A 69,957-nucleotide genomic window follows, 5' to 3' on the forward strand; every position below is an offset into this window, starting at 1 on the left:
TGTGAAGTTAAGGCTCGTTAACCCCGTACTATGATAGCTGCGATCTCATTTGCAAATCTACATGAGAAAAAAATTAGCAAGGAAAGATCAGGAAGGGGTTTGTATTATGATGAAAAATGGAGTATGGAGCACCGATGTAAACAAGGGCAACTTTTGATGATTGAGCCAATTAGAGAGGAACCGAAAGCTAAGAATGTAGACTCCGATCATAAAGGTATAAATTCTAATGAAGATGTTGGACCCACCATGCATACAATGCATGCATTAGTCGACTACTCTAACCTGCAAACTATGGAAGTTGGCAAAACTTTGGAACATCAGCCTGTTATAGTTTTGATTGATACCGATAGCACTAACAATTTTATGAATAGTGAGACCATTGACCGATTGGCCCACCATATTGAAGACTATGACAGATTCGAAGTAAAGATCGTTGATGGACAAATTTTCACTTGTGATAGCAAAGGTTCAAAGATAAAATTGATTATACAGGGTCAGAAGTTTCATGCAACGATTACTACACTGAAAGACCGACCTATTGCTTACACTATAAAAAAGGGGAGACCATACTTACTTAATCAATGGGTTGTGATGCGTTGCAGATAGTCTATGGCTAAAGTGCTAAAAGAGAAGCTCCCTGAGATTGATGCTGCTCAGCCTTGAGGACAAGATTGATTTGAAGAGGGAGGAACTGTTAGGACCCTTTTTTTGAACTTTTGAATAATGTTTATTAAGTCTGTGTAGTCCAATTGTTTATTGAGTCGGTTTAGTTCAATTAGAGTCAAGTAGAGGTTTATTTAATATTTATTTATTATTAGAGTTCAAGTCCTAATGGACTTTGGGTGGAACTCTATAAATAGGGATGTAACTGTTTCTTTTCAATAATCTATGAAAAATACTATTGTCTTTGGACAAACCCTAGGAGGTCGATCCCCTCGAAGTGATCAAGGAGGGCCGATCCCCTCGAAGAGATCAAGGAGGGCCGATCCCCTCGAAGCGATCATTATCATTCCCTTTTCTCCTATTTCTTCCATGATAAGACTTTAGGGTCTTATCATTTGGTATCATAGCCTACGATAAACTTTAGGATCTTATCAGAACCATTATATGTTCTGGTTTTAAATCCGACTAGATAGAATCCAACTCGAACACGTAGTTGTTTTTATCTCAATCCGATTAATGAATACCTACATCTGATGGACTCCAATTTCTCAAAGAAATTTGACTCGATCAATCCCACTGATATAACTGATTTAAGTGGGTTGGACAGATATAAATATACTTAAAACGAAAAAAAGCCCCACATGCCCCACCAACAAAACCTTATCATAAAGATAAAAACATATTTTACTATGTACCTGTGCCTACCTTATAATTGGAGTCGGCTGTGGCCCCTTAGCAGGCATTTTACTCGATATTATTCAGAAAATAAATACTATTTTATATGCTTGGAAATAACAAATTTATCCTCACACGCACACACACATATTTTTACTTGAGTGTGTGTGACGTTAAATTACACAGTTTAATTTCTGTTAATTCAAAGAAAGAAATATTTAACATATTTTTAAAAATTGAGTGTGTGGAATGATATCGAATATTCTTCCACATATAAACTAAAACCACCGTCGTTACCGTCACCCGAACACACACCCACATCGGGAGGGATTGCTTTACCCCAATCCTCGCCGCATCCAGCACTCGCCCCACTGCCCTTCCGGACGCCGGAGATGCCTGCGTCGGCGGCGAATAACCGGCCGGAAGATCTGACCGCTCGGCTGGGCGTGGGCGCCGGCGCCGGCGCCGCGCAGGGGGAGGCGCTGCTCAAGGCCCTCCGCGAGGTCAAGAACCAGATCATCGGCAACAAGACCAAGAAGCTCCTCTACCTCCACCTCGGCGCCGTCCCCAAGATTGTCTCCGTCCTCGCCGCCGCCGCCGCCTCCTCCTCCTCCGACTCTGGCGGGATCAGCCGCGGCGGTGATGCTGCCGTTATCGTTCAAGCCGCCGCCGCCATCGGCAGCTTCGCATGTGGGGTTGAGGACGGGGTTCGCGCCGTCCTCGATGCAGGCGCTGTGCCCCACCTCACCAGCATCCTTTCCCACGACGATGAGAAGGTATACAATGGATTGGCCACCAATTCACAAATCTTATTAGCCACACAACCTTGTGAGCGTCACAAAATCCCTTCCGTTTCTACTTTTGACATCGAAGCCCTGACGGTACCTGTTCGTACTTGGTTACCTGAAGCCTATGTAGACAACTATGGATGAAATCTGTCATCTTAGCAGGAATTCACCCAAAATTTGGAATCCTCCGAGGTGCCCCATCGGTTGTTGAATCTGAACAACCATATGTTGAGCTTGTCTCACCACTGTTGGGCTTTGATAGTTCACACCTACTTGCCATCAAATTGGCAGCTTCAACTTCTTCATTCAATCACTAGCGGCCATGCCACCGCTCTACAGAATTGGAGCTCATGTATGATTTTGGATTCCTGGCATCACAGCTTTAAAGAATCTTACCGATGTTATTCTGAAAGCTATCCTCGAAACTGTTTATGATTTGAGAAGCAAAATTTCAGTTATTTATCCAAATTGCTTACCACCATATGATTGGGTCTGTTCTTTACAGGTAGTGGATGCGGGTGCTCGTTCTCTTAAAATGATATTCCAATCTGAGCTTGCCCCAAAGTATGATGTTCTTCAAGAGAAGAACTTGAATTTTATACTTTCACTCTTAGACAGTGACAATGAAAATGTTACTGAACTTGCTGCCAGTATCATAGCACACTCTTGTGAGACAAACGAACAGCAGAAGGCACTGTGTGATGCTGGGGTCTTGCTCAGATTTGTCAGTCTACTTGGTGGATCTTCAAACCAAAAGGATGGTTGTTTAGAATCTATAGCAGCAGTTATAAAAAATAACCCTGAAGTTTCTTCTAGGTTTTCTTGCACTGGCAATGGCAAAGCTTTGAATGCATTGGCAAACTTGATACAGGACCGGTATCCTCATACAAGATTACTTGCCTGTAAATGTTTGATTGCTGTTGGGCATGCCTCACCTTGTTACTTGGAAGAGTTACAAATCAAAACTAAGTTAGTGTTAGTATTAGTTGAGCTTCTTGAAGAACCTGGTCGAGTTGGAAATGAGGCTCCATTCTCATTGAAAACTCTAATTGCAGATGATGAGGAGTTACATAAGCAGGCACTTTCTGTTAATGCTATTGAGAAGCTCTGCAGCATTCTGCAGATGAGCTCGGTACAGGCAAGGCGCCTCCAGGGAATATTGCTTGCTCTGGCTGAGCTTTGTTCAAAGTTAGAGAAGTGCAGATGTCAGCTTATGTCACCTCAGGTTCTTTTCCTGCACTGAAATTTAGGATCTGCTTCTACATAAATATTACATATTTGTCTAATGAGCTTCTGTCACACTAATATCCAAATACATTCAAGATTTATGTGTACCATATAGTTGTGAATGGTTTTAGACTAAAAATCATTTGCTGGTTCAGGTTTTGCTTTTCTATCTTGAGTATCTTATGAACAGATACCCTAGAGAACACACAAATGGTCTCCCATGCTTTCATCACCAGTTTTTGTAATCATCATTCACTGAGCAAATGTCTATCATTCTCCATGTAGAGCAATGATTGTATGGGATGTCTTCTATCCAGTTGATCAAATGCTGCTCACATCTGTTTGTTATTCGACTGTCTTATAACACAATTTGTTACTTCTGAGATTCTTTTCTCACTTTTTAGCTTTCTTCTAGCCATGGAGCTTGACTGCGCCCATGGAGCTTGACTGCACCTATGAGTTGGTTTTCAGTGAATATACAGCCTAACAGAGTTTGATTGAGATGATTTCAAAAACCATGGCTTCATGCATCCATGCTTTGTCACCTCTGCCATGGAGTGGTATGAACCAGCTAATATTCTCAAATAGAAACAGCATCTTAACTTAATCCTTGGTCCATTTTGTCTGTCAAATGGGCTAAATGTTCTGTATGGCTGTGGAGATAGGTCATCTCTGCCTCTGGATCAACCATTCAATGGTGAATTTTTATCCTTCTTGTATCTACAGAATAATTTAAATATATGGAAGTTGAATTTCTTGTTAACTAAATTACAGGATAATTGGGTTTTTTTAAACCACCTGATTTGCTTTTCCCTATCCACTTGCTTATGAAGGTCTATTGGTTAGCGTTATTCGACTAGTTGTTTGATTGACTCATGAATCTTGCGCATGCCACTAGCTTGTCCTTCCTTTCCTTATTCCAAGTTGCACTAGTTCACTATACCTTATTCCATGTTCTTACATTCTATGAGAGTAAGTGGTGCAATACTAGAGAAAAATTTTCAAAACTCTACGTTACTTGATGTTGTAAGAGAAATATTATATCACGGATTTTACAACTCTGCCTTGATATGTCTATGCAGGTGCTGAATTTAATTGTTGATGCACTGAAACATGATTGTATGGATGTTCGTGTTGCCGCATGTGATTGTATAAGGAACATCACTCGGTCTCTGAAGGTTCTGAATCTTTAAAATATATATATTTCCATTTAAACATTTTATGGTTTTATTGACAGGTCTGGTTGTTTACAGAACCTAAGTGCAGGATGTCTTTCCAGTGAGGCATTTATTGTTCGTTTGGTCCAGCTTTCGCATGATCCATCAACATCTGTGCAGGTGAATATGCCCACATAGGGACTAAATTTAATTTTTTATTTCCAAGTAAGTCTATAGGTTTTTTATGTTTATTATACCAAAATCTTCTAAAATATAACCTTTCATAAGGTTCACTGTATTGAACATAAATGGCCATTATAACCTTAGGCAGTTAATTTTCATCAATGCATAACTTGTTAAATTTAGATAAGGATTAGCATTATTATTTCAGATTTTAGGGACTTGTATGCAAATATGTGATGGTCATGAAGATTATGACAAGTAATACGTAAAATTCTAAGAAAATTATGATAAGAATGAGATGAGACAAAAGAATGTAAAAGGAATAAATAAGAAAAGAAGGTTCATTAATACGAAAGAAAATAAAAAAGGGTGGACCCATCATATGAGTCTCTCGCCAATGTGGGGTCTAGGGAAGGTCAATGTAAAAATCCTTGCCTTTAAATATTTAAAGAGGTTGTTTTCGAGACTTGAACCTAGGTCCTGGGTTACAAATGAACAAACTTACCATTGTGCTAACCTTATTGGTTCATTAAGACAAAAGAAAATAAAAGAGAGAAATAGGATGGGAGTGCTAACCAAGATGAAATAAAGTAAAAGAGAGACATTGGAAGAGAGGGTTCATTGAGATAAAATAAAGCAAAAAAGAGAAACAATAAGGGATGCTTCATCGTCATCGGATGGTGCACGATTCTAAAGTAGGGTGTTGCTTGTACAAGAACTAATTAATTTTATTCTTATTGGACTCGTGTTTAAAGAAAAATGAATGAACGATTGCACTTGCCTCAACTAAGGTGATATATTACAAACACACATAAAAAGATAAAAAGAAAAATCTCTAGCCTACCCACAAATCTTTTTTTTCTTCCTCTAATCTTGTGATGCTAATAGGTCTTTTTTTTTGTTTCCTTATTCGGTTGGCAGAGATAATAGCAAGTCTTGTGGTGCTCGTCTGTTAGTGGTAGCAGTAGATGTAAAGACAACTTTTGATGGTTTTGTGGACATTGATTGTAAATCTTTGCAGACTACACAATCACTTGGCATTGAAACAATCATGACTCGACCTAATAGAATAACTGACCTGTTAACTTCATCGTGTTTGAACCACTGACCCAAATTGTTTAAGCCAATCAAACTCTTAAAAGTCAATTTTGATCTTAGTCCACTTTCGATGTGAGATTTGTTAGAATCGTACTGACACTAAGACGGAAAGGGGGGGGGGGGAGGGGGGGATGAATTAGTGCTATAGAAAATTTTATCCGATTTTAAAATTTGATCGATAAATCCGTAACAGAAATGCGATTAATAAAAAGTACGAGTAAGGGTTACGAGTAAAGTAAATGAGTAAGCAATAACAAATCAAAAGTAAGAGAAGGAATGCAAATCGATTTATAGTGGTTCAATCTTCCCGACCTATGCCCACTCCCGATTTCTCTTCCCTTGAGGCCATTAGCTTTCACTACCGATCTTCTTTCCTACGGACGAATATCAACTACCCTTGTTACAACTCTTCTCCTTTTAATAGGCTTAGGAGAGAATATCCACACTCTCCTTTTTATAGGCTTATGATTACTTATATAATCCCTAATAAAATGATGTCTAATATCAATATGCTCGGTTTGTGAATGTTGAATAGGATTCTTTGATAAGCAAATTGCACTAATATTGTCACACTTTATAGGAATGTTTTTCAGGGAAAGTCTATAATTTTCTGAAGTGTTTTTCATCCAAATTACCTGCGCATAACATGCACCTGCCGCAACATATTCAACTTTGGCTGTGGATAATACGATAGAGTTTTGTTTCTTGGAAGACTAAGAAACAAGTGCATGACCTAGGAACTGACAAGTTCCAGAGATACTTTTTTTATCTATTCTACGTCCTATAAAGTCAACATTAGTATTAGCAATCAAATCAAAATATTTAGATTTAGGATACCATAACCCTAGATTAAGGAGTTCCTTTTAGGTATCCAAGATTCTTTTAACTGCTTTATAATGAGATTGTTTGGGATTGGACTGGAATCTTGCACAAAATCCAACACTAAACAATATATCAGGTCTAGTTACAGTAAGGTATAATAAACTTCCTATCATATCTCTGTAAGTCTTTTGATCAAAGTATTCTCCTTTATTGTCCACATCTAATTTAGTAGAAGTACTTATTGGTGTGTTAATAACCTTAACACTATCCATGTGAAACTGTTTTAATAGATCTAAAGTATACTTGGTTTGACTAATGAAAATTTTATCATTTAGTTGTTTAATTTGTAATCCTAAGAAAAATGTCAATTCACCTTTCAAACTCATTTTATATTGGCTCATATTCTTAGCAAGCAATTCACATAAAGATTCATTTGTAGAACCAAAAATAATATCATCAATATAAATTTGAACAATAAGAAAATTATTTTTGAAATGTTTAATAAATAGTGTGGTACCGACCTTGCCATTTGAAAAATTATTTTGAATAAAAAAGGAGTTAAGTTTCTTATACCAAGCTCTAGAGGCTTGCTTCAACCTATAAAGAGCTTTAGATAATTTATAAACATAGTTTGGAAAAAGATTATCTTCAAATCCACGTGCTTGCTCAACAAAAATTTCTTTGAAAATAAAACCATTAAGAAAATACTTTTGATGTCCATTTGAAATAATTTAAAAATTTTAAAACATGTATGGGCAAGGAGTATCCTTATGGCTTCAAGTCTAACCATAGGAGCGAAGGTTTATTCATAATCTATACCTTCTTCTTGGTTGAAACCTTTGGCCACTAATGTAACCTTATTTCAAATCACGACACCTTGTTCATCTTGCTTATTCCTAAAATTTCATTTAATGTCAATCACGAGATGATCACTAGGTCTAGTAATAAGCGTCCAAACTTCTTTTTTTTTCAAATTGATTTAATTCTTTATGCATTGTCGAGACTCATGAGTTATCTTTTAGAGCATCATCAATGCATTTAGGCTTAATTTGAGATAAAAAAACAGCATTTACATAAATATTTTTTAACGAAGAACAAGTTTGAATATCTTTTGATGTATCTCCAATAATTAGCTCCTTAGGATATGCATCTATATACTTCCATTCTTTGGATAAGGTTTCTTTAGAAGTAGATGGATCAAGTTGTTTTGGAGAGGAGAATTCTCATTCAAATTCAATTTATCAAATTTAAAATCATCATCAAAATCATTTTTTTTGAACTTCAAGAGATTCATTAAAAACAACATGAATAGATTCCTTAATAATTGAGGATCTCTTATTGGAAACTCGATAAGATTTAAAGATAGAGGAATATCCAAGAAAAATACCTTTATTGGGTTTTACATCAAATTTTCCTAAGGTATCATTTTCATTTAAAATAAAACATTTGTATTCAAAAATCTGAAATATGAAATATTGAGTCTTTTATTGTTCCATAACTCATAGGGAGTTTTAGATAGTTAAGGTTTTATAAGAACCCTGTTCATGACATAGTATGTCGTGTTAACGGCTTCGGCCCAAAAGTATTTGGGTAGGCTATGTTCATTAAGCATGATTCTTGTCATCTCTTGTAAGCTTCTATTCTTTCTCTCAACAACTTTATTTTGTTGTAGATTTCTTGGAGTGGAGAAATTATGGTCACACCCATTCAAATCATAAAATTTATAAAAATAATGACTTTTAAATTCATCACTATGATCTTTACGAATAAAAGAAATCATAAAATCTTATTCATTTTGAGCTTGTTTACAAAATTTGATAAAATATTTAAAACAATCATTTTTATGTGCTAAGAAGTATGTCCAAGTATATCTATTATAATCATCAACAATCACAAAAACGTATTTGCTATCTCCTAGGCTTATGATATCAATAAGTCCAAATAAATCCATGTGAATTAGTTGTAATGGTTGAGAGGTACTTGGTTTTTAGGTTTGAAGCTACTCTTTATTTGTTTTCCCAATTGACACGCATCACAAATTTTATCTTTGATAAATTTAATTTTAGGCATTTCTCTTACAAGTTCTTCAGTTCTAATTTGTGATATTAATTTTATACTAGCATATGCCTAGTTTTCTATGTCAAAGTCATGCATTATCATTTAAAATCGAAAAACAAGTTTCATAACAAAAATCATCAAGATCAATAGTTTAAACATTATCACTTCTTAAAGCAATCATAGATTTATTTTTATATGGTATTTCTATGATGTAAGCATGAGATTCAAATTTAACATTATATTCCTTATCACAAAGTTGGCTAATGCTTATTAAGTTATGTTTCAAACCATATACTAAAAGCACTTCTTCAATCAAGAGATATGATTTGTTACCAATATTTCTAATGTCAATGATTTTTCCTTGTTGTCTCCGAAGGTAACTTATCCTTCGTCTCAGTTGGTGAACTTTGAGAAGTGTGTTTGATCTTTGATCATGTGTCTTGAGCATCCACTATCAAGATATTGTCTTTTTCTCTTAGCTCTTATTTGGAGACATACCTACAAGAAAAAGGGGTTTGCTTTGGGTACCCATTTAACTATGGGTCCTTCATGGTTAGATCTACTTTTCTTGACTTTTGGCATCAAATCACTTATAGTTCCATTAGGAACCCAACTTAATTTATGAGAATTATATTTTTTAAGAGAACATGTGTAAGCATAATAACCAAATTTTTTAAAAAATTACATTTAACTTTAGGAGGAATATGTAGTGTGGGTTCTTTTACAAATTTTGTTGGCTTTTGATGAGTGTTACTGCTCACGAAACCAATTCCTTCTTTTCTTGATACACAGCCTTGGTTAGCAAGAATAATGTTCAGTGACTTATTTCTAATTTTAAATTTTTTTAATGTTTGTTATAATAACATATTTTTCTTTTTAAGTGAATTTAACTCTTCATATTTAGTGCAATATGTTGATATATAGTTGCTATACTTATTTTTCAATTTATCAAATTTATTAGTGAGAGAGGTATGATTCTTTTTTAACAAATTAAATTTTTTACCTATCTTTTTAAGTTCATTATATAAATCATGAAATGCATCAAGTAATTATCATATGATAAAGATGTTTCAGAAGAGTCAATTACCTCATCGTTGAAGGCCATTATGGCATGGTTTGTCACTTCTTCGTCATTAATTTGCTCTTCAACCTCTGAGTCACTTGATTCATTCCACGTTGCTTTGAGTGTTCTTTTCTTCTTTTGGTTTGACGATTTCTTTTTTAGTTGTGGACACTCATTTTTGAAGTGTCCTGGCCTTTTGCACTCATAGCATATGACTGTATCTTTCTTGGGTTCACGTTTATTCTTACCTTCTCGTCTTGAAGGATTTGTCTTGTTTCTCCTTATGAACTTTTTGGATCTTTTTGTAAGGAGTGTTATGTCATCATCATTATCACTTGAGCTTTCGTTCGAGTAGTTTTCTATGGTTTTAAGGACAATATCCTTCCTTTTTTGGAAGGTTTTCCTCTTCTTCATCATGTACTTTACAAGTCATTTCATAGGTCATTAAAGATCCTATGAGTTCTGTAAGAGGAAAGTTGTTCAAGTCTTTAGTTTCTTGTATTGCTGTTACCTTTAAATCCTAGCTCTTAGGTAGAGATCTTAAAATTTTACTCACCAATTCAAGATTAGTATAATTTTTACCAAGAACTTTTAACCCATTGACAATATCCGTAAAACGGGTGTACATGTCACTAATGGATTTGCTTGGCTTCATTTTAAATAATTCATAACTATGAACCAAAAGATTAATTTTAGATTCTTTTACTCTATTTGTGCTTTCGTGAGTAACTTCGAGTGTGTGCTAAATATCATGTGTGGTGTCACAAGTAGAAACTCAATTGAACTCATTTTTGTCTAAAGCACAAAATAAAGTATTCATAGCTTTAACATTTAAGGAAAACGTTCTCTTTTCAAATTCATTCCATTCATTTATTGGTTTAAAAGATTTTTGAAAGCCAAACTCGATGACGTTCCATAAATCGAAACCCATAAAAAAGAGAAAAATTCTTATTCTAGTTTTATGATAAGTATAGTCCGTCCCATCAAACATAGGAGGAAGAGTGATGAAATGACCCTCTTGATTGCTTGAAAAAGTCATTCGATCTCGCTTGGGTGTTAATCCAACTGAGAGAATCGAGCTCTGATACCAATTGTTAGGATCGTAATGGCACTAAGAGGGGGGTTGAATTAGTGCTATAAAAAATTTTATCCGATTTTAAAGTTCGATCGATAAATCCATATTGAAAATGCGATTAACAAAAAGTGCGAGTAAGGGTTGCGAGTAAAGTAAATGAGTAAGCAACAATAAATCAAAAGCAAGAGAAAGAATGTAAACCGATTTATAGTGGTTTGGTCTTCCCGACGTACATCCACTCTCGTTTCCTCTTCCCTTGAGGCCGTTAGCTTTTACTACTGATCTTCTTTCCAACGGGCGAATATCAACTACCCTTGTTACAACTCTTCTCCTTTTAGCAGGCTTAGGAGAGAACCTCCACACTCACTCTTTTATAAGAGACTTCACCTTCGATAACTTAGAATCACCTCTAAACTCAAGGAGGAAGAGACTCAAACATTATTCAAAGAGAGAGCTATAACCGTTCACAAATTCAGAACTTGATGCTCTATCATCCAAGCCTTAGTGGGGTATTTATAGGCCCCAAAAGGCTTTGAAATGGAGGCAAAAATTTTAAATCCTCGAAAATTTTGGGGTACGGGTGGTACTACCATTGATACCTGGCAGTGCTACCATCGCAACTTTTGAGCCACAATTTCGGACTTTTGGGCGGTACTACCATCAGAATTTTTGAATTATGGGCGGTATCACCGTCGGCAGCGCTGACATGCACTATTTGTGCTTATCGGTTGACTCAGGCAATTGCCTGGGCCTGATGGTACCACTGCCCAAGCCTGCTTAAGGCCACTATTTGGCCTTCTAACGGGCCTAATTCGGCTCGAGTCCAAGCCTATTGGCTTTCTCAACAAGTTGGCATGGTTTCGGCCCAATACTAACTTATTTTTATCCAGAAAGACCTCAGACAATACTTTAATAATTCAACAACATATCTGACACAATTACGAAGCTTTTCAGCATGTTGTATGCCATTATGACATATCGTTCGATCTTTCGGCGCTTCGTTCGAACCTTCGGCACATCGTCCTTTGCTTCGACGTATCGCCCGATCTATCGGCAAATCAACTTTTCCATAATATCCGATCTTTGGTGCAATACCCGATCCTTTTGGCACGATGCTCGACCTTGTAGTATGAAGTCCAATATTTGGCACGACAACCAATCCTTCGACTCGACATCCAATTTTCGACATGATACTTTTCCCGGCACAATGTTTGATTCTCCTACTTTGACAATTTACCCTTTGATGGTTCGAGTCCTTGATCGATGTATTTCTTGCGTCACTTATCTTGAAAGCATATTAGTCCATAAACTTATTAATTGATTTCATTATCAAAATTCAGGATTTAACAAGAGTAAACTAGGGTGTTATAATCTTCTCACTTGATGGACATCCTTGTCTCAATATAATCCAGAATCAGACCCTGGCATGGTGCATGAAAGGTATAGTCTAGTAGTGGCTTTACATCATGATGTGCCTTCTAACATAATGTCATGGATTTAGTTGGTTTTGCTTAAGTCGTGCGACACTCTTGCATGTCCGTCTGTAAGGGGTCAGTCTCTCCATAACCTCTTAGGGTTCCCTAAGGACTTGCAAGAGAGAAGATGTGCTAGAGGAAGCTCTTATCTCGGGATTCCACGAGCAGACATTTCAGCAAATACTTGATAGGCATGTGAAATAGAAAGATAGTTTTCACAAGCTCTAAACATCGCAAAGAAAGCATCCAAGGTGGTCCACTATGTCCTAAAGTCCCTATAAGTGTCCACATGATACTGCTATGGAATAAGGCACCAAACTAGCTTTAGATAATATCTTAAAGGCTCACCAAGCCTTATGCCACCCGAGTAGCTCTACGGTGTTGAACTGGCTGACATTTTGCACTGCTTTGCACACCTAGAAATCACCCAAAATGGCTATTTGGATGGTTTGTTTTCAGGCAATTTTGCCTCTATGTGACAACAGCACACAACTTGCGTGTACAGATTAGAAAAGACCACAAAAGCTGACTAAAATGGAGTTGTCGAGCCTACTGCAAATCTTCTACATGCTGTGCAAAGCATGAATAAAACTAAAAAACAATGACACAAAAACATTGCATTGAACACATTATGTATAGACTTGTTGGTGATAGTAGGGTAACCCTTTCCTACTTTAGCCAATCACCCTGTCCAATGATAAGTAGGCTCAATTGTTATCACCGGATTTGATGGGATAACTGATTCATTACCTTCGTTGAGCCTAAACTAGTAGCTTAAAATGTTTAAGTACAAGTTAATAGTATTACATCATATCCTTATAAGTCAATCTTAGGCTTTTCTTACTTTCGATGTCATACTAAATTGGAGTGTTACATAAACAATCAATAGCATGCATATTATTCTATAAAAAACTAGTGTTAATATCTTCTAGATCTTGCATACCTTTAAAATTGTTGTCTTTTGACCATTTGTTAACATGTAGTTGTCACATTATGCTGCATATTGTACACAATGCTTATAAAATTTGCAAATATATGGGTTCTTTTTCTATAAAAAATATGAGATTTGAGCAATGAAGTCATCGGGTGCTCGAGCACTCACCTAGGCTCTCGGGCAAGGCGAAGTGATGCCCGAGTGTCTAGTAACTAGTTCGGGCAAGCGATCGGGCTTAGGCCATTCGTAGGCAAGTGCCTGCGCACTAGGTGGCCTTAGCACTCGTCTGGCTCAGCCTAAGCCTAAGTATATTAAGTTTAGTCCTGGACCAAATCTAGGTTGATTTGAATTTGATTGAACAAATTGTTTGGCTCAATTAACAAAGAGTCTCGATGATAAAGAACCATCTAGCTTTACAAAGGATTCTAGAAAAGTTTATTCTAAGCAAAGAAATCAGTAAAAAGTTATTAATTAGTTGGTCTAGAAATTCTAAGAGTTGTGTGAAAAATTGAAAAGTCTTTTGGTCTTTCTAAGCGCTAACCTATTAATAATTTTTGTACTAAGTGCACTCATTTACTATTTAGGTATTCTAGAAGTCACATTTTGGATTTTTAAAAGGCATACAAGTTTCGTAAGATATTACTTTTTTGGGAATCATCGCCTTCATTGATTATAACAAGGCTTCTAAACCCTTATAAATAGTGGAGCTTGTTAATGGATGAAGCACTTCAGATTTGAATGAAATGAATTGCATTTGAATGAAAAGAATTGTATTTCTTTCTTTTAGTGTTTTACTCTCCTTTCTTGTCTCACACTTCTTTTTCTTTCTCTTCTCCTCTCTCTCTTTACTTCCTTACTCTATTCTACATTAGTTTGGTATCAGAGCCATCAAGAACCTTCCTTGTACCCTATTAGGTCCGAACTAACAGCAATAGCTTTAGTCAATAGTTAAGGATCCTTGTGCTTCAAATGCCAACCCCTTGCATGTGGAGTTGGACTTTGGGGCAACTATCCCTACAAAATTGGTGGACCACTTAGCTCTCGGTGCTCAATAATTTTGAGAACTTCTCTAATATTTTTGTTAGAAAGAAAAATTGTATATTTCATCAGGTTGTGGTTTTTATCGCTTCTCCCTTGCATTTTCTCCTTTTTTTCTATTTATCCCCCTCTCTCCCTTTTGACAACAACTATAGTACCATTAAGATTTAAAACCTTGAATATTATAAAAAAATAAGAGAACCACGTGAATCATTGCATTTTTACCTTGTGTATTGCAACAGTTAACAACCTCATTACCAAAAGGTAATTTGTCGATAATATTAGAATCATAACTTCGCGAGGTGAAAACCAAAACAATCCTGATGAATTTCAAACCCAACAAAGTAAGATAGACACCCGTAGGACCAAATTAATAGATCATGACACAATATTAAGCCAATTATGTGATTAGATGACCCAACTCCTAGGAGCTCTCAAAAACCTTGAAAAATGACCCATGAATGAGGAGATTGATGAGTCGGTAAGATAATATGTTCATTCTCCACTATCACTTCAAATCAAGGAATTTTACCTACTCCTCAAGCCCCATTTTGAACAAATCCTAGGTCCACCTGTTGGGCACCTGTTCATACTCATACTCTAACAATTCCTGATGATTAAGCTTTTGAATTTAATGATGAAATCCTTAGAACATACTAGAAATCCACAAATCCTTGGGACATACTTGGGCATTTTGGAACCTTACCGCCTTTGACAAAATTGAATTTGAGTAGGAATATATCTGGATCTTTATCTTATTTTACATTCTTTGATAAGGTTGTGCTAGAGCTTAATGTATCATCACAACAACAACAGCAAGCTGTAAGGTCCCAACAATTTGGGATCAACTGCTTAATTTATCATTAGTAGAAATGATAAAGGTTCTTTCTACAATGTGAACTTTTCAATGTCAATGCCATCCACTTTTATTTGTGTTAAAAAAGAGCTAACTGCTGTTTGATTCATTAATGGGATCTGTTCTACTTATATTATGATTTATTAAGTCTAGTTATCTGTTGGTTTTGTAATGAACATATCTATGATCTGTTTATTGCATGTCTAGTATTTTATTAAGTTTAAGATTTAAATTCACATTACATAAATGACTGTTAAAAAAAACATCTTTTTGAAATTCATAGTAGATTTAAAACAGCCCAGTTGTACAAATGGATTGTTCTTTTTCTTTTTCGTAGATTGCTGCGCTTGGTGCTCTTTGTAACATTGTTATTAACTGTGCAACTCGAAAGTCTGTATTAATCAAATGTGGAGGTGTCTCACAACTTGTTCAACTATCAAAGTCAATGGATTCAGCGCTCCGATCAAAATCTGTGTTGGCTTTGAGGAATCTGATGTTCCTTGCAGACATAACAGATAAAGAATTTATACTTAAGGAGCTAACATTATGTACTCTCGCTAGCCTGATATATGGTAATCACAAAACTCATTACATCTTACAGCATTCTGAATGTTCTATCCACTGATCGTTAGCGTAATCGACCGGAAATGTATTATGTTGCAGATTCTGAATGTTCTATCCAAGAGCAAGCCTTGGCACTCACAAGTGATCTTGTTGATGGATGTAGTCAATCTGTCAAGCATGTACTTGCAGAAGACAGTATTATTCTAGATGCTGTTATGAGACAATTGCAGAATGCATCATCCATAGGTGTATGCATTCAGGTTGGTATTTAATCTGTGCCATCATTTTGTACTTTTAGATATAAATTTTTTTTTTAGTTGATATCTTGCTGTTCTTCGTCGCTTCTTATTTCTACTAATTGACTCAAAAGGATCTGCTTGGATATAAGTCACAAAACATTACCAATGAAATGGGAATCTTCTAGCTCAAGATCGAATATATTCTCACCTGCTAGAAGCTGTTAGCAAATAACAAAAAAAGGGCATTCTTTATAGATATTTTTCCAGGACAGTGGTGCATAAAATATTGGATACTAAAATACCAGTGTCAGGATTGAAAACTTGCTTATTGTTTCAGTCTTGTGATGCCAATCAAATTTGGATATCAGTAGCTACCTCAGGTTACAAAGAGTAAAACACTAGAAAAAAATTGAAAAAAAAGATTTATACAAATAAATAATAAAATTTGATTTCTAGAGCTTTCTAAAAACTTGGGCATTTTTTGGTTTTGTGGATAACCTTAATGGATTATTTTTGAAATAGATGATCCAAGTAGAAATTAAGATGCTTATAATCTCTATGGTATATCTTTCAGGGAATGTTTGTGCTCAGCAATATTGCAGCTGGGAGTGAGTCTGATAAAGATACGGTTATGAATTATCTTGTTCCCCCACACACAGATAGTTGCATCCCCTCATTTATGATCAAGTTCTTGCAGAGCAAGGATATTTTGCTACGTGTGGCTTCTCTATGGTGCTTCGTCAATCTGACAGATCCAGCCAGTGTTGGATCATCCCGAAGGGTAGCGAGACTCCAAGATGCAGGGATTGTTCTTCAGCTAAAATCTATGCTTAATGATCCCTGTTTGGATTGCAAGGTATAAAATTTAAATGTTCATGTACATATATGATCACAAAGGAATTACTTAGTTAAAGACTTTTAACTTAGAAAGCCTTAATTGCAGCTTCGCGTGAGAATGATTCTCGAGCAGTGTATGGAGCTGGAGACTGCTCAGGCTTAATCAGTTTTTCTGCTTGAGAAATTGTACCATTCTTGTATTTTTCATTAGGAGGGACACATTATAATATGTTAAATGATCCCCTACCAAAGTCTTGCATGTAAAAACGTCTTTTCAGAAGGGTAATGCTCTTCCACTAAATCCTATCGATACCTGATTTGTAAAGCTCTAGTTGACAATATACCTAGTTACTCTTCTTTGGCAGGTGAGAAAGGCGTATCCCGATGTGCCACATCTTTACTGGGGATCGACTGCTCGCTCTGAACCAGTCATGGAAATGTTGGTGGATTTCTTTTTCTCTTTTTTATGATGCTATCCTCATTTGAAATGCACTTAGTCATCACTTGTCATCCTTGTGTACGATAATATGGTTGAGATATGTAACATTTGTGGCAAAGCACTTTTTTCCGAATGAATTTTGAGGATTTTTTTTGAATGAATGTAACTGTTGGTTAGTTCGAATAGATATATTGTTCAGTCCGTGCACATTGTTATGGTCAAACATGTTGAGATCATTTCACCACAACCAAAGCCTTAGGAATCGAACGCTGCTGCTATCTTATTTGCATCCGATGCCGTAGCATGTTGTTGTGTATCAGTTCGAGCAATCAATTTTGGATAACATCTTTATTTTACTAGCGAAAACAATCATGCATGTTGTAATCAATAATTTAATAGATCTACTTTGTTATATATATTATAACAATAAAATTAAGAATTTATCGCGGGCTCTTTCAGAAATTGGAGTCTAAAAGTAGGAGCCCTGTTTTCGCTCTGCTTGCTGTTCATTGGTGGAGAACGCTTAGGGGAACAACGGGCTGGTGTTCCGTGAACAGTTTCTGAGCACATGATCTTTTGCCCCGCCGATTATGCTTCTCTTCCGCGGTGCAAGGCTTTGATCGACTCTTGTTGGATCCCGCTGCTGATGAACCACCGATTCGTGCGTCGACTCACTTCGTCCGCGCTCCATTCTCGCATCTTCTCTTCTAATCCTCCATTTTTCCGTTTCAACCCGTTCCCGACTCCTAATGTCATCCTTCCCAAAGCTCGCGTGAAGTCCCGGCTTCTTACTCCAATCCCACTGGATGAACTCCTCGCGCAGCACCGAAGGACTCGCCGCGGCCTCCTCGCCCCGACGTCCTCTAGGACGTCCGCGCAGGGACCTGGCGACAAGCACGACTTGGCTTATGAGGTGTTCCCGCGACTCTTACGACAAGCACGTCTGTACATGGACTCCTGCGACGCGCAAAGCCTCCACCTTGAGCTGATCAAGAGAGGCTTCGCTGGAGACTTGTTCTTCTCAAACAATTTGATCAATCTCTATGCAAAAGCTGGCGACTTGTCGTACGCTCGTGAGTTGTTCGATCAAATGCAGGAGAGGAACGTGGTTTCTTGGACTTGCTTGATCACTGGACACGCCCAGAACGGGTTCCTTGATGAGGCATGCAGATTGTTCCGCATGATGATTCGGTCTGGGCTTGAGCCCACTCGCTTCACTTTTGGGAGTGTCCTCCGAGCATGTCAGGACTCAGGTCCTGATCGGTTGTTTCTTGGAACCCAAATACATGGGCTGGTCTCTAAAACATGGCATTCGACAAACACAACGGTGTGTAATGCGCTGATTTCAATGTATGGTGGTTGTCGTTTGGATTCCACATGGGATGCCCAGCGAGTGTTTGATTGGACACCAGCCAAGCATTTCATTACGTGGAACTCGATCATCTCCGTGCACTCACAGAGAGGGGACACCATCTCTGCCTTTGAGCTGTTTTCAGGAATGCAAACCGGACGTATAGGATGTTGTTTGAGACCCAATGAAGCCACTTATGGCAGCTTGATAACTGCAACTTACTCTTGTTCTAATGGTGGATGTATTCTTGAGCAAGTGCTTGCGAATGTTTTTAAGTCTGGTTTCTCAAAAGATATCTATGTGGGTAGTGCACTAGTTAGTGCATTTTCTCGGTTTGGATTGCTCGACAGAGCTAAGGAAATATTTGAACAAATGGATGAGAAAAATGCTATTTCTATGAATGGATTAATGGTGGGTCTCTTCAAGCAGAACCTTGGAGAAGCAGCAGTGGAGGTGTTCAGAGAAACAAGAGGTTCAGTAATAATAAATAGTGATTCTTATGTGGTATTGCTGAGTGCGATCTCTGAATTCTCAAAGTCAGAGGAAGGAAGAAAAAAGGGAATGGAGGTTCATGGTCATGCTATTAGGACCGGTCTGATAGCCTCAAGCATAGCGATTGGGAATGGGCTGGTTAACGTGTATGCAAAGTGTGGTGCAGTTGATGATGCTGCTAAGGTGTTTGACCACTTGAATGTGAAGGATCAGATTTCATGGAATACCATGATCTCTGGTTTTGATCAGAATGGGTTTTCTAAAGAGTCATTGTCAAGCTTTCGTCTGATGCTAAGAAATGATATCCAACCTTCCAATTATGCAATCATTAGTACATTGAGTTCATGTGCAAACTTGAGGCTTTTAAGCACAGGTGTACAGGTCCACTGCATTGGAACTAAATTAGGACTTGATATGGATGTTTCTGTTTCAAATTCACTTCTCACAATGTATGGAGCATGTGGTAGGATGTCTGACTGCCGGAGACTTTTCAGCTATATGACTAAGTATGACCAGGTCTCCTGGAACAGTATGATTGGAGCATTGGCCAGCAATAAGGTATTCCTGACTGAGTCATTGAGGATTTTCTTAGATATGACACGAAGAGGGTGGTACCCAAACAAAGTAACAATCATAAATGTTTTTACTGCTGTGTCTGCACTATCAGATATAGTAATGTGCAGGCAAGTTCACAATCTAGTGCTAAAACATGGAATGTCTGGAGACATTGTTCTGGAGAATGCTCTCCTTTCAAGCTATGCAAAGTCTGGTGAGATGGATTCTTGTGAGTGTCTCTTCCGTAAAATGGCTGATAGGAGGAATGAGGTGTCATGGAATTCAATGATTTCTGGATATATTCAAAATGGACTTATGCAGAAGGCCATGGATTTTGTTTGGTTCATGATACACAATGGACCAAAAATGGATGGTTTCACTTTTGCCACTGTTCTAAGTGCTTGTGCATCCATAGCAGCACTAGATAGTGGGATGGAAATACATGCCTTTGGAATAAGGTCTCATTTGGAAACTGATGTAGTAGTGGGCAGTGCACTGGTTGATATGTATGCTAAGTGTGGAAGAATTGATTATGCTTCAAGGGTTTTTGAGTCCATGAATTCGAGAAATGAATTCTCATGGAATTCCATGATTTCTGGCTATGCTAGGCATGGGAATGGAGATAAGGCTTTAGAGGTCTTTAGGAAAATGCAACAATGGGGTCAGGAACCAGATCTTGTCACCTTTGTTGGTGTTTTATCTGCCTGCAGTCATGCGGGATTGGTGGAAGAAGGGTTAAAGTATTTTGAATCTATGAAGAACCATGGCTTAGTTCCTCAGACGGAGCACTATTCATGCGTGATAGACATTCTAGGCCGAACAGGTAAGCTCAATGAAATGGAGGACTTCATTAAAAGAATGCCTGTGAGGCCAAATAATCTGATATGGAGAACTGTGTTAGTTGCTTGTCGCAGATCAAAAGATGGTGCTAAGAGTGGCATATGGAAACAAGCATGTGAGATGCTTTTGGAGTTGGAACCTGAAAATCCGGTAAATTACGTGCTCATTTCTAGCATGTATGCATCTAGAGGGAGGTGGGAAGATGTAGCAAAAACTCGAACAGCTATGAGGACATTACCAGTTAAGAAAGAAGCAGGTCGCAGTTGGGTCACTTCACATGATGGACTTCATGTTTTCGTTGCTGGAGACAGATCACATCCAAACACTGAAGAGATTTATGCTGAGCTACATGTTCTGATTCAGAAGATTAGGGATGCAGGTTATGTTCCTCAAGCAGAGTTCACTTTATATGATATAGATATGGAGACAAAAGAAGAGTTGTTAAGTTATCACAGTGAGAAGCTCGCAGTTGCTTTCGTCCTCACTCGCTCTTGCAGAGTCCCTATACGTATTATGAAGAACCTTCGGGTATGTGGGGATTGCCACTCAGCGTTCTGCTACATTTCTAAGATTGTTGGACGAAAAATCACTTTACGAGATTGCAACAGGTTTCATCATTTTGAGAATGGTAAATGTTCATGCGGAGACTTTTGGTAGCGAGTTAACCCACTATTGTTTTGGATGTTTGCATCCTCCTTCCAGCAATTTCTGCAGCTTCTCAATCCTGAGCTATTTCACATCTTTTGCCATCACCACTTCCTCTAGTTCTCCATAGCAAGGTGCCCTTATAAAACAATTCTTTGATTAGATTTAAAACTTCTTTTTCTCTCAATTTCTAGGGTTTTGGAGCATATGTTCTTAGTAATGGGTTTTAGTAGGATTAGAGGTTCTTTCTCATATTCTTATGATGCTCCTTCTCTCTAGGTGTTTATTTTGGTAAAACAAGATCATCCTTTTTTTTTTCTTGGATGGGATTTTGGTTTCATGTGATTTTGAAAATAATGTTATTCCCAATTTGATTTTTACTATTTCAATGAAAGGAGATGGAAACTTGATATGTGCCTGGGACAAGGATTGTAGTATCATCATTGTATAAAGGCATTCTAATAGCTTTATGGCACCAAATGATTTTGGCTCAGTTGGCATGCCATTGTGTCATGGAACAAACTAAAAGTTGGCCTAGCCATATGTTGGTGCCTGCATCATGGGTTGAGATGGCATGTGCTAATTCTTTCTGGCATGCTACCTCTAATCTATGTCGACACAAGGTAATCCTTGCCCTTGGATTGTTTTGTGTCTTCTGAAATGAGAATGTCTTGTAAACACAAAAGAATATTTTTTTTCTCATTCATACTTTTTTCTATATATAAAGGAAGACATATATAGGCTGATTACAAACTGTACAACTAAGGAAATTGATTGTATATCATTCCAATCTATTTCCTATAATATAGGCTGATTTGATCTTGATTGAGTGGCCTAAAATAGGGAATAGATTCTCTTAATTATGAGATTATAAAATCCCTTAATTATGAGATCAGAATCTCTTAATTATAGGATTTTCTACACTCCCCCTCAAGCTAGCTCGAAGTTGTCAATCATTCCCAACTTGCTAGTTAAATCCTCATAAGAAGATCTTTGAGGCTCTTTGGTAAGAATGTCTGCTAGTTGCTTCTGGCATGCAAATAATTCCTTTCTCAATTTTCTCCTTTATGAAATGTTGATTTACTTCTGCTTTGTTCAATCATGGTGCACTGGATTGTGAGCAATGTTGATAGCAGCCTTATTGTCACAGTAGTGTCATAGGAGTTCCAATGGGTATTTGTAATTCTTTTAGAAGCATTTTTAGTTATAAGAGTTCATAAATACCTTATGCTACTACTCTAAACTTGGCTTCAGCAGTGCTTCAAGAAATAGCTTTTTGTTTCTTACTCCTCCAAGTCACCAAATTACCTCCACTAATTGGACAATATCCTAAAGTTGATCTCATATCAGTGAAGACCTCAATTCTCATATGATTATCCTTTTTGAATAACAATCCCTTGCTCAAAATCCATTTCAGATATCTAAGAATCCTATATACTACCTCTTAGTGTTCTTCTCTTCATGTTGTGAATATAAATTGACTCACTTCACTCACTGTAAATGTCTAGTCTAGGCGAGTATGAGATAGGTAAATCAATTTACTAGCTAAACTCTGATATCTAACTGTATCTACTGTGGCTCTTTAAGAGGGATATCCTCATTTGTGATTGAGATATATTAGAGTATCCATAGGTTTCACCAAACATCCCTGTTTCTTTTAGAAGGTTTAGGGTGTATTTCTTTTATGAAATAAATATCCTGTTCTTTGATCTCGTTATCTTCATGCTCAAGAAATATCTTAGCTGGCCAAGATATTTAATTTCAAGCTCTTTGGTTACGATATGCTTCAATTTCTCTAGTTCTGAGATATCATTGTCTGTTAGGATAATATTGTACACATTAAATATAAGAATAGCAATGTCTCCCTTATTAGAGTGTTTATAGAATATTGTATGGTCTGAGTGACTTTGAGGGTAACCATGGCCACGAATTGACCTCATGAATATCTCAAATCATGCACATGGTGATTACTTGAGACTATAAAGAGATATTCTCAGCTTGCACACCTTATTCGAGATATACAGATTCTCAAAACTGAGTGGTATATCCATATATACCTCTTCACCCAGTTCTCCATTAAGGCATTTTTCACAACTAATTGATGTAAAGGTTATTCAAAATTAGTTACAAGAGATAACAATACTCAAGTAATATTTAGTTTTATAACTGGAGCAAATGTTTCTTGGTAGTCAATACCATATATTTGAGTGAATCATTTTGTAACTAATTTGGCTTTATATCTTTTAATAGAACCATATGCCTTGTATATAACAGTAGACACACATTTGCATCCCACTGGATTTCTCTCCTTTTGCAAATGCACCAAGCTACAAGTATGATTCTTTTGAAGAGCTCTCATCTCCTCCATAACTCTCTCTTCATTCTAGAATTAATAGAGCATCCTGTATCTTTTTTTAAATTTCTAAACTAGACAAGTGAGTTGTAAAAGCCTTAAAGGTTGAAGACAATCTATGATAAGACACATATTTAGATATATGATGCATCATACAAGGTCTAATTCCTTTTTCAATGGCAATGAGAACATCAAGATTCAAGGAAGGAATAGGGTTACGTGTGTTTGGAACTTTGGATCTGTTATCGGTTCAGACTCTGTGGTACTCAAGAGGGTGAACATCAACCTTTTCTAAATTTCACTGTCTTGAATACACATGTAGCTTAGGTGCAATAACAATGACATCTTTCTTTAAAGTAGGCTGTCTAATAGTATGTTGTGGTGCCGGAGATTTAGGTTCAGGAGTATTAATAGGACTAGTTAGTTGTTGGTTAGATAGGTTTAGTAAAGTGAAAGTAGGAGATGAATCTGATAAGAAAATAGGGATTGATAGAGACGTTCCCGAACACAATATTCCTAGTTAGAATTCTCCCTTGAAGAGGAGTCTTTTGAAAATATATTTGGTTTTCAAAGAATGTGACATCTATAGTGACAAATACTTTTTTTGATATAGTATCATAACATTTGTAACCCTTCTGAGCCAAGGAGTAGCCAATGAACACACTTTAATACACAATGTTCAAGTTTATTTCGATGGTGGTTATGAATATAGACAAAAGCAATGCACTCAAATACCTTTAGTGGAAGAGAGTTAAACGGTTCTACATGTGGATAAATGGTAGATAAACAATCAAGAGGTGTTTAGAAATTAAATAGTCTGGTAGTTATCCAATTAATCAAATAAAAAGTAGTAAGAATGATATCTCCCCAAAGATATTCAGGAACATAAGTGGCAAATGAGAGAAAGCGTGTTATTTCAAGTAGGTGTCTATTTTTTCGTTCTGCAATACCATTTTGTTGGGAGCTATTAACACATGAAGTTGGTGAATTATTCTATAATCTAACAAGTAGGAATCGAGAACACTAGAATAGTATTAAAGTATTCTCTACTATTATGAGTTCTAGAAACTTGTATTTTTGCTTGGAATTGATTTTGGATCATAATATAAAGGTTCTTAAAAGTTTTTTTAGCATCAAAATTTTCTTTTAAGAGGTAGACCCAACATACTCTTGTATGATCATTAATAAATAAATATATATATAATATAAAAGTTAAAAAATAAAAAAAAGGTGACATCGTCGAGGCGACGTCACCTTGTTTCTTCTCCCCGCGAACTTCTCCCCGTGCAGATGAGGAGAAGTCACTGACGACACCGAGGCTTCTCCCCACGTGGATGAGGAGAAGTCGTTGACGACACCGAGGCCTCGTCGCCTCATAGGAGGAGGAGGCGACATCTCATCTGGGCGTTCGGCGAGGGAGGGCGACGACGGATCGGGATCGTCAAGGGAGAGCAGGGCCGGATCTCCAAGTTCTCCCTTTTCTTCTCCTTCTCCCTCTTCTTCCTTCTCCCTCGGCTAATATCGCTCATAGCAGGTGGCGACGGTCAAAATCGACCGTCACCGATCGATTTCGTATGGTAACGGGGCGAAAACAACCCCAATCGACGGTACGACCTAGTAGCGGGCGGTCCGCGTACCGGTCTGCTAGCGGACCAATACGTACCGCCCGGTACATGTGGTATCATTCGAAATTAAAAACCTTGATCTTCAAGCTAATAAATTCCTTCACTCTTTTTAGCATGGCCAATGATCCTCTTGTTGAATCTCGGATTTTGATGATGAAATCAATTAATGAGTTTACGATCTAATCTGCGTTTTGAGTGACGCAAGACTAACTTCGATAAAAAAAAGCAAATCGATTAAAGCAAGAGGAATTGGACGTTGGGCCAGAGTGGAACATGTTAGAAGATTGAACGTCGAGCCGGAGGATCGGTCGACGTATCAGCAGAAGGCTTCGTGACATGAGTTTGGGCATTGGGTCAAAAGGATCGGACATTGCGCCAAGAAGATCGGATGTTGCGGAGGTCAATATGCTGATTGGGCAATACCTCACAAGAGAGGACGATGCGTCGAAAGGATCGGACGAAGTATCGAATGAACCAATTACATGCCGGACAACATAAGATTCATGCTTGTAATCGTGTGTGTTTATATCTAGTTAGTTAGGTCTAATTGAGTTGGTTTTAGGTGTAACCATGTCAACTTGATTATAGACCAATTTGGCCTAAATTAGGGCTAAATTGGGCCTGTTGTTTGGCTTATTCAATGTCTTGTAGTAGGGTCTGGCGGTGGTACCGCCTAGACACAGTCTTTAAGACTGTGTTAGGCAGTGGTACTGCTAGACTAGGTGATGGTACCGCCCAAACACAATCTCCCAGACTGTGTCAGGCAATGGTACCACCAGTGTCAGGGTGTCAGGCAGTAGTACCGCTAGACTGGGTGATGGTACCGCCCAATGTCAGAAAGTACTAGCGGTGGTACCGGTAGTACCCCGAAATCTCGGGGATTCAAATTTTTGGCTCCAATTTTTAAAGTCATTTGGGGTCTATAAATACCCCAATCTTTTCTGCTTGAGGAAGCACGAAAAGCAGAACAAAACTTTATGATTCTAAGGTTGCAATCCTTATTAAAAAGTTGAGTTCCCTCCTTCATATCCTAAACCTATGAAGAGGAGAAAGAATTGTAAGGGTAGTTGATCTTCGCTCGTTGGAAAGAAGATCGGTAGTGGAAGCCAGTGGCCTCAAGTGAAGAGGAATCGAGAGTGGATGTAGGTCACAACGATCGAACCACTATAAATCTGGTTTGTATTTCTGTTTTGCTTTTTATTGTCATTGATATTGCTTTAATTGCTTATTGCATTTGTTCTAAGTAAAGCACACCTTTAACATTTCCAACACGGTTCTTTCATCGAATGAAAATTTTCGAATCGTTGAGGTTTTTATCGAAGCACTAATTTATCCCCCCTCTTAGTGTCATTTACGATCCTAACAGTCGGTATCAGAGCCACGTTTCTCTTTATTTGGTTTAACACCCAAGAGAGATGGCTTTTTCGAGCTTTCAAGATGGTCATTCTATCGTTCGTCCTCCTATGTTCAATGGGACGGACTACACATATTGGAAAACTCGTATACGGATTTTCTTGCTTTCTATGAACTTCGATTTATGGAATATCGTTGAAAATGGTTTTGAAAAGTCTTCCAAACTAATGAATGAATGTAATGATTTGGAGAAGAGGACTTTTTCTTTGAAACGCTAAAGCGTGAATGCTTTATTTTGTGCTTTAGATAAAAATGAGTTTAATTGTATTTCGATTTGTGAAATTGCACATGACATTTGGCACACACTCGAAATCACACATGAAGGCACGAGTAGAGTTAAAGATTCTAAAATTAATCTTTTAATGCATGATTTTGAATTGTTTCGAATAAAGCCAAGCGAAACCATTATTGACATGTACACCCGTTTTACGGATGTCATCAATGGTTTAAAAGCTCTTGGCAAATGTTTTTCAAATTTTAAACTTGTTAATAAAGTTTTATGATCACTTTCTAAAAATTGGGATTCGAAAGTAACTGCAATACAAGAGGCAAAGGACCTAAATAACTTTCCGCTTGAAGAACTTATCGGGTCTTTAATGACCTATGAACTGACGTGTATAGAACTTGATGAACTTGAGAACAACCTTCCAAAGAATAGGAAGGATTTGACACTTAGAATAAATGAAGACCACTCGAGCGAAAGCTCAAGTGATGATGACTTTGAACTCCTTACAAGTAAATTTAAAAGGTTCATAAAACAAGAATCGAAAAATAAAAATAAACTTAAAAAGGACAAAACAACTTGCTATGAATGCAATCAGTCAAGGCACTTCAAAAGCGAATGTCCGCAAGTGAAGAAGAAGCTACAAAAGAAGAAGAAAGCACTCAAGGTGACTTGAGACGATTCGAGTGCATCCGAAGATAAGGAGCAAACCGACAAAAAAGAGGTGGCGAACTACAGCCTGGTGGCTTTTGACAATAAGGTAAGTGACTCAACCAAAACCCCTTTACTATGAAATTACTTGATGCATTTCATGAGTTGTTTTTAATTTAGTATATAAAATACCAAAAAAAAAGGGGGGGGGATCATGCTTCTCTTTCTTGTGGGTTTGAAAAAAATGATCATGATAATTGCATATTTTATGATAAAGGAATAAAATGCTAGATTTAAATCTAATGCTTATACATCTAATAAGATTAATCCTATGAACGTTTTAAGAAACAATAACGTGTATCTTTATGATTTTCGTATTACTTTTCGATTTTAAACGATGATGTATGGCTTTTGTATGGAAAACTAGAGCATGAAATCAATCACAAAATTTGGAACTAAAAGAACTTTAGCTACTTTTAATCTTATAGGAATCAATCTACGTTACTTTCAATAAATTTTCCGAATAAAAGAAAAGTGATTTTGATGATGATTTTGGATTTGATAATTTGTTTTCATATTTATCTAGACACTTGATTTATTCAACATAAGATGTATTTTATATGAATCACTTCGTTCTCGTATGATTTTATCTTCTGAGAGAAGATTTATCCAAACGAATCTTGATTCTTGACATTAATGATTTGAGATTTATTTTATATGAATCAAGATCTCTTATTTGATCTCCTATGATTCTATTCACTATTTACTAAAGAGAATATCATTTTCGAAATTCATGACTTAAGATTTCTATTACTATTTGATCTCCTAAGATTTCTTTTTGATTATTTAAGATGATATTTATTAAAATGAATCATGTCTTTTAGTATTCATATGTTCTTTGATATTATCTTTTATGACATGATTTTTATTATGAATAATTCCTTTGTATTTATGGTTGTAAACCTTATGTTACGAGTTAAGCATTGATGTAAAGAGAAATGAATTGCACCATTATATAATTCCCCTCTTTTTCTTTCTTGTTTACAATGACAAAGGGAGAAAGAAAATCGCTAGCATCTCAAGAGATTGATAAATCTATTTATGTCATTTTGAATATCTTGAAAGTGATTTTGATGATTTGACGATTTGAATTTGAATGAGTTATTAATTCAAATCATGATATTGGTTTCTCGGAATTATAACTTGATATTTTCTTTATATGAATTAAGATCGTTTACTATGATTCTTCTTTTCGCTATTTAATTTATCCAAATGAATAATAATTTTTCTCTTGATTTTTTTTTTATATTTGATTCATAACTTAAAAGTTATTTTAATATTCCCTTGTATTTATGAAGTGTATATCTCATCATCAAATTAATTTTTCTTTATATTTTTCATGTGATGATTTGATAATTGATATAAAGGGAAATAAACTACAATATTATATTTTTCCCTTATATTTGATAATAACAAAGGGAGAGAAAGTATTGCTAGCTTACACATTTCAAGGAGAAAACTTGCTAGCTTACATGTTCTAAAATGATGTGAAATTTGCTAGCTTGCATGTTGTAAAATAATGTAAAATTTGCTAGCTTGTATGATGTAAAACTTGCTAAAATTGTTAGCTTGCTCATCTTAAAAGACAAGCAAAGTTTGCTAGCTTATACATTTCAAAAAGATGCAAAAACAGGCTATCTTGCATATCTCAAAAGATGCAAAAATTTTGCTAACTTTTATATGTGAAAAAATTGTTAGTTTGCATGTTCAAAATTTACTATCTTACTAGCTTGCATATCTACAAACTTGTTAGTTGCACTTCTCCTTTTTTTGATGAAAAAAGGGGAGAAGGTATGATAATAATCATGCATATTAAGCCTAAAATAATGAGTTAAAATTATGTATGATAATTTGGAATTATGCACATGTAATGATGATTTTAAAAATATGCATAATGAATTGGTATTATGCATGCAATGCTCATGATTTGAAGATGCATGCAATGATGTGATTAATTGGGTCTTTTAATATCCATGATGCATGCAATGATGAAATAGTCATGATTTTCTGAATTCAAAGTTTCTATCAATATAGCATATTGATAGGGGGAGTTTGGTTTAAACTCCGTCATCAATTGGTTATCATCATAAAAAAGGGGAGATTGTTGAATCTTAAATTTTGATGATGAAATCAATTGATGAGTTTACGATGCGTTTTGAGTGACGCAGGACTAAACTAGATTAGAAAAGGAAAATCGATTAAAGTAGGAGGAATCAGACGTTGGGTCGGAGTGGAACATGTCAAAAGATTGGATGTCGAGCTGGAGGATCGGTCGACGTATCGCCAGAAGGTTTCGTTCCATGAGTTCGGGTATCGGGCCAAAAGGATCGAACATTGCACCAAGGAGATCGGATGTTGCAAAGGTCAACATGCCAATTGGGTAATACGCCGCAAGAGAGGACGATGTGCCGAATAAACCAACAACATGCCAGACAACATAGGATTCATGCTTGTAATCGTGTGTGTCTAGATCGAGTTAATTATGTCTAATTAAGTTGGTTTTAGGTATAACCATGCCAACTTAATTAGGGGTCAATTGGGCCTGTTGTTTGGCCCATTCAGTATCTTGTAGTAAGGTCTGGCGGTGGTACTGCCCAGACATAGTCTTCAAGATTGTGTCTGGCTGTAGTACCGCCAGACTGGGCGGTGGTATCGCCCAAACACAATCTCCCAGACTGTTAGGCGGTGGTACCGCCAGATTGAGATACGATAATGAGACTGATTCGCCTTTAAATACAAACCCTAAATAATCCCGGTCATAGGTTACTCAAGAGGGACATCGAGATAACCAGATATACTGGTGTACTATATACTTGTCTATATGATAGAGGCGGCTTGTCTCATAGCTACTCGTGTAGGGACACTAGGGATACAGTGCAGGTGCTCATTAAAGAATGAGTTTACTAATTGATCCGCTCATGAAATGCTGGATGATTGATGATGTCTTATTGTCAAACAATGATGGATACTAGGGACACAAGGGCACTAAATGCGGGAGGGAGCAACACCCATGTTATGTCGCCACAAAACTTGAGAGCACTTGAGCCTCATTGCTACGGGGGTACTAGGGACGCAAACAAGCTCGAGAATTTCTTGTTTGATATGGAGCAATGTTTTTGAGCTACAAGACCTGATTCTGAAGATACCAAAGTTTCGATAGTAACCATGTATATGAATGAGGATGTAAAAATTTGATGGCAAACCCGTTAAGAAGAGATCCAATAAGGTCAGTGTCGAGTGGACACATGGAAGGACTTGAAGTGGGAGTTAAGAACGCAGTTCCTACCCGAGAATACATAGTTCGTTGCAAGGAGGAAGCTGAGACAACTCCACCAAAGTACTTTCATTCGACACTACGTGAAGCGATTTTCCTTACTAATGCTAGATATACAGGACATGTCCGAAAAGGATAAGCTGTTCAGCTTCCTCGATGACCTAAAGTCATGGGCACAATAGAAACTGCATCGAAGGAATGTCACTGATATGATCGGGGCGAATACGGCCATTGAAAGGCTCACTGTCTTTTTTTCCTCAAAGGACTAGGGAAAAAGAAACAGCCTTTAGGAAATCGCCCACCGAAATATTCTCGAGGGAAGGAGTTCAGGGGCGAACAGAGGAAGAAGAGTTCCCACAAAGGGTCTAACTCAAAAGGTAAGGCCCCAAAACTTAGCAGATGCTTCTTGTACGGAGGACTACACATAGTGAGAGAGTGCCCACAAAAACAAGCACTCAACGTCTTAACAGCTTCAATCCACCCTCTCAAATTGGACAAGGGCAAGGTCGTCGCTCTTAGTTCGAGTAGTTTGGAATGCAGCAGTGATGATGAAGAGTTGCAAGGACCCCGGATGGGAGCAATGCGTTTATTAAATGCTTTGCAGGGTCAAGTGGGGGAGAACATAAAGGCAAAGGCACATAAAGCATGGAGTAGCGAGCTAATGTACGTGGACATCAAGCTCAATAACCAAACAACCCGTGCAATTGTGGACACGGGTGCTACCCACGACTTTATTGTTGATCGAGAAGCAAATCGACTTAGGCTGATCTTGGAGAAGAACCCAAGTCGGAAGAAGGCAGTGAACTTGGAGGCCAAACGGATCTCCGAGCTGGCAAAGGGAGCCCCCATCAAGATCAGAACATGGAGCGGGAACACAAACATGATGGCGGTGCCACTAGACGACTTCCAAGTGATTTTCGGAATGGAGTTCATGCATGCGACGAAGTTGGTGCCAATGTTGTTCCTAAACTCCCTATATCTTATGGGAGGTGACGACCCCTGTGTGGTTCCCTTCTCTCGGAGAGAAACCAAGGACCCCCAACAAATATTGGTATTATAACTGAAGAAAGGGGTACGAAAGTAGAATTAACCTTCATGGTCGCTGTGAAGCTAGAGCCACTCGATGGGGAGGCCCTTCATGAACCTGATGTAGTGGCGAACGTTCTGAAGGAGTTCACAAATGTTATGCCACCCACGTTACTGAAAACTCTATAGCCATGTAGAAGCGTGGATCATCATATTGAGTTTGAGCCGAGAGTGAAGCCTCCAACAAGACCACCATACTACATGTCCCTTCCAAAGTTGGCAGAGCTCAGAAAGCAAATAGACGAACTGCTAAGCGGTGGTCTCATCCACAATTCCAAAACATTATTTGGAGCTCCAGTTCTCTTCCAAAAGAAACAAGATAGGAACCTTCGACTATGGGCCGACTATCGAGCCCTTAACAAGGTGACAGTGAAGAATAAGTATCCCATCTTGCTTATCACGAACTTATTTGACCAACTGGGCAAAGCAAAGTATTTCTCCAAACTCGACCTTCGGTCGGGGTACTAGCATATGTGCATTGCTGAAGGCGACGAAGCGAAGACTACCTATGTGACCAGGTATGGAGCGTTTGAGTTCTTAGTGATGCCTTTCGGCTTAACCAATGCTCAGGCCACATTCTGCACTCTTATGAATCAACTATTCAATGAGTATTTGGACAAGTTTGTGGTCGTATACTTGGACGATATCGTCGTTTATAGCCAAATGCTCGAGGAGCATATTGAGCACCTTTAGACAATTTTCAAGGTTCTCAGGGAGAATACTGTTAGAACCCTTGCAGATTCTAAACTTGGGGTTGATCTCTTTAGGGGATCGGCCTCCTTGGAACTCTATAGGGGTTCCTCCCTCCAAGTTGCTGCTCAAAGGCTGCAGAAAAGATTCATCTATTGCTTATGAAAAGAGAAGTAATACATGGCTATTTATAGGGCTTCTAAACCCTAACTCCTAATAGGACTCCTACTTAAGACTCTTACTTCTAACCAACTCCTAATAGGACTCATAGTCAAGACTCCTATTCCCTTACAACTCCTAATTCTTCTCTAAGAAAACACCTCCTACATGAATGCCCCTCTCAATTAGGACTCTCCTAGCTAGAGTCCTAACAGAATGTCCCTCTCAATTAGGACTCTCCTAGCTAGAGTCCTAACAGTTTTACATGGATGTCCCTCTCAATTAGGACTCTCCAAGCTAGAGTCCTAACAGACCCGCCAAATCAGCCTTGTCCTCGAGGCTGATGATTCATGAATTCTGGGAATTTGATCTTCAAGTCGTCATAGTTCTCCCAAGTAGCATCTTCTATTGGTAGGTTCGCCCACTGTATTAGAACTTCATTAGTGGGTCGTCGTCGTCGAGTCACGATCCATCGATCAATAATGACACTTCGCTGGGTCTGGAGTTCTCTTTGGGTAGTCATATTTGGTGGGTGGCTTTGGGCTGTCTCCAAGCACCTATTTACAACTGTCTCGCCGTCGATTTGTGGGTGATATGCCATACTCCTTTTCAATTTAGTACACTGCATATAGAATAACTTGGTCTAAAATCTACTCGTGAAGATGCAAGTAGAATTTATCATAAGCACAATGCGTCCCTTATAGTGTAATTCTTTTGAGTCCCAATTGTAATGAGCCACGGAGCTTGGTGCTTCCTCCAATTTTTTTATAATCTTACTAGTCTCTGAATCTTCCTGCCATTCCATCTTAATATCTTTAAGAAAGTTGCTGGTCGGAAGTGAAATAGCTGAAACTTCAGCTTGCTCGGGTAGCTGCGAAAGCGCATCTGCAAGAACATTCTCTTTCCCCTTTTTGTAAGTTATTTCATAATCAAATCTAAGAAGTTTTGTTACCCATTTTTGCTGCTCAGGGGATGATATCTTTCGCTCCAAAAAGTACTCGAGGCTTTTATGATCGGTTTTAATTTGAAATCGTCGACCAATCAAGTAGGGTCTCCACCTCGTTGCTGCGCGCACAATGGCGAGCAACTCCTTATCATATGTTGACTTATTTTGATGGGAGGGAGATAATGCCTTGTTAGTGTATACGAGTGATCGACCATCTTGCATGAGAATGACTCCAATTCTGACTCCAGATGTGTCGGCCTCAATAACGAAGGGTTGGTTGAAATCTGGTAGTGTTAGCGCCGGCGTCATCGTTATGGCTGCCTTAAGTTTGTCGAAGGCAGTGGAGGCTCTGTCCGACCATTGGAAGACATCTTTTTCCAGTAAGGAAGTAAGTGGTGCACTGATCTCTCCATAGTTTTTCACGAACTTACGGTAGTAGCCTGTTAAACCCAAAAAGCCATGTAGCAATTTTATGTTCCTCGGGGTAGGCCAGTTTTGCATTGCTTCAATTTTGAAGGGGTCCACCATCACACCTTCCTCTGATATGATATGCCCAAGATATTTCACCTTTTGTTGAAGAAAGTAAAAATTCGTAGTGGCCGTTGTGTGTTCGAAAGGCGATTTTCGGTATGACTTCTTCATACACTCGTATTTGATAATACCCGGATCGAAGGTCCAGCTTTGCAAAGATTTATGCTCCCTTTCATCTAGCAATTCATCTGCTATTGGAATAAGGTATTTGTTCTTGATGGTTATGCCATTGAGAGCTCGGTAATCAACGCATATTCGCCATGTTTCGTCCTTCTTGTGTACAAGTAGCACCGAAGAAAAGTAGAGGTTGCAACTTGGCCGAATAACTCCTGTTTCAAGCATCTCTTTTAAAATCCTTTCTATTTCATCATTCTGGAGATGTGGATACCGACATGGCTGAGCATTTACTGGAGATTTGACTGGAAAAATCATTATACAATGATCATGCCGACGAGTAAGAGGTAGGTTGTGCGGCTCGTCAAATATATCTGAAAATTCAGCAAGCAAAGGAAATAGGTTTGGAACTTCAAATTCTATTGGCTCTCCTTTAATTTGCTGCTCAAGTTGTACCAAAAAGCCCCTGCATGCTTTATGCAAAACCTTCTCCATTTGATGTGTGCAAATCATCATTACGTCGCCCTCACGTTTCCCATGCAGTATCACCTGTTTCTCCTTACTGTAAAATTTTATAAATAGTTGCATAAAATTCCAAGAAATATCACCTAATGTCATCAACCATTTAATTCTGAGTATGGCCTCATGATCATCAAGAGGGAGGAGGAAGAAATATGCAATTATCTCTTGGTCCTGCAGCAATAGTTTCACTTGCGGGCACCTATGATCACACTTCAAAATCCGTCCGTTGGCGACCTTAACGACAAACCTGCTGCAATTCTCAATAGGTAAGTTCATATGAACAGCAACCTTACTGTTTAGGAAGTTATTAGTGCTGCCCGTGTCGATGAGAACAGTGATCAGTTGTTGTTTGAGAAGGCCTCCAACTTTCATCGTTCGCGGGTTTGAGTAGCCAGCTAGTGTATGTACCGTAACTTCGGTCGGTTGTGGCTCTTCTTCTGCATCTTCTTCTTCATGTTCAAGGCTCTTTTTTGGATGTTCAATGACCTCTTCTTCTATCGGTTCAATCATAAGAAGTCCCCCTTTACTACAGCGATACTCACGACTCCACGGCTCGTCACAATGCCAACATAACCCCTTCGCATATCGCTCCCGAAGCTCTTCTCTTATTAAACTCTTTGGTGTAGGGACTTGGTCGATAGTAGGGGGGGCTAAGGGCTTCAATATTACTGGTTGAGGAGTGACCCTAGTCCTCCGAGATTCATGGTTCAATTGCTCCTCTTGATGTCGTGCGAAAGAGATGGCTGCCATAAGCGTATACGGTTGTCGCGCTTTAACTTCTCCTCGGATCTCCGGCTTTAAGCCCTCAATAAAGGTTCTCAATAGCTGTTTTTGAGACCAATCATGAGTTTGATTAGATAACCTTTCAAACCTGGTTTGGTACTCCTGAATGGTGGAGGTTTGTCGGATCTTTGCTAGTTGTCCGTCAATATTCTCGTAATCGATTGGTCTGAAGCGAATCAGTAGTTCTTCTTTGAATTGTCGCCATGAAAGGACTCCATAAGTATGTTCAAACCAGTCAAACCACTGTATAGCATCCCCTTCAAGATGTATAGCTGCAATTTTCACCATAGATGCATCCGCGGTTTTGTGGTACTGAAAATATCGCTCCGCGCGCGAGATCTAACCAATCGGGTCTCCTTCTTCCCATCTAGGGAAGTCCACTCTCATGCATGGATAGTTGGGTTCAGTCATAGAGCCTCCCCTCCCTTGGAAGTCATCTCTTCGGGCTTGGTGTGATTGGGCAAAGCTCTCTCCTTGATATGATTTCTTCGGGCTTAGTGGTCGGCCCAATCTGAGTTCAGTAAAGAGCGTCCGAATCTTATCCTCCATTCGCGCCTCCAAGGCTTCGAATTTAGCATTGATTGCCTCCTTAGATGCCATAGTATATGCCCCCAAATCTATGATGTTAAGATCTCTCTTTTGTTGTTGGGTTAAAGGCATGTATAGGTTGAGAGAAGTGATGGTTGAAAGGGTTGGTGTATTGGTTGGATGTAGGCTACGGTTTAGGCTTATTTTGTGGCTATTTTGGGTGCAGTTTGAGGGTGTGGTTTGGCAGAGTTTTAGGGCTGTGGATGAAAGTTTTGGATCTGTGGTAGATGGTAGCAAAGGTTTGACAGAAATAAGTGGAAGTTGCAGCAAGTATGTGTTGTCTTGTAAGAGCAGAATTGTCGTCGAAGAAACAACGGTTTCTCGACGTAATTTCCATCAAAAACTTGAGAGAATTGTGGAGAAAATTGATAGCAAAATCATAGTTTATATGACAGCAAGGATATATAATTTAATCAAGAAAATTTCGACAGTATAACAGCAAGGAAATTGGTGCAAGTTGTGATAGCAGAATTCTCGTCGAGAAATTTCAGCGGGCTACGACGAAAATTTGCAGCAACACAAAATCATTTTTTTGAGATGAATTTTTTTATATATCAATCTTAGATGGAAGACAATATGATCTATGAAGTGTATAAGAAATTTCATTCAAAAAAGATTGTAAATAGATGGGTTAAGGCAACAATATGCGGCTGAAATTTTCTGCAGCACAGAATTTTAAGTATAGCAGATTGGACGTAAAAGATCAGTGGTTTATATTGAGAATTTTTTGATGAAACCAAAGGGAATTCCACTGTTAGGAAGTGTCAAAGCTATCATAAAAAATTCGTAGAGATTTGGATAGAAACAACGTAGTATCAAGATCAAACAAGCATTGCTATGCGGCTGAAATTTTACAGTGCAGATTTTCAAGTATAGCAGATTAGACGTAAAATATCAATGGTTTATATTGAGAATTTTTTAACAAAACCAAAGGAAATCTGCTGTTAGGAAATGTTAAAGATGTCATAAAAATTTCATAGAGATTTGGATAGAAAAAACACAATAGCAAGATCAAACAGATGGTGCTATACGGTTGGAATTCTGCAATATATCTTTCATCGTAGAGATCAAAAATTTGTGACGAAAAGTTTATGCAGCAATATAGGAACAATTTTTTTGGGATTTTTGAATAAGGATAACTAAATTGCAGCAGCAGTAAGGTAGAAAACCAGAACCTGTTGCAATTCACGGGGAGATCAAAGGATGATCCGCGGGGGTGGTGATGACAGCGGGATTTGGCAACGATCTCTTAAGCAATTATGGGAATTGCTTTGGGCGGTTGTGGAGGGTTGATGGATGGCTGTGGAAGGGCAGCGAGACGCCAAGAACGCTGCTCTGATACCAGGTGATAGAACCCTTGCAGATTCTAAACTTGGGGTTGATCTCTTTAGGGGATCGGCCTCCTTGGAACTCTATAGGGGTTCCTCCCTCCAAATTGCTGTTCAAAGGCTGCAGAAAAGATTCATCTATTGCTTATGAAAAGAGAAGTAATACATGGCTATTTATAGGGCTTCTAAACCCTAACTCCTAATAGGACTCCTACTTAAGACTCTTACTTCTAACCAACTCCTAATAGGACTCCTAGTCAAGACTCCTATTCCCTTACAACTCCTAATTCTTCTCTAAGAAAACACCTCCTACATGAATGTCCCTCTCAATTAGGACTCTCCTAGCTAGAGTCCTAACAGAATGTCCCTCTCAATTAGGACTCTCCTAGCTAGAGTCCTAACAGTTTTACATGGATGTCCCTCTCAATTAGGACTCTTCAAGCTAGAGTCCTAACAAATACTTTGTTCGTGAAAAGGGAGAAGTGATGGTTTCATTATGATGGACAAATCACAAGTGCAAGCTATTGCAGAATGGCGAATTCCAAAGAAGGTGTTGGAGTTGAGATCCTTCCTTAGTTTCATTAACTACTATTGGTGCTTCATAGTTGGGTATTTAAAGCGCGCAGCTCCACTGACGAAGTTGCTGAAGGAGTAGTCTTGGAGATGGTCCGACAAATGTGAAGCAGCATTTCAAGATCTAAAGGCTGCTGTGTTAGAAGAATCGGTGCTCAAATTGTTAAACTATGGAGAGCCCTTTAAACTCCATACAAATGCTTCAAACTTCGCTATTAGGGGAATACTCGTGCAGGAGGGTCACCGGATGGCCTACGAGAGCTGCAAGCTCAACAAGATCAAGCGGCGATATCCAGTGCACGAGAAGGAGATGATAGCAGTGGTCCACTGTTTATGAGTTTGGCGGCACTACCTTCTCGAATTGCGATTTATGTTAAGGACGGACAATATCTCTTTGAGTTACTTCCAAACTCAAAAGAAACTCTCCCCAAAGCAAGCACGATGGCAAGACTTTATGGCCGAGTTTGATATGGTAATGGAGTATAAGTCCGGAAGAGCAAATGTCGTGGCCTATACATTGAGCTGGAAAGTGGAGTGGGTGAATGTCATGCAGTTGGAGGGCGGAGGCCAAGTGAATCAGTTGCACTCCAACTTCCTTTCTAGGATCAAGGATGGACTGCACAGTGATCCTCAGGTAGTAACCCTGATGCAACTAATCAAAGAAGACAAGGCACGACGATTTTAGGTCCAGGAGGGACTCGTTTACACAAAAGGGAATAGGGTTTATCTTCCTCGAGTGGACAATTTGAGGCATAAACTCTTGAGATAGTGTCACGATTCCCTTTGGGCTAGACATCTGGGCATTCACAGAACATTGGCTCCCTTGGAGAGGGTCTTCTACTAGCCGAAGATGGAGACTGATGTGGAGGAATATGTTCGAACGTGCCTTATTTGCCAACAAGATAAGGTGGAGCAACGAAAGCCGATGAGACTTTTGAAGCCATTGCCCATACCAGAAAAGTCGTGGGAGAGTATTTTCTTGGACTTCATATCAAGCTTGCCGACAGTACGAGGACTCGGATCGATACTCGTGGTGGTCGATGAAGAATATGATAAAGTATTAAAAAATTCTGCACAATATCATAGATATTGAAAACCTTTGCTTGGGCATCATGCTTTCTGTTGGTGCAATGTATGGAGCTGCATGGCAACCTCTGAATGACATGATATCATGGGGTGCCAAAGTTATGTCCACAGAAATGGTGCCCTGACATGCACTTTCAAGTTTCAACCAATGTCATTGCTGTCTGCATCTCTGACTAAAGAACTTCCTATTGTTCCTGTGCAGCCTTTTTTCTTTTTGTGTTTCAGTGTGATCTGTTTAATTTTGATGGTGCAGGTGGTATGTTTGAACCATGATGTTTGATGATATAAACTGCTGGGTATTAAGGTTGCTGCTATATTAATGGTGCACGTGGTATGTTTGAACCATGATGTTTTATGATATAAACTGCTGGGTATTAAGGTTGCTGCTATATTAAGTCTGATTCATCTTCTTTTTCATGATTTGAGAATTGATCTGCCTGACAATAATACTTCATGATCTCATCAGTTCAAGAAAGAACAAATCAAGGAAGAGGTTACTAGAAAGAAAAACTTTTATATATGGCAATTCCAAGATGCTGCAACGGATTGGCTTCTCCAATACCAAATTGTATGCGAGCAAATGAATGTGAGCCCTTTGGAGAAGGTGAGCAGTTTTCACAGCGAGGGCCAAGCAAGCAAAGAGCGAAGCACAATCTCAGGAAGATGGATTGGATGGCTGATCAAGAGGTAGGCAGATAAAGAGCCCAGAAGACTTGATGCAGCAAAGAGAAAGGTAAAAATAGTTGACACAGGGAGCTTGTGAATTTTATGGTTCAAATTCTTCTGACAGACTTACAGGACAGTTTCAGGTAAATGATTTACGCAATAAGCAAGATTTTCCTCTCAGAACAAGTCCATATTATAGAGTTGCATAAATTGTATATTTTCATTCGAGTTGCATCTCTATGGATTTGTGGGCAAAGTTATTGTAATTGTAGTTATAGAGTTCTCATGTTCAAAAGGTAAAAGTTAAAGAGACAAGCTTCAAAGTCTTCGGTGTGATTTGTAAAACTACAGCAAGCAGCTTTGTCAACGGAACAGATTCTTCACGAATGCGAAAAGCTGGTTTGTTTGGTTATTATTTCTTTTTCTGTTATTGTTCATAAGCTCTTTATTTGATGAGGAAACCTTTTATCTTTTACTTTGCTGAGGAACTTGAACTCAGAGCGGGTGTTAACATCAATTTTAGTTGACATCAATTTTAGCTCTTTGTGATTTTAATCACGAACCACTTAAAACTCTTATGATTTATTCATATTTAAAATAACTCATAAATTTTAAAAAATCATAGCATATAAGTTCTTCCTATCAAATTTGAATTAACAAACGTTAGAATTTATTTATTTGACATACTGATTCATAATAAATCATTAACATAATAATATGTATAATTTAAATTAAAAAAATTAAAATCATCATCAATATTGAGATGAGGCATCGTCGTGGAAGTGACCACCCATAGTAGTACCGAGTTGTTACGACCTAGTAAGGTGTCGTACACATGCAGCCTCTCCTATGTCGATGACAAGCTCAAGAGCTTCCAGTCCTATTTCAGATAGATGTGCATTGACTAGTCTGACGCTAGATATGTAATTATCTATTGGCCTCTTTTTCTCCTTCTGGGTGTCTTCGTTCTCATCACCTCTCACTTCGTTCTCTCCTGCACCTCCACCCATCGTGTCTATGATGTGGTGGTCCAACTATCTCTCATCTTTGCTTCTAACCTCTCGTACCTCTGCCTCACTTTCGTCACTTCCTCTTCCTTGACAAAATAGATATTTTTTAAATTTTAAATTATATATATTATTATATTAATGTTTATTATGAGTCAACTTAGATTTGACTAGAGGAACTTATATGCTATATTTTTTAAAATATAAAGATTATATTAGACACAAATACAATCATAAATAATTAAGTGGTCTATAAACAAAATCACAAAAAGTTAAAATAAATTTTTTTTAATTTAAATTATATATGTCATTATATTAATAGTTTATTATGAACTCTAATGTATGTGAATTTTGATAGGATGAAAAAAGCTTATATACTATATTTTTTTAAATATAAAAATTATTTTAAATATAAGTAATCCATAAGAATTTAGGTAGTCTACGATCAAAATTATAAAAATTATATAAGCTAAAATCAACTTTAACCCTTGTTATTATCGTTGATCGCAAGCTGGTAGTACAATTACTTGGTGTGAGTTCAGAAATATACCAAGTCAAAACTAAAATCAAATCATTAGTCGGCAATAGAAGGCGGCGATACGGTTTAGGCAGTGTCGGTGGGCGTTTGCCACCCTTAATAAAAGGAATCATTGGTTGGCGTGGTGAGAGAGAGCAATCAATGAAACCTCTCTCCTCCTATTGTCATTTGCCACCGTGTCGCCTCTTCGTGACACATGACGCAAATGAGATTAATCAAACGCGCTGCTCCTCACATTCCGTGCACACGAGTAACTGAATCTTTATTGGCTATCTCAGGGGCCCTATTAGTGGGTCCCTGGTATGAAGATTAGGGTATCCTTTCGTGTGCGTTTGAACGGGTTGAGGAGGTGTTGCTCGAAGCTTGCACCAGTCTGTTGAGGGATAATCTCCGAGAGGTCTTTCTATGTAAACGTTCAACTCCGGCATCGATGCCGTCCATCCTTCTATCAACGGTGGATTCTGCGCAAACTTGGACATCGGCTTCCATCGTGTTTGGGGAGGATACCAATGCGTGTTGAGAACCTCGTCTGCTGTCTTCTCCGCCTCAGTCCATGAGAAGCTGGTGGAGTGAGAGGCGTCCGTCTCCTATTAAGCATATGGTAATCGGATCCCGTTGTTCGAGCGTCGCTATCGTTCCCCCCGCTGCCTCTTCCCGTTAATTGCATATTGAGATTGAGATTCTACCCCTCACTCCCCTGGTCTTTCGTGTCGGCAGCGGGAGAGGAGGCCCTTTTGGTGGCTCTCGGGAACAATCCATTGTCAGAGGTGAGGTCCTTTTTTGTTGTTCATGAAGAAATTCGAGTTTTTGATGCCAATGACTCGTTCTAGATGTAGATCTGTTCATTTATGGATGGTGCGCGGTAATGATTCAGTAGATCCAATGCTTTAATGTTCGTCTTGATTGCATGTGGTTTTAGCAGGGGCAAGTTGTCTTATCTGATTCCATATGGTGCGTTAAGCCTGAGATCTGCTAAGATTTGAGCTATTTGTTCTCCGGATGTGATCGAAATTAGCTCTGTTGGCTGAGAAACTTGCCATGGAAGTCGACGGAGAGAAAGGGGTATGTTTGTGCACCTGAAAAGTAGTTTTCATTCATTGCTTTTAGCTGAAACGTAGCTTATTGCTGGAAAAAGTTTCCATCTTGAGATTCAAATCATCTTCTTCCTTGCAATCCATGGTTGAGACCGTGTTAAATGTGGTTAATTTTGACCGGACGTAGAAACCTGGGAAGCACTCCGGCGGTCAGGTGTGCCAGATCTGTGGCGATGGTGTCGGCACGACGGTGGACGGTGATATATTTGTCGCCTGTGACGTTTGTGGGTTTCCCGTCTGCAGGCCGTGCTATGAGTACGAGAGGAAGGATGGGAACCAGTCTTGTCCCCAGTGCAAGACCAAGTACAAGAGACACAGAGGTTTTAGCTTCGGACCTGAGATGGTCTTTCAAGCTTTTAGACAGAAGAGCCGATTCAGGATCTTAGTTGGTTCTTTTGTTTTATCATAATGTGCAGGAAGCCCACCTGTTCGTGGAGAGGAAGGGGATGATGGAGATGCTGATGACGTGAGTGACTTCAATTATCCAACTGGTAATCAGGATCAGAAACCAAAGATTACTGAGCGCATGCTGGGTTGGCACATGAGCCACGAACAAGGGGAAGACATTGGTCCTCCAAAATATGACAGCGGGGAGATTCCTCGGAATCACATCCCCTTACTCACTCATAGCCAGGGGGTATGTGATTTTATTTTAATTCTCTCATGAACATCAGTGTTTCTGTTCCACGGGGTGAAATTCTTTTTATCAACTTGTTGCAGCTCTCAGGGGAACTGCCTATGACATCGCCTGATCATATGATGTCCCCAGGAGGAGGTGGAAAGCGTGTGCATCCACTGCCTTTCCGGTCACGTATGTGACTTATCCTTGGTTTTATTGTTGTTATTTTGATGTCAATATTTGTTTATACCTTGCTGTTGCTGATTCAGGTGTTTAAATTGTTGTCTTTTCTTTGTCGATCAGCTAACACATCCAGAGAATTTGGCAATGTTGCCTGGAAAGAGAGAGTTGATGGATGGAAGATGAAGCAGGAGAAAAATGTAGCACCAATGACTAATGGTACTAGTCATGCCCCTTCTGAAGGAAGGGGAGGTGGTGATATTGATGCAACAACTGATTATAATATGGATGATGCTTTACTGTGAGTTCTTCCCTCTGTTAAGGTTTTTTTCCCTTGTGCTGCATATGAGTTTCATCTTCCTCGTTTTGAATGTTGGTGTTGACTTGTTTGGTAGCAAATTGATGCCTTTTCAATTTTTTTGCTTGATTTCTTGATACGAAGCAGCAGAAATGGTCTCCAGATCAGAAATATAATGGAATGAGGATCTGTGTTGCTTTCTAAGTGCAATTTATACACTATGAAAATATCAATTGCAGTTCCTTTTTCTTATTGATTAATGGATAGTTCATTAGAACTGATGTGTTAGCATCAATGTCTGTGTCAAGGCATATAGATTCATCCTAAGTACTACAATCTCCAGTCACTTCACTGATTAATTTTCCCGTCTCCCCAAATGACATTATGGAGTAATTAGCTTGTTTAAGTTAGTTGTATTCCAAGAAACCTTCATCCAGGTTATCTGCATGCTCCATGCAAAATAGTGGAATTCTTTAATAATTTAGTTATCTCAAATTCACAATCAAAACACACTTCTAGCTTTAACCTCTTGCAGAACTGCTTTTCAGCAGAGAAGAATATGCTATTGCCTTGGTTTCCTAGAAACTATGATCTCAGTTGGTTTCAACATCATTCATTTTAGACTTGTACGAATATTTTGACCTTAATACTCTCGTGAGTATGATTATAACCAGATTCAAGGTGAGACATTGATCTTCTGTCTTCTTTGTTTTTCTATATCTAGTTCAATTTTAATAATCTTAAAAGGGCATCTTTTTTATGTCCAGCTCACTGTGTCTCCCTTTTCTGACATTTTTTTATATTTTTTTAAATCAACCACTTGTAGCATCAGAAGTTGGAAATGAGTCCAAATGGCTTTTAGGAAAGAAACAGCCCTTGGTTTTTTTTTTATCAAGTTAAACTATTTATTTCTTTTCAATTATGCGAAGGTTGAGAATATACTTTTAAGTTTGGTCATTAATAAAAGTGCTAGAGACTCTTTTTCTTGCCATGGTTTAAATGTAGCCCTTACCATGGTTTCAGAACTGGCGGTTCCGGTTCCCCAACACCAGGAATCGAAACTGAATCGGCAAGTTCTGATTTTGAAATCAGAATGGAACTGATGGTTTTAGTTCCAGTTTGAACCACCAATGTTTTATTATTTTTAATTAAAAAATTTAAAACATAAAAGAAATTCATAAATTTATTTCTAAATAATAAAAAATAATTTAAAATTACGGAATCGACGGTTCAAACCGGAATCAGAATTGCTAGTTTCAAAATCGACGGTTCTAGTTTTCCAAACCTAGGAATCGGAACCAAACTATCGGGTGTTGGTTCTGGTTCGGTTTAGAACCAACGAACCGCCTATCCAATTCGGTTCCGGTTCAAGCCAAACTGTGGTCTGGCCTATTTAAATGTATAACCATTTAACAATGTTCATATCTTTCTTAGGCCTCCGAAAATATACCTGACCGTGTCTTATTTAAATGAAAAGTAACATTGTTTTTGTGATGCAGGAATGATGAAGCCCGTCAGCCTCTTTCTAGGAAAGTACCTATTTCATCTTCCAGGATAAACCCATACAGGATGGTCATTGTATTACGACTTGTGATCCTATGTATTTTTCTCCACTATCGTATCACCAATCCTGTTCACAATGCGTATGCCTTATGGTTGTTGTCTGTAATATGTGAGATATGGTTTGCTATATCATGGATTTTGGATCAGTTTCCCAAATGGTTTCCTGTGAATCGTGAAACTTATCTTGACAGACTGGCAATAAGGTAATTCTTCATGGTTTCCGAATTTTCCTGTCAAGTGTTCTTGTCCTTGGTTAACTACTGTAGTCTTAAGTAGCCAGATCAATTATTGACTATGTTCCACTTAAAACAACAGATACGATAGAGAAGGTGAACCATCTGAGCTGGCTGCTGTTGACATTTTCGTTAGTACTGTTGATCCTTTGAAAGAGCCTCCTCTTGTCACAGCCAACACCGTGTTATCAATTCTTGCTGTTGATTACCCTGTCGACAAGGTTTCTTGCTATGTCTCTGATGATGGTGCTGCTATGCTGACATTTGAAGCACTATCTGAAACATCAGAGTTTGCTAGAAAATGGGTTCCTTTCTGCAAAAAATACAGTATCGAGCCCCGAGCTCCTGAATGGTACTTCTCACAGAAGATTGATTACCTCAAGGATAAGGTTCAACCTACATTTGTGAAAGATCGCAGGGCAATGAAGGTGTCTAGTTTTTCCTAAATTTAAAATTGACTACACTGGTATCCTTTTGCGTGTTCTCTAAACATCAATATTTTCATTCCAGAGAGAATATGAAGAATTTAAAATTTGCATTAATGGCCTTGTTGCAAAGGCACAGAAAGTTCCAGATGAGGGATGGATCATGCAAGATGGCACACCGTGGCCTGGGAATAACACCAGAGATCATCCTGGAATGATCCAGGTTGGTGGATTTCTGTTATGAAGAAACATCTAAAGAATGCTTATTAATGCTTTTGGCATGTTGAAGCACATTTTCTCATCAAGTATGCTTATCAATCTTATATACATCATGACATGTTCATTGTTATTTCTTAACATTTACTGAAAATGGTGATTGCTAGTGCAACATGTTCCGTTAAAAGAATATTGGTTTCTCAGAATCATCTTCTGTCATTTAATTTATCAGGTTTTCTTGGGTCATAGTGGAGGGCTTGATACTGAGGGTAATGAACTGCCACGATTAGTTTATGTATCTCGTGAGAAACGTCCAGGTTTCCAACATCACAAGAAGGCTGGTGCTATGAATGCTCTTGTGAGTACCTCAATGCATGATTTGGCATATATATGTGAATTTGGCATGTATTTATACTAGGTAAATCATAGTTCAGTTAGATAAGAATGTTTATTGCTAATCTGTATAAGCTCCTGAGTAGGTACGTGTGTCAGCAGTCCTTACCAATGGGCCCTTCATGTTGAATCTTGATTGTGATCACTACATAAACAACAGCAAGGCTTTGAGGGAGGCAATGTGCTTTCTTATGGATCCAAATCTTGGAAGGCAAATTTGTTATGTGCAGTTTCCGCAGAGGTTTGATGGTATTGATAGGAATGATCGATATGCCAACCGTAACACAGTGTTTTTCGATGTAAGTGCAGATATATTTCCGAGCTTTTATAATTTTTTACAGCCCTAGGTTGGATGATTGTGGATAAGCCTTGGCATCGACTAGGCAATTTAGTCTTTTGAATCAATGGTTTTTTTGTAAATCCAACCAAAAAATTGACATAACACAATGATGACATACATCATTATGGCCTAGCTGTACAAAATGCCACCTAACATGTTGCTTGATGGATTACATTGTATATATGGTTTCTATTGTTAGCTCCATAGCCTATTCTTCTAACCGAAGATGTCTAAAGAAACAATCATGCAAACATACATACAGAAAATAATGGCATTAGAATCATCTTCTGCATGTTCTGACCGATTCCTGTTTTCTATGCTTTTCACTATAGATCAACTTAAGAGGCCTAGATGGTATCTAAGGTCCCGTTTATGTGGGTACAGGATGTGTTTTCAACCGAACTGCACTGTATGGTTATGAACCTCCAATCAAGAACAAGCAAAAAAAGAAGGGCTTCTTCTCTCTCTGGTCCGGTGGCTCACATAAAAAGAACTCTAAATCAAGCAAGAAAAGTTCAGAAAAGAAAAAGTCAAGCAAGCATGTGGATAACACTGTCCCAATATTTAATTTAGAAGATATAGAAGAGGGCGTTGAAGGTAATTTGCTTTATTTTGCTGTTTTAGCAAAAAATGTGGAACTTAATTGTAGCATTATTCTATATCTGAAAATTTCAGATCTTGAAGTGCTTGTTTTTAGCAATTGCATTTTAGCCTTTCAGTTTAAACTCAGAATCATGACATTCGCTTGAATAAGAAGAAAAAAGGAAAGCCATCTTTAGGTTTTTCCATGCTAAATAGCAGCATATTGACAAACAATTCTTATATATAATTTTTATAGTTTCCTTCTTGTCCCTTTTCAACTAACACCATCATACATTAGTGACAAGATGTCCCGCACTGGAGCACTGACCATCATGGTTAGTGTAAGTTTGTTGTGAGAATTCATGCCAGGAATACACCAATATGTATCATATGCATGGAAAACTTTTATTATTAATTTTTCATAAGAATTTAAATATCTGCACAAAATTTTTGACAGTTCCACATTTTATTCATGAATGTTCACTAGTGAACACATTGATGTATACTAGTAGGGTGCACCAAACAAAAAGGACAGTGAAATAAGTTGTTACATGAGATCTCAATGCTCAACTACTGATCTCTTAACATAGAAAAATTGCAGACAACTATCCATGTAGCCACTCCCAAACAATTAGATCCTTGTGGCTTGTTATTATATAATTTGTATTATTAGATCTCGGCACCCATACTTCAAATAAGTCATCTATCTGTTGACACTTGATGCATTTTTTTTAATAGTCTGAAGAGAATTGCATCATTCTGGTGCTTACCATACGTAGTAACCTTAATTTAATGTAGCAAAATACATCATACTTGAGATATTCTTTATCTGCTAAAGCTTACACTTATTAATTTGCTTTTTGGGTAAAAACTAGGTGCTGGATTTGATGATGAGAAGTCATTGCTCATGTCACAAATGAGCCTGGAGAAAAGGTTTGGCCAATCAGCTGTCTTTGTTGCCTCAACATTAATGGAAAATGGTGGTGTTCCTCAATCTGCAACTCCTGAGTCTCTTTTGAAAGAAGCCATCCATGTCATCAGCTGTGGCTATGAGGACAAGACAGAGTGGGGAAGTGAGGTATGCAAATGGGCACATGATCCACTCTTCCTCATTCATGCTTATTCCCTTTTCAGATATTATTGTGTCTCACTTTCTTCTGAATACCAAAGCTTATATGTGTTAGTCAAATATAGCATCCATAGTTGGATTGAAAGTAACCTCCACCTCTATTTAAAATTTAAAATAAACCTTTAGAAAACCAGAGTTTTGGAAAAATAAACTTCAATATCATTTCCGGTGATTCAAATGAACAATTTCACTAGGCATTACCAGGATAACTAGGACTTGGCAACATCAAATATGCAGCACTTTGGAGTATCACTACAAATAGAATTAATAAAAACAATGGGTGTTGCATGTCCCATGAATTGAAAATAATTCTTAACATGGTTTGCCTTATCGGTGTACCGATCAATTATCAGTATGGCACGTATCAAAGTGTACTAACACATGATACATGGGAGTATACCAATATACCGTTAGTACTAGTCCCCTGTCGAACCGGTACATATCGCTCATATCAAGTGGTATGCTGCGATACGACGAACCTTGATTTTTAACACCTCAACAGGTAGCTTGAGATAGATGCACCATTTTCTGAGACTACTACCAATAGTGTACTGGAGTTACCCTGAGCACAGTCCATAGCAAGATCTTAAAATAGACAAACAATTAGATCTGTGCAACAAACATAAAATTCCAAACTTCTGATATAATCAGATTAGTTGATTAGGATTCACCATCACTAAACACCTAATTTTCATCTGTCATTTCTGTGTTATAGTGCACCCTTATTTGTTAGAACATCAAAATCTGTGCTTATCCTGCTTACTCATCTCTGCTTTCCTTGCTTTCTTATGCTCACTTCTGCATTCAATTGTTGCTGAGGTTTGCTGGAAGAAATTGTTGACATCAGATAAATTTAATTGTCAATAATGGATGGCAAAAGGATAAAATATTTGGATAGAAGCATTAGGATATCCTTTGTCTGAACTTTTAGTAGAGTGGCTTAAGAATGCTAAAATTACTGTAAGGCTCTAAAGATGGCATACGCTTTCTGCAGTACTTGAAAAATTTATGAGCTAAGAAGTTATTTTCATGTCCTTGTGTGAAGATGCTGGAAGTTTGATAAAAACTGTTATTTGTTGATACAGATAGGGTGGATTTATGGTTCTGTGACAGAAGATATTCTCACCGGATTCAAGATGCATGCCCGTGGTTGGAAATCAATCTACTGCATGCCTAAGCGTCCAGCATTCAAAGGGTCTGCTCCTATCAATCTTTCAGATCGTCTGAACCAAGTGCTTCGATGGGCCTTGGGATCTGTTGAGATTCTCTTTAGCCGTCACTGCCCAATATGGTATGGTTATGGAGGACGATTGAAGTTCTTGGAAAGATTTGCATACATCAACACCACCATTTACCCGCTCACTTCACTTCCCCTCCTGTTATACTGCACACTGCCGGCCATCTGTTTACTTACAGGAAAATTCATTATTCCCCAGGTACGAACATTACCTTGTTAGGTTCTTTGCTGATTTTAGATATCAATAGGTCCATGACTTTTTATGCATGATTTCCCTTGCCTTAGGTGACAAAGCCTTGAGCCATCTTCAAGGCTGCTAATAATGTTTGAGCAAGATCTATTACTGAAGAGTACATTTTATGAACATGTTCTGTGATTTTCATCTGGTGGAATAATAATTTTTGTTTTAGGCACAGAACTTATCACTTGATCTGATTCTTCAAAGCTGAAACCATTATAGCCAGATGATAATTCACTCTGTCGTGGACTAACCAACTTTAATCAATTTGCAGATTAGCAACATTGCAAGTATCTGGTTCATCTCTCTCTTCCTTTCCATTTTCGCTACTGGCATTCTGGAAATGAGGTGGAGTGGTGTTGGGATTGATGAATGGTGGAGGAATGAACAATTTTGGGTCATCGGTGGCGTCTCATCCCATCTCTTTGCAGTTTTCCAAGGTCTACTGAAAGTTCTTGCTGGTATTGACACAAACTTCACTGTTACTTCCAAAGCGTCTGATGAAGACGGTGACTTTGCCGAGCTCTACATGTTCAAGTGGACTACTCTTTTGATACCACCAACCACACTTCTCATTGTAAATCTGGTTGGTGTGGTTGCTGGAATCTCCTATGCCATTAACAGTGGATACCAGTCATGGGGTCCGCTGTTTGGGAAGCTCTTCTTTGCTTTCTGGGTGATTGTTCACCTGTACCCCTTCCTCAAGGGTCTGATGGGGAGACAGAACCGTACGCCTACAATCGTCGTGGTGTGGTCCATTCTACTTGCTTCAATCTTTTCCTTGTTATGGGTCCGAGTTGATCCTTTCACTACTAGAGTAACCGGACCAGACGTACAGCAATGTGGTATCAATTGCTAGAATATGGAACTGTTTGCTTCTCATGTCTGAAGAGTGGTATCCCTGTACAAGTTTTATATATATCATATGTATGAAGATGTATCTCTTGTATGTCCTATTAAATTATCATTTAAATTATTCTTTATTTTACTTGCTTTGTTTTGTGAGTAGTTGCTGCTGCTGTTCCGAGACTTGATTGGACTTTGCATCAATTTAAAAATTCAATTGTTTGCGTGATGAAGCATAATATATGAGATAAATGAAACGACTATTGTAGTTATCGGTAGATCGCCCCTCGGTGTATGGATGTTTTCTTTTGTTTTGTTTTTTTTTATTTTTTTTTATTTTTTTTCTCTTCCCTAGTTTGTGGAAATAGCCCTGTACTCGTTATTACATGATGAGAGAACTTACTGGAGTTTGAAATCATGGCTCTATGAATGGTGCATTTTATCAAATCGACCATTGGCATGATGGATGCAGGGAGTTTGAAATTACAGCAATATCCCAATTTATTTTGGGGTGCTTATATGGTGTGAATTGTTCCTATGGAACGGTGGGGTGGGGTGCGGTTCTCTGCTAACAAGGTTAGGTTCCTCCTCCTTGCAATACATCCTAATCGAATCATCAAGTATCAAGTGCCTCCTTGCAATGCCATCCTAATTGAATGTAGTGTATATTATTACATAAGTAAATGCATTTCATATTTGAATATATGTACGACCATTATGGACATCGCATCATTTAATATAATAATATATTTTTATTTTAAAAAATAAAAATAAAATAAAATAATAGATGCAGTGTGATGGGGGCTGCTCCCTTCTTTCTTTCTGTTTTTGTTTTGTTGGGTAAAGTGTTGTCGTTTCTCCATCGTAATGGTGCATCATATCAGATTGGTCATCATTGCATCATGCTACAACCCTATCTTAATTTCAGGTGCTTATTTGGTGTCGATGATTGTTACCGAAAGGTGGTTTCTTCTGAAATAAATCCTACGAGAAAATGTTCACAAGCATGGGTGGAAGAGAGAGAGAGAGAGAGAGAGAGAGAGAGAGAGAGAGTATTCTATCTACAAGAAAATAAAATAGGACATGAGGATATTGGACTAATTGATTGCTCTCGCTCCTTGCGGTCGAAAGAAAATAGGACAAGAACAATCTTTAGCGCTCAACTTGCATTATACGTGAACAAGAGTAAGATAGTCTGCCCTTTTGGAGGCGACAAGAAATTTATCTTACTTCGATATAATTTTCTCAATCTAATGGCCAGAAGAAACATTGCAAGAAACTGTTAAAATACTTGATTCGTAACACTAACTAAGAGTTTTGTTTACGGTTGGGCTATCAAGATCAAAGGGTGGTAACTCAACTCTACAATCAATCATAGATTAGGTCTATCATACTTCCAAAATATAATAATAGCTCGGAATGTGAAATAAATAAATACTAAAAGTAACATAAAATTGTCACACCAAGCAAAAGAGAAGTAAATTAATACACTGACGTAAATTAACTCGTTACCTTGTCAAAAAATAAAGCCAAAGCAAACTGAAAGAAGGCATGCATCATCCTAAAGCTTCATTCAACCCTCTCGGTGTTCTCCAGAATTATTGCCTTGGTTGGCTTTGCAAGCAAGTCTGTGTACTCCTGGAAGGGAGATTTGCTGAAACGAGTCTCCATCCAGAAATCCGGTGTCAGGAAGCCATATGTCTTCATGAGACACTCAAATGTAGCCTGCACAGACAAAGGCATCCACTTGCTTATGTAACTTGCGCATTGTGTAAAAACACAAAATATTGGCATATACCAGTAAATTTATTCCACAAACACTTGTGAATTTACAAAACATCATAATCATAGCAGACCTCAGGAGGTTCATAAATTGTTTCAAGGGGCCAATAATTTCTTGGAAAGTAATATGACGACATCAGTATGTCAAAAGAGGATCAAAATCAGATTGAGTGAACTAAAATGAGAATTGGCATTTCAACCAGAAAAAAAGATAACAATCCTTTTAAACCTTCTAGTTTCTTCTTCTTTTTTTTTTCTTCTCTCCTTAGTTTCAGCAACAAATCAACAATGTTAGGTGGTCATGTTGGTACAAATATTAAACTTCTTTTCAAAGCCAGGAGGACTGAAGCAATCAAACTTCATCTATGACAATAACAAATCTCTATTGTTCAAGTAGAAAGAGATTCTTTTACGAGTGATTTCTTTTAGGCCAGAGGGGGATAGCATAACAAGTCTTCCCTTGCTTTTTGCTCTCTTCTCCCCTTTCCACTTATCTTCCTCCAAGCTCTCACCACCAACCATCATGGCTAAGCCTCCTAGTGCCCACCGCTCCTCTCCAATTCTTCCTCTTCTCGATTGCTGTCAATCTGCTATTGTTGGATCAGGAACATACAACATTCTCTCCTCCACACCAATCTTTCTCGAATAGGCCATTCATGACCATGGGTTCGACTGTTTCTGCCTGCTCTCAGGCAGAGTCAACCAGCAAATTTGGATCAAAAGACTCAACAACTTTGGTGCCACACATACATAACTTGCTCCCATGCATACACTAAGCTTTAAAAGAACGACCACTCAGTCTACTGCAGAACATGTATGTCTCAAGTGATTAGGCCTTCTAAAAAGCTTGGTGCAGCCCAGACAAAGCTATAACAATATTTGTAGGTTCATATGCTGTGGATCAAGCACAAGATTTGTCATAGAATTTGGAAACAGAACAACTCAAATGTAAAATGCTGGGGGCCAGAATTCAAAGGGCTAAAAACCAACTCAGACAGATAAAAATAAATCATCTCTGATCAACATGACAACAAAAAAATGATGGTGAGAAAGAGGACTGGTTAAAGACTAACCAAGAAACCGACTGGAAACAACCTCAAAAGAGGAGAGCTAAGCCACTCTATAGATCTATTTGGATCCACCAGAAAATGGAAATAATAAGTCAACCCAGGTTTTTACCCAATAATTCAGGCAATCCCAATAATCCCCCAAAATTCAAAGAGATCACAGCTAGGAAACAGTGGCCCCCAATCTAGACTGACACGACCAAACCAGGGTGGTCAGCTGACTCCACAAACCATGTTAGAATAAATAAGCCTCATTAAAGCAATACTCAAAATCTTAACCTTGTAGCACCTTCACCAAACTGCACATTTTCTTATAGTACTTGTTTAGTCTAACCTCTGAGCTTATGTTAAATGAACTATCATCTTCGTACTCCCGAGAAAAGGACAAATCCTCAGCCGTTAAGCTGTATTCTAAACTATTGCATTCTCCCACAAGCTATTTAAGCATTTACAACAAAAGATGTTATTCCAATAGGTGGTGTGGCTGGTAGGAGCCAAATATGGTGGAAAGAGCTAAACAAAGCCTATTAGCTGCAATAATGTTTGTAAACAAGGCCTATTAGCCCATCACAAAGATGGGCCACAAAACACAGGCACTAATAAAAGAGCAAATAAAACGTAGAAGCATTGACATGCACGAACGCGGACAAACACATAAACGAGGTTGATGCATTCCTAGGAATTGTTATAAGAAACCAACACAACCACAGTCCATCGCACAAAGTAAAGCAACACAATAGTGAACACGAAACACAGACCTTGACAAAGTTTCCCAGAGTCTTGGTGGAGCCACGGGACGAGGTGAACACGTCCTCTATCCCAGCAAATTGGAGCACCTTCTTCGGCACACGGGCAGCAACGATCCCCGCCCCCCTTGGTGCGGGCACCATGCGGACAGTGACCGACCCGCACTTCCCCGTGACCTTGCAGGGCACGGTGTGGGGCTTGCCGATCTTGTTCCCCCAGTAACCTCTCCTGACGGGGATAACCGATAGCTTGGCCAGGATGATGGCGCCGCGGATTGCGGTGGCGACCTCCTTGGCGCACTTGACGCCGAGGCCCACGTGGCCATCAGTGTCGCCGACGACGACGAAGGCCTTGAAGCGGGTGCGCTGGCCGGCGCGGGTCTGCTTCTGGACAGGCATGATCTTCATGACCTCATCCTTAAGGCGTCCACCGAGGAGGGTGTCGATGATCTGGTGCTCCTTCACGGGGAGGGAGTGTAGGTAGATCTGCTCGAGGCTGGTGATCTTGCCCTCCTTGACGAGGCGACCGAGCTTGGTGACGGGCACCCACTTCTCCTCCTCCTCGCGTCGGCCGCCGCGACGCCCACGGCCTCGGTCGCCACGGCCACGGCCACGGTCACCTCGACCGCGGCCAAACCCACGCCCAAAGCCACCACGATCTCCACCGCGCTCTGCCATGAAGATGAAAGAATTGGAAGAGACGAGGCGGCGTCAGAGAAAGAGAGAGAGGCGCTACCGACTGAGGGAGGCTCTGCTTTTATATCGGAGACGAATGCTAACCCTAAAAGTTGATCTCACCGCAGGTGTGATTACCGATAGCAGGTTGTTCCTGTCTAACCCTTTGGTTTTGGTTCGAGTTCGAACTCGACCCGATTGGATTTGGTTCCATAATTGCTTCCGTTGATATCTGAGATGACAGAATTCGGTGACTGAAAATTATTTATAATTTATTATTTTCACTTTTTAGAAAGCATCCTTATTTTCTCATAAATTATATGGCAGTCCTCAGCATTGCTTGTGATGCTCTTTGTTATAAATTATATAGGGGAAGACGATACATATGATCGATACATTACGTTCATCTGACTCATCAACTAACAAACAACATGGCACTAAAAGAGATGCTAGCATGTATGTTGTCATGATAACAACACCTAGCAGTCACAATCTCATGATGAGCTGTTAAAACACAAAGCATAGCCGATGATACGATGCACGATTTCATTGCTCATTGATCATCGAACAATTCTAGTGACGGTTCCAAGTGTTTCTCATGGTCATGCCCGCAATGGTCAGCCCCAACACTATTATTAAAGAAAGGGTCACTCATGTATGTTCTCAAGGGCAATCTCTCTTTCACTTTTATTACTTTATTACTTGACCAAATCCTCCAACCCCCTTGCTGAGTTACGTGGACTATTTAACAACTCTAAAATAAATCCTCAACTTCTCAAATAACTAACTTTTGAAACCTTTACTAATATGATTCAATGAGTCTAGTAAATATAAGAAAACTATTAACTCATTCTTGTCCCAACTTGTATAATTGACTCAACGGATAATCCTTTTGACAACACCTCTAGCATCTCTCCTAAAGTCGATATTTAATATTGTTGTCAAATCTAGACTAGTTCCATAGGAATCTTTCAACAAAGTATAGTCACCATACCAAGTCCCCAATCATGAGTCTGAACTATCAAAAAGGTTAAACACATTCAATAACGAAGCTTCCTTTTAAAGTCGAGAATTAGTTATTCATATTCACGAGGAATCAACATCCAGAGGATATTGTGCAAGAGATTAAGAGAAACATTAGCGAATGATTGGTAAGATTTTGGGTGGCATAAGTGTAATATTCATTCTTTCTTATTTATGCTTCAAAGGAGCTATGCCATGCTAGTTACATCTCTAATGTAGTTTTTATATGGTCTCGACCCAAATCTCTCTTTCTAATATCTCAAACTTGATAAACATAAAAGTTGACTTTGGTTTGTTCCAAAATGAATCAATATGTTGATTAATTAGAATTTTGATTGGGTAAATATGAACGATATTGCTTTTCCAAATCTGAATTTAAGAATGATAAGAAATAAGATATTTTTTATTCTTGGCCTTTTGTTTTATGATGACTTATTTAACAACTCTAAAATAAACCCTCCATAAAGAACTCCTCAAATAATTGATTTTCCACCCATCATTATTGTCCTTGTAGAAACATTCACTAATATGACTCAATGAGTCCAACAAGTATGAAAAAACTATAAGCTTATTCTTGTCCTAACTTGCATAATTGACCCAACAAAGGATAATCCTTTCGACAACACCTCTGGCACCTCCCTTAGAGTCAGTACTTAATATTGTTATCGAATTTAGACCAATTCTATAGAAAGCTCCCAGCAAAATGCAATCATCATACCAAGTCCTTAATCATGAGCCTCAATTATCAAAAAGATTAAAGATACATTTGATGATAGAGCTTCCCTTTAAAGTCAAGGATTAGCTATTAATATTCAAGAGGGATAAGAGGATATTACATAAGAGATTAAGAAAAACATTAGTGAAAAATTTTGGGTGACATAAAAAAGACTGAAAGGATATTTTTTTCTCAAACAAAAATATAAACAAATCTTTCCTTCTTGTTAAAAGCTGAAGCCCCCATCAAACCTTATATTTTCTTTAGGCTAAAAGGAAATAGATCAAATCCGCGATGAGCATATCATAGCAAGCAATCATATAATAAGATCAATGTCGAGGTGATAACCGAAACCATAACATTCCCTGATGAATGCTGCGTACCATGTGTTTGACACCATCTAAGTCAGTCAAATCTTCTAATTTGATATATAGGATAGATCATCACACGGACGACTAAATTGGGTGGAATAAAGTACTCGTACCGAACGTGGTCTATAATGACGACATGTCTTTCTCTGCATTTACTACTCGCTGAAAGCAAAGATGGTCGAAACATTTCATCCTTGCCTAATTAAAACCTATAGAGATGGAGGATGAGCATCTCCTGCTCATTTCTGGCTCCCGGGCTCCATGAACCCTTGCCTTCTCCATCTTCGACGGCTCCGCTTCTATGCCGACAGTAGAGGCCGCGGGCTCTGCTGCCTTCTTCCGCTTCCTCAGCTTGTGCTCTCTTTGAATCTTGCACGGCCGGGAGCTCCTTCTTTGTTATAAGCCTTGCTTGGTCAGCCGAACTCTCAACCGTTGTTGTTCGCCTGTTTCCATCCATCTCTCTCTCTCTCTCTCCACTGCACACACACACACTCTCTCTCTCTCTCCACTGCACTAAGAACTCTGCAGGCATGCTGTTTTATCCTTTGGCCAACATCGGAGGGCGACAGTGATGTCCAGAGTCAGGGATAAGGTTTCTTCGGCTTCGGGGTATAGATGCTGACCGCTGTTGGTCTTGGCTCCTCTTTGGCCAATACCCATCCATGGCTTCGTATTGGGATAACGCGATCTCCTCTCGGATCCCGATAACTTTAGGCTTCGAGTATATAAAAATAAATAAATATATATATATATATATATAGGATTAATTGGGGATATATTGCTTTTTTTATAAATATAGTCTGAAAAAGGATTTAAGATTCTTGGCTTTCGATACCATTTAAAGTTTTTTGTCTGCTAGTTTGAAACCAGAGATACAATCTTAATTTATATGTTTCTAATAATTTCAAATATCGGTCATATAGCTACTCTTCTTTCAGTTGTATATATATATATATATATATATATATATATATATATATATATATATATATATATATATATATATATATATATATATATATATATATATATATATATATATATATATATAATATTTTGATGCCACATACAAAGCGTTAGTTTGACAAGTCTCATATACTCCCATATCGGAAAAATCAGGCTTGTTATCTCTTATTGAAACTATAGATAAGGGTTTGGGCTTTGAAGTTAGATACACCACAAGAAAAACCTAAGTGTTTACTTTGGGTTTAAGTCCACACTCAGTTAAATTGTTTATGCTTATAATTTAGGTTTTTCTTATTTAATAGATTCGTGTATTTTATGATCTAGAAACATCTTCCTAAGGCATTTGTAATAGTCCCTCTTATATAGTAGTGATTTGCTTCTTCTTCGTCCGTGGATGTAGATCAATTGACCGAATCACGTAAATCTGGTATTCTTATCGCTTTTATTTTTTTTCGCTTTATTGTCTTTGTTGGATTACCAAAATTACCCTTTGGTAAATTTCTTGGGGCTAGCTCTAATAAACTAGTATCAGAGCCTGGTTTCGGGATCTTTTGGCAACAATGACAATAAGTTGTCGAGAAATTCGACAGAAATGTCAACTTCGGCATGTGGCAACTCAAGATGGAGGTCATTCTGGTTCAAGACAGAGTTATTTGGTACTACATGGAGTTGAGAACATTCCTGGTACATCAAAGGAATATTTTACGGGTATGGATAAGAAAGTCCGATCCAGCATTATTCTAAATTTCTCTGGCGAAGTTTTACGGGAGGTAGCTATGGAGACTACGGCTAAGAGCATGTGGGACAAGCTTAAAGCCTTGTATATGAAGAGGACAGTAGAGATTGGTCAGGTACTCCTGCTGATTACTCTGATTTAAAATTTTTTGGGTGTCCAGCATACATGTATATAAATGAAGGAAAATTAGAATGTATTTTCCTTGGGTATGCTTTTGGGGTGAAAGGGTATAGATTATAGTGTTCTGATCCCAAATCCCCAAAATTTGTAATCAGTAGAGATGTTACTTTTGATGAATTGTCTATGTTATCTTCCAAAGAGGAATCTACTAGTTGTACAAATGATAGTGCGCAGAAGCAGGTGGAGCTTGAGATTGGTAGTTCAGATTCTTTTCAATCGAACTCTTCTACTCAAAGAATGCCAATAGATGGTCCTGAGTCTACTGACGAAGTTGATCTAGAGGAAGAGCAATATTCCATAGCCAAGGATAGACCACGGAGAAATATTCGACCACCACAAAGATATGCAAATTTGGTTGCATATGCTTTGTCTGTTGCAGAAGAAACAAGGGAAGTTGGTGAGCCTACTTCCTACTCAGATGTAGTTTCTTATGATAATTCCGCTAAGTGGTTGATTGCGATGAATGAAGAAATAGAATCTCTCCATCAGAATAGAACTTGGGATCTTGTGAAGCTGCCTTCGGGTAAGAAAATTGTTGGATGCAAATGAGATACTATTGCTGAGGGAAAGGTCCTTGTTAAGAAAATTCATACGAAGGACAATCCAGCTGATATGCTTATGAAGCCTCTTCCGGTTTACAAGTTCAAGCAGTGCTTGGACTTGGTTGGTGTTCATTATTAGTGATTGCCCGTTGGGGCTTTTATGAAGAAGGTGGAGTAAGTTTTGTTGGAACATGCCAAGGTGGAGATTTGTTAGTTTGGCAAGTCCCATATAGTCCCACATCGGGAAAATCAGGCTTATTATCTCCTATTGGAACTATAAATAAGGGTTTGGGCTTTGAAGTCAGACGCACCACAAGAAAAACCTAAGTGTTTGCTTTAGGTTTAAGTCAACACTTAGTTAAATAGTTTGGGCTTATAGTTTGGGTTTTTTTTATTTAATAGATTCGAGTGTTTTATGGCCTAGCAAAATCTTCTTAAGGCATTTGTAATAGTCCCTCTTTTATAGTAGTTAAATAGTTTGGACTTATAGTTTGAGGTTTTCTTATCGCTTTTATTTTTTCTGTTTTATTATCTTTGTTGAGTTGCTAAATTTTCTGGGGTTAGCTCTAACACAAAGTGTTAAATTTAATTTTAGATTAAGATATTAAGATTTGCGACCAACATTACTATTCAATATCCAACATGCCAACCACAGTCTACAAGAATTTACAATATTTTCCATCATTCTAAGGTGATGAATATAATTTATTAATCAAGCACAGATGGTCTATCATTGACCACATGATCTGTTAGATTGAGGGAAACACCACCGTAAGACGAGAAGAGAAAAAATTATTAGAATTACATGTTTCGATTACAAATAACCAAACAGTTTAAGCAATAAAATTAATGAAATATGGGCATTGCAGTATACGAAGACACAGAGACAAATTAAAAAAAATTGTCAGGAATTTTATCAAGTTTTAAACACCTCCAAGAACTCGAAACCTTCATAGTGTCAAAGACTACCAATCTGAAAAAGGTCACAAAGCTTCATTTATCCAGAAAGCAAATTAGGAAAAACAATGCTGAATCACAAACTAGATGCTAGAAGCTATATTAGTCAAGTACCAGACATTTCAAACCAAATTTGAGCTAGATGAACAGCTGATTATTCTAACCAAATCAGCCACCCTTGCACAATCTTTGTTTTATTTTTTTATCAACCATAGAAGAAAAGGAATCCACAAAAAATTTCCCGATTTTCTCACCAGGAAAACCTAAAACCAAATTTACAAGGATCATAGTCGTTAATATTTTCCTTTAATAAAGTTAAAGAGTCAAGTGCTCTTTACCCATTACGAAACATAAGCTTCTAGAGCATCATTCATGGCACTTGCTAGGTCAGAAAGGACACGAGAATAAGAAAGGGAAGGGAAAACCAAAACAAAATATGCAGAGTCAATTTATTTCGTTGCAGCTCGTTACAGACTATGGAAACCATACTGTTAGCACTTTTGTTATGGTTAAATTAACTAGTCAAAGAAAAGCTGAATTCAAATTTTAACCAAAGCACGCTTCTTTGACCTACCTAAGCCGGGATATCGAAGAAGAATAAGCGCAGCTGGCCTTGCACCTTCGTGATTGTATCGAATGGAATGGATCCGCTCATGTAATCCTCAATCAAGTGGAACATGTCTGGATCACCTGGATCCTGTCAAGTTCCAACTCGACGTCGACGTTGGAGACCCGGCGCGCTCGCACGCGGCTGTTGTCCGAAGTCACGGACCCGAGCCAACGCCCTTGGTAGCCGATCGAGGCCACGAGCGAGTGGTAGGTAATCCAATGAGAAGGAAGTTCAAGTTGCGAACCTTGACCTCCAGGGCCATGGGGACGTTGAGGTGGATAGGGAAGGAGGTGGAGAGGTGGACGTGGACGAGGTGGAGGCAGGTGACGCGGAGGTCGAATGGAGGGCCAGAGGAGGAAGATGGCGACAACAAGGGCAAAGGTGGTGAGGAGAGATTGGTGGAGGTGGAGGTGGAGGCGGAGGAAGTGTTGGTGAGGGAGAGGCGCGAGGGAGGGCGATAGAAGGAGCAAGTGGTGCACGCCGCCCTTGTTTGGTTTTCCTTCTCTTACGGCGTTAGCCAACGGCTAGTGATGTCTGTACTTTTCCTTGTTGTTTTGGATTTTTTTGGTTCTAAACAAAATAAAATTTGTTTGAAAAGAATTTTAAGATTTCAAAAAATTTGAAAAATTATTTTATATATGATCATGAATTTTTTAAAATAAAATAATAAATCTAATAAAAATAATAGTATTATATTCAGTTCAAATATCAATATGACTCATAGCGATTGTATGTCATCAATTCTATACTTTCTTCTATGTATCACAATATTGTTAGTCTTTCCTTATATTCCTTATATTGTCCATAATAATTCATGTAATTTACTTGCCAAGATAATCTTATTATTGCATTCAACTATAATATGTATAAATATAAATATAAACATGATAGTGCTAGGACCAAGTCGGCACTAAGAGGGGGGGGGTGAATTAGTATTTTCGTAAAAGTTATATCGATTCAAAAATCTCATTCGATAAAATCATACCGAAAATATGTTTAACTTGAAAACATTCATAAGAATGTAATAAGCAAGTAAAGCAGTTTGCAATAAAGGTAAATAGTAAAATAGAAATACAAACTGAGATTTATAGCGGTTTTGTCGTCACAACCTATGTCCACTCCTGATTCCTCTTCCGTCAAGACCATCGGCATTCACTAATGATTTTCTTTCTAACGAGTGAAGATCAACTACTTTTATAACTCTTTCTCATATTCACATGTTCAAGAGAGAACCTTTACACCCCTCTATTATAAGTATTGCCTCATACTCTCCCTTAGAACAACCTCTAAGCATATGTAGGAGGGAACTCAACTTTTTAACAGGGTTTGCAACCTTAGAATCACAGAATTTTATTCTACCTTTCATGCATTGTTAAGTAAGAAAGATTAGGGTATTTATAGACCTCAAATAACTTCAAAAATTGGAGTCAAAATTTAAATCCCCTAGATTTCGAGGTATTGGTGGTACCATCGCTTGCAACACTAACTCTTGACGATACCATTACCCAATCTAGTGGTACCATCGCTTAACACAGTCTTAGAAACTATGTTTTGGAGACTGAGCCATTGATAGTTCCATTGCTTGACCCAACTTTTGGGTCATTGAATAGGCCTTTCTCTTAGCCCAAAATAGTCTCATCTTAGGCCCAATGGGCCCCTAATTAAGTTAGCATGGTTACACCAAAAACTAACTCAATTATGACTTAACTATGACCAATTAAGATACAACTAATTACAAGACTATAATTCTATGTTGTCTGACATGTCATTGGTTCATCCGACGCTTCATCCAACCCTTCGGCGTATCGTCCTTTCCTTCAGTGTATTGCTCAATCGACATATTGATATCCGCAATATCTGATCTCCTTGAGGTAATATTCGATCCTTTGGCTTGATGCCCGAAATTATGATACGAAGTGCTTCTGTCGGTACGTCGATCGATCCTCTAGCCAACGTCCAATCTTGTAACATGTTCACTCTGGGTCAATGTCCGATTCTTTCTACTTTAATTGATTTATCTTTTCTGATCGAAGTTAGTTCTACGTCACTCAAAATACAGATTAGATCATAAATTCATTAATTGATTTTATCATCAAAATCCGAGATTCAATAGATAATATAAACAAATAACTTTAATTATACAAAAGAAATATTAATAATATCATCAACCTAAACATGCTTCACCATATCTTTAATGGCTTGCTCACAAGTCTCACGAAGCATCACTATATCTTTTATAGCTTTCTCACGAGTCCCATTGTAAGAACATATTCTTAAAATATTTTATACTATAAAGCTTTGGTAAATGGATCAATAATTATCATATTGGCGCTCAAGTTCTTAAATAACACTTGTTGTTTCTAGACTCTTTCTCTGACCACTAAGTACTTTATTTAAATATGCTTAGAATTACTAGAGTACTTACCATTCTTAGAGAAGAAAATTGCTATGGTATTATCACAAAATATCTTCAGTGGCCTCGTAATTGAGTTGACCACACCAAATCTTGAGATGAAATTTCACAACCATAAAGCTTAATTTGTAGCCTCACCACAAATTCAGTTTCCATTATTGATGATGCAATAAGCGATTGTTTTATACTTTTTCAATATATTACCCTACCAGCTAATATGAATACAAATCCTGAAGTAGACTTCTTATTATCGAGATAATTTACAAAATCAACATCTTAATATCTCATCACTTCAAGCTGATCTGATATTTTGTATATGAGCATATAATTTTTCATCCCTGCAAATATCTCATTACTTTCTTTGTAACATTTCAATGTTCCATTCCTGAGTTACTTTAGTATCTACCTAACATTATAACTACAAAACCGATATTTGGTCTTGTACATGTTTGAGTATATAATAGATTTCCAACTATGCACCCATAAGGAATATTTTTCATTTGATTTCTTTCTAAGTCATTTTTTAAGTATTAACTTTGGCTAAAATTTTTCACTTTTAGTAATAGGTGTATTATTGACTGGGCAAAGCTACATATTAAATATCTCAAAGATACGATTACTATATTATATATGAGACAGTCCTAATACTCATTGAGATCTATCCCTGAATATCTCAATGCCAATAACATAGACTACCTCATTCATATCAACTATCTTAAAGTTCTTGCTGAGAAATATTTTAGTTTCGTGCAATAAACTAAAATCACTACTAGCAAGTAAAATATCATCCACATATAAGACCAATATAATAAACTTGCTCCCACTTACCTTCAGATATATGTACTGATTAATAGTGTTTTCCTTAAACCCAAAGGAAGTAATGGTATCATGAAACTTTATATATTATTGTTTGGAAGCTTGTTTAAGGCCATAAATAAATTTCTTAAGTTTATAAGCCTAACTTTCTTTTCCCTTTTCTATGAATCTTACAGATTATTAATATAGATTTCCTTATCCAAATTCCCATTCTGAAATATTATTTTTACATCCATCTTGTTTAACTTAAGATCATAATGAGCTACTAATACCATGATGATTCTCGACGAGTCCTTTTTAGAAACCGGAGAAAAAATTTCATTATAGTTGATGCCTTCTTTTTGAGAAAAACCTTTTGTCATAAGTCTAGCTTTATATTATTCGATATTACCTGCTGAGATATGTTTTGTCTTAAAGATCCATTTACAACTGACTCTTTTACAATTATTGGACAATTTAATGAGTTTCTAAATACTATTCCGATCCATTAATTTTAACTCTTCTTTTATTGTATTATACCATTTTTTAGAATCGTTACTTTCTATGGCTTATGAAAACGATAAGAGATCTCTTTTTATTCCTATATCATAATCTTCTTATAGATATACCACATAATCATCAGAAATAATATATTTCTTTTTTCCTTTGAGATATTCTTAAAGCTGCCAATTGTGATTGTTCTACAAGATCATTAGTGGCGACATCAACATCATGTGAGAGTTCATCGATGTTATTTCATTGTTCACCCTTGTCAATTCTCTCATTGATTTGAGGAATAATAATTTCTTGAATATGAGATGATACGAGAAAATTAACTCGAATCTTCTCAATATCAAAATTGATCCTTCAAGATTTTTTACTCCCATTGATTTCGTCATTTTTTAGGAATATTGCATTACTAGATTTTACTATCCTCGTACTATGATTAGGGTAATAAAATCTGTATCTCTTGGATTTTTTTGGATAACTAAGAAAATATCCAAAAATAATTCTTGGATCTAATTTCTTTTCATGTGGATTGAGTACTCTTATCTCTGTAGGACACCCTCAAATATGTAAATGTCTCAGATTAGACTTCTACCAATTTATAATTCAAATGGAGTTGATAGAACCGACTTACTAGGAACCCTATTCATGATGTATATAGTTGTTCTAAGAGCTTCACCTCATATTGACTCAAGTATAGAGGAATAACCCATCATGCTCCTAACTACATCTATAAGAGTATGATTTCACTTTTCAGCAACACCATTCTGCTGTGGCACATATGGCAATACATACTAAGCATGAATATCTCATTATTCTAGAAATCTAGTAAAAGGACCAACATTCTAATCGGATTTATTATATCTGGCAAAAAATTCACCATCCTTATCAAATCTGATAATTTTATTTTTTCTATCTAATTGTCTATCGACCTTATTTATATACACTTCAAAAGTGTCAATGACCTGAGATTTTTCATGTATTAGATAAATATAGCCATATTTGGACGGGTCATCTTTAAATGTGATGAAATACTTTTTTCCACTAAAATAGGGAATATAGAATGGTCCATATATCTCAATATGAATAATCTAAAGGAGTTCTTTTTGTAGCATTTTTCTTTGTCTGTTTAGTTTGCTTTCTCTTAATGCAATCTATACAAATATTAAAATCATTGAAGTCTAAATGTTCCAAAATATTATCATTCACTAATCTTTTAATTCTTTCCTCGGAGATATGACCCAATCATCTATGCCATAATAAAGAAGATCTTTCATTATTGAAACTAAGTTTCAATTCAACACTTGATTGTAGTGTCAATAATGTCTTTGCGAACTCAAGATACAAATTAATTCTATATAAACTATTACATAGAATTTCAAAACTAACTTTTATTGAATCATAAAATATACTAAGTTTACCATTATCAAAAGAAAGATAATATCCTAACTCATCAATTCTAGATAGAGAAACTAAATTTTTAGAAATAGTAGAAACATAACATGTGTCAACAAGATCCATCAGATGATCTATCTCCAAGCGTAGACGATAAATCCCCACTAACATCACTTTCGCTTTGAGATAATTTCCCATAATAATGCATCTTTCATATTCTTTTGATTTTCGGATTGAAAGAAATCCCTGCATATTATTGATAACATAAGTTGAATCACTAGAATCAATCCACCAAGTATTAGAAGGAACTTCTATAATATTTGATTTGAAACATACAAAGGCCGAGTTTATACTTTCCTTTTCGAACCAAGTCTTGTGTTTAATGCATTCCTTCTTCACATATCCTTTCTTGCAACAAACGAAATACTTTATTGTATAAGCTTTCTTTTCATTAGTCTGTTTAACATTTCTAGATTCGACAAATTTATTTGATGGATAATGCTTCAATGTTTTTTCTTACCAACTCCTTGAGTAGTAGTCATGACATTCTATGAACTTTCATGCCTTAATCTTAATTCTTCCTAAACACATATACTAGTTAACTCATTCAAGTCCCACTTATCCTTATTTATATTATAGTGAATCTTGAATGGGCCAAACTGAGAAGGAAGAGAATTAAGAATGAACTACACGAGGAAAGACTCATCAACATTTATATCTAATACTTTAAGTTTTGTAGCTTTATCAGCCATATTAAGGATGTGATTCTGAATTCCTTGAGTGCCATCATATTAAGTCGTAGTCAGTTCTTTCATTAGTGTGCCAGCTAATGACTTATTAACAGATTTAAATGTCTTCAATAATCTTTAAATATTCTTGTGCACTAGTTGTAATCAGTAATGAAGTTTTCATGTTATTTACAATCGTCATTTTTATGAACATTAAACTGAGCCTATCAAATATTTCCCAAGCCTTCATTTCATTAATTTGTTTCATAATACTTTCATTAGTCAAATCTCTGGACTTTTCAACAAGCAATATTAAGTCAAGTTCTAATACACCCAATGTCAATTGCACATATTCTAATCATTCTAAATAATTTGATCCAAAGAGTATAAGGACACTAGAAGCATCAAAATGTATGGACGGAAGTACTATTACAAAAATATAAAATAACATTAATGCTTTGAGTTTTTCAAAATTTGATAAACTATTGATATCATCCATATTTCACCTTTAGGTGAAATATTGACATGTATAGTATTCACTTAAGATCATCTATGGAGGATTGATACTATCTTTGTAGAATAGTATTGTTACTTTTAGGTATACAATCCTAAACTACAAGAATATCTAAAATAAAATAATCCTATCCCATCACATAACTATTTGAAGTAGATTCTCTTTTGAGATTATCTAAATCTCCTAACTATGTGTGCTATTATGAATATTATTTCCTTCATATCATTTAGGACTAATTCCTTAATGTCATTTTATAACCTATTGATCTAGGTCACTTTGGTAGTTACAAGACCAATACAATAATATAAAATATAGTTTAAAATATCCTATAAATGATTAAATTGTTATTATAATTCATATTCCATAAGTCTATCGTCATAGGCCACTTTGGTAGTTATAAGTGACGCAGGACTAGCTTGTCATCTAATGTGCATTTAAGTGACGCATGACTAGCTTCGATCAGAAAAGACAAATTGATTAAAGCAGGAGGAATCAAATGTTAGGCCGGAGCAAACATGTCCGAAGATTGGACGTCGAGCCAGAGGATCGGTCGACGTGTTGGCAGAAGGCTTCGTGTCGTAAATTCGGGCATCGGACCAAGCAGATTGGATATTGCGCCAAAGAGATCGGATGTTGTGAGAAGACAACATGTTGATTGGGCAATACGCCGAAGGAGAGGACGATGCGCCAAAAGATTGGACAAAGCACTAGAAGAACCAATGACATACCGGACAATATAGGATTCACTTGTAATCAATTATGTCTAGATCGAGTTAGTTTAGAGTCTAATTGAGTCAGTTTAGAATGTAATTAGGCCAACTCAATTAGGGGCCAACCGGGCCCAAGTTTGGGTTGTGTTAGGCTAAGTGAAAGGCCCAAACAGTGAACCAACAAGTAAAACCATCGTGACATAGTCTCCGAGACTATGTCAGGCGATGGTATTGCTAGTTTGGGCGGTGATACCACCCAGACACAATCTAAGAGAGATTGTCAAGCGGTGGTACTGTCTAGCATAGGCGATGGTACCACTAGTACCCCGAAAACCAAGGATAAGGCACTTTTAGGCTCTAAGTTTAAATCCACTTGAGGCATATAAATACCTCTCTCATCCCTGCTCAGGTCACATAAGAATTGAGAACAAAAACATGAGAAAATTTTATTGTAATCTTGAGAGTTATCCTCCTCTAGTCTAAAGTGTAATTTTTGTTTAGAGAGGAGGTAGTGGGGGTGTAAAGGTTCTCTCCTGAGCTTGTAAAAGGAGAATAGAGTTGTAAGAAGGAGGTTGGTCTTGGCCTATTGAAGGAAGACTATTAGTCATTGGACCTATCTGTCCTTAGTTACCGTGTACCTATAGTCCCTTATCCATCTAATATCCCAAAGATCGTATACCAAGCATGGTGCTGTCAGACCCATACGATTTTTACTCGAGTCTCGTTCTAATCGGATTCTCCCGGAGAACTCTTTCTCTCTCAATCCGAATGACCATGGCTAGGGATTTGTCTGAACAAGAATACATGAGACATTCCTCTCATGACATCGAGAGTGGATGGTCCTCTATCGACACTCAATAGCCCTCGTAAGGTTGACTACCACTCTCAATGACCGACTGTGCTAGATCTGGGATATCTAAACCTATAAGTCCGGTATCAAAGAGTGGAGCACTCACACAAGACATCCTTAGTATCTCAAGTCTAAGGACCATATACACCACTAGGACTACGAAATTGCTGTCTGACAATAAGGCATCATTAACCATTCAGCATTCCATAAGCGGATCAATCAGTGAACTCATTCTCCAATGAGCACATATACTGTATCCCTAGTGTCCTTACACGAGCAACTATGAGACCAACTACATCCATCATATGGACGGGTATACAACACACCAGTCTGTCCGGTTATCTCGATGTCTCTCTCGAGTAACCTATGATCGGGATTATTTAGGATCTGTGTTTAAAGACGAATCTGTCTCATTATCGTGATCTCATTACGATCCAATTCTTATTGTAATAAGCAAAAAGATTATATGTCAAGTCACACGTGTCATCACTCATGTGAATGACTTATAGGACACATATGACTAGTAGATGGATGGCTATGGAAGGGCGGCAAGACACCAAGAATGCTATACTGATACTAAGTGTTAGAACCCTTGTGAATTCTAAGCTTGGAGTTGATCTCTTTAGGGGATCGGCCTCCTTGGAACTCTATAGGGGATCCTTCCTCCAAGTTGCTGCTCAAAGGCTGCTAAAAAGAGTCATATATTTCTTATTAAAAGAGGTTGAATGCATAACTATTTATAAGGCTTCTAAATCCCAATTCCTAATAGGACTCATACTCAAGACTCATACTTAATTAGGACTCCTACTCAAGACTCTTACTTCTAACCAACTCCTAATGCTTCTCTAAGAAGCAACCTCCAAACTAATCTTATCCTTAGCCAGCCTCTTCATGATCTTTAATAAGGGTCGGCTAGGTAGGTTTTACATGAATACCCCTTTCAATGAAACTCAATTAGGACTCTCCTAGCTAGAGTCTTAACAAAGCCTTTA

General features: G+C 37.7%; 4 protein-coding genes across 10 annotated transcripts; 3 read left to right on the forward strand and 1 right to left on the reverse strand.

Moving 5' to 3' along the window:
* Positions 1 to 1,622: 1,622 nt before the first annotated feature.
* On the forward strand, positions 1,623 to 17,392 carry LOC135649836 (uncharacterized). 3 transcript variants are annotated; one of them, XR_010501404.1, is made up of 9 exons: positions 1,623 to 2,114; positions 2,632 to 3,351; positions 4,436 to 4,531; positions 4,607 to 4,690; positions 15,450 to 15,684; positions 15,776 to 15,936; positions 16,490 to 16,771; positions 16,859 to 17,034; positions 17,118 to 17,392. XR_010501404.1 is itself a non-coding variant. In XM_065168714.1 (8 exons), exons 1-8 carry the CDS (start codon positions 1,731 to 1,733, stop codon positions 16,913 to 16,915), a joined length of 2,019 nt encoding a protein of 672 aa, XP_065024786.1. In that variant the 5' UTR covers positions 1,623 to 1,730; the 3' UTR covers positions 16,916 to 17,077. The 3 variants fall into 3 exon arrangements, 1 of the variants encoding a protein (XP_065024786.1); XR_010501405.1 differs by having other exon boundaries at positions 15,504 to 15,684; XM_065168714.1 differs by lacking the exon at positions 17,118 to 17,392 and having other exon boundaries at positions 16,859 to 17,077.
* Positions 17,393 to 17,663: 271 nt separating this feature from the next.
* On the forward strand, positions 17,664 to 40,160 carry LOC135648357 (putative pentatricopeptide repeat-containing protein At5g09950). Of its 5 annotated transcripts, none has more exons than XM_065165991.1 (3): positions 17,664 to 21,208; positions 39,333 to 39,812; positions 39,878 to 40,160. In XM_065165991.1, exon 1 carries the CDS (start codon positions 17,760 to 17,762, stop codon positions 21,084 to 21,086), a length of 3,327 nt encoding a protein of 1,108 aa, XP_065022063.1. In that variant the 5' UTR covers positions 17,664 to 17,759; the 3' UTR covers positions 21,087 to 21,208; positions 39,333 to 39,812; positions 39,878 to 40,160. The 5 variants fall into 5 exon arrangements, with proteins under 5 accessions (XP_065022063.1, XP_065022062.1, XP_065022060.1 ...); XM_065165990.1 differs by having other exon boundaries at positions 39,333 to 39,410; positions 39,506 to 40,160; XM_065165988.1 differs by having other exon boundaries at positions 39,333 to 39,410; positions 39,546 to 40,160.
* A 1,647-nt stretch (positions 40,161 to 41,807) lies between these two features.
* Positions 41,808 to 50,825, forward strand: LOC103973569 (probable cellulose synthase A catalytic subunit 8 [UDP-forming]). Its single transcript, XM_009388175.3, is given in 15 exon segments — positions 41,808 to 42,057; positions 42,213 to 42,352; positions 42,512 to 42,704; positions 42,801 to 43,021; positions 43,105 to 43,195; positions 43,307 to 43,484; positions 44,981 to 45,247; positions 45,360 to 45,705; positions 45,788 to 45,925; positions 46,151 to 46,276; positions 46,398 to 46,610; positions 46,984 to 47,248; positions 48,109 to 48,311; positions 49,448 to 49,798; positions 50,112 to 50,825. Coding segments are annotated over 14 exon segments (3,201 nt in total). The 5' UTR covers positions 41,808 to 42,057; positions 42,213 to 42,328; the 3' UTR covers positions 50,697 to 50,825.
* Positions 50,826 to 52,085: 1,260 nt separating this feature from the next.
* On the reverse strand, positions 52,086 to 55,017 carry LOC135649963 (small ribosomal subunit protein uS5y/uS5u/uS5v-like). The gene is made up of 2 exons (XM_065168970.1): positions 54,291 to 55,017; positions 52,086 to 52,408 (listed from the first exon to the last, which is right to left on the reverse strand). The coding sequence occupies exons 1-2, from the start codon at positions 54,954 to 54,956 to the stop codon at positions 52,253 to 52,255; spliced, it is 822 nt and encodes a 273-aa protein (XP_065025042.1). The 5' UTR covers positions 54,957 to 55,017; the 3' UTR covers positions 52,086 to 52,252.
* Positions 55,018 to 69,957: the final 14,940 nt, after the last annotated feature.

Source organism: Musa acuminata, chromosome BXJ3-9 (genome assembly GCF_036884655.1).
Source record: "Musa acuminata AAA Group cultivar baxijiao chromosome BXJ3-9, Cavendish_Baxijiao_AAA, whole genome shotgun sequence".
NCBI classification, from domain to species: domain Eukaryota; kingdom Viridiplantae; phylum Streptophyta; class Magnoliopsida; order Zingiberales; family Musaceae; genus Musa; species Musa acuminata.

What these genes read in the sequence shown, in the direction of transcription:
- LOC135649836 (XM_065168714.1), top strand. Translation starts at nt 1,731, where the DNA reads ATGCCTGCGTCGGCGGCGAATAACCGGCCGGAAGATCTGACCGCTCGG. An exon ending in GTCAGCTTATGTCACCTCAG is followed by an intron (nt 3,352 to 4,435) that starts GTTCTTTTCCTG and finishes ATGTCTATGCAG; the next exon opens with GTGCTGAATTTAATTGTTGA. An exon ending in CCATAGGTGTATGCATTCAG is followed by an intron (nt 15,937 to 16,489) that starts GTTGGTATTTAA and finishes TATATCTTTCAG; the next exon opens with GGAATGTTTGTGCTCAGCAA.
- LOC135648357 (XM_065165986.1), top strand. Translation starts at nt 17,760, where the DNA reads ATGATCTTTTGCCCCGCCGATTATGCTTCTCTTCCGCGGTGCAAGGCT.
- LOC135649963 (XM_065168970.1), bottom strand. Translation starts at nt 54,956, where the DNA reads ATGGCAGAGCGCGGTGGAGATCGTGGTGGCTTTGGGCGTGGGTTTGGC. An exon ending in CTCTGGGAAACTTTGTCAAG is followed by an intron (nt 52,409 to 54,290) that starts GTCTGTGTTTCG and finishes TTGTCTGTGCAG; the next exon opens with GCTACATTTGAGTGTCTCAT.